This window comes from Podarcis vaucheri, assembly GCF_965113315.1.
Source record: "Podarcis vaucheri genome assembly, chromosome: 7".
Classification (NCBI taxonomy): Eukaryota; Metazoa; Chordata; class Lepidosauria; order Squamata; family Lacertidae; genus Podarcis; species Podarcis vaucheri.
The window spans coordinates 21,363,654-21,434,194 of record NC_138765.1 but is presented as its reverse complement, the minus strand read 5'-3'; the positions used below and the strand labels follow the sequence as shown (position 1 = coordinate 21,434,194).

The window sequence follows — 70,541 nt, the reverse complement described above, 5'->3', positions numbered from 1 at the left end:
GCTGTAATTCTGTGAGGGAAATAGAGGTCTCCTAACATCTCTCAGTACCCTGAATGACAGTTCTCATGTGTCTTTGGAGAGAAGTCATAATTGTCTAAAGTGCTTTGATGCAGCTTTAAATGTATAGTGCAGAATGGGCTTCTGGGGACATCCAATAATGTCATAATACACAGAGGCAGAGCACCACCCCTTGAGTTTCACAAATTCAAGCTATATATAGAGTTAAATAACTATTGGATTCTAACCAGCCATATCTGAATTGATGCATGATTTTTGACATGGTAGCTGCAGACCAATATGGTTCTTGAGTTGAGATGATAAACCCCATAAGAGATACACAGAACTTCCTCTGGAAAATGCATGAAGTTGGACAAGGTAACTTCAGACCAGGAATTCTAGGAGGGACCCTTAAATGGCAATCAGCAGGCACCATGAATTCTGCACTCCATCTTTCATCACAATTTCCCAACAAGCAAATAAGTTACCAGTGGTATTTTGGGGTTCCTGGCAGCTGCCACAGAGAGGGACCCTGAAATGATGTACTGTAAGAGAAGGAAAAGGAAGTCAGAAGCTAGGAACAAGATTCCAAGGGATTTTTCTCACATCTTGCCTTCCAGTCCATTAGGTCATAACCAGAAAACGATATTAATGGAGCATTACTTGATGTTTCTCATGCAAAAGTACTGAAGCAAAGATACCCTTTCTGCTGGACAGCTCCATAACTATCATGGGATTTGTCCATACAAATTCTCTGGTGGACTCTTTGAGGGAGGAGGTCCAGGGCACAAGGAGCCTCCAAGGCTGGATCTGGCACTGTTGCTGTGCCTTCCCTGCTCCCTAGAATGGTCACCCCATCATGACCACCTCCAAGGCCCCATGTCAGCACTGCATATAAATTCTGAAATAGGATATGAGGGTGTGCAAAGTTGCACAGACAGTTAGCTTCCACAAGCAATATGGAAGGGCAAAGGCCTATGCAGAACAATGAAGCCCCATCCCATAATTACAGGAACACCCCTTCAGCCATTCTCCAGCTTCTGACATTTTCACCAGCTATCCCACACACATGCCATCTTCATGTCTCTTGAGCATGAGAAACTGTCTATCCCCCCCCCCAAAAGCTGAACTTCTCAATAGTAGTGCCTGGTGGGAAGGGGCAGGACTGCACTCGATTTCCTGGCAAAGGAGTCTCTGCCTCTTACTGGGAGAGTGAGGTCAGGTGGTATGGAGATTGGCACTGTGCAGAGCCAATCCTGTGCTCCTGGCATTGCACCCACATGCCACTAACACCCCAGAACACACGCTCAATTAAGCAGCACTGACTCTCTGCCCACAGGTCAGGTGTGTGGTTTCTCCCTCCCCAGTGGCTTCTATTTTCCACTTAATTCATGAGGCATAATTCTGAGTCCCGTCCCCCCCTTTACACAGTAGCAGTTGTGGGATCTTTGAGTGATGCTCAGCCTTGGTCAGTGTTGCCTTCTGGTCTTCCAATGATGGTCTTCAGCTGTTGCAGAGCTGTGGGATCTTCAGCCCTAGAGATTTTGCTGAACTACAACTCCAATCACCCCTGAACTTTAGCCAGGCAGGCAGGAGCTGATTGGAGTTGCAGTCCAATCACCTGGGGACATTCCCAACCTCACCATCTCTCCCTTAGTCTAAGCTGAATCCCAAAGGAACTTTTCTTTTTCTTTTTTTACACAAAGATGTGTGTTGGATTACCAAGATTCCGCTCCAGATTGGTACTTCAATTACAATGTAACTGTAATAATAATAATAAGGCACAGTGTGAAAGGCAGCTCCAAGACCAACTTGCATAATTCCAATGAGTATCTGCGTGATCTGCAAAGACAGCATAAAACCAGGTCTTATTATCACCACACATTCTAGCTGCAGACCAACTGAAAGTTACTTCAAACATGGTGGGGGTGGGCACATGTTGAGGTGAGCAGGGCTGAAGGCCTAAGTGGGTGGAGCCAATGCAATGCTATCCAATAGTAAACCATTGCTATGCTCAGGACCAGATTTAGGTTTGATGAGGCCCAAAGCTACTGAAGGTAATGGGGCCCTTTATATGTCCAGCTGTCCTTTGTCAACAACACTTTGTCACTGGTTTGTTTTTGTGTGTGTTGAATATATGCTATATGGTAATTTATGGACCTAATAGGTATCTAAAGCCATTTGCACATAACAAAATATGTATTTTATCAAAGTAATTGTTGAACTGAAATACAATCAAGAAGAAGTATATTAATAATGAAATACAATTAAGAAGAAGTATATTAATAGTGAAATAATTATTAAGCTCTAGCTTAAAATGTTTTTTTATTCATAACAAACTTAATAATGCAAACACATTGGCATTTGGAAATAACAAAAGTTCCTTTAGAAACACAGTTTGCAAAGACTCATAATCTAGTCTCTAGAAACTTGCTATAACATGAAATACGGTAATACAGTGGTGCCTCGCAAGACGAAAAGAACCCATTCTGTGATTCTCTTCGTCTAGCGGTTTTTTTGTCTTGCGAAGCAAGCCCATTGATGGATTAGAGGATTAGCGCTATTAGCGGCTTTTAGCAGCTTATCAGCTTATCGGATCAGCTGATAAGCGGCTTAGCGGCTTAGAAAAAGGGGGGAAGGGGGGAAAAACCCGCAGGAACTCGCAAGACATTTTCGTCTTGCGAAGCAAGCCCATAGGAGATTCGTTTTGCGAAGCACCTCCAAAACGGAAAACTCTTTCGTCTTGCGAGGCATTCGTCTTGCGGGGCACCACTGTAGCAGGTGTAAATATATGGTGCAAACTGCTAATAATTATAATTATGTGGTGCAAACTGCTAATCATAATAGCTTTATTAATATGAAATTAGGTGTTCTAACCTGTACAATGCAATGGTAGTTAATACAATGCATTTTTAATATAGTAATATCAATATCCCCATAGTAGTCCACACTGTTCATTGGGACAGTAGACCTTTGTACCCTGTTACACTTAGTGAGTGTAAAAGACGGTATTTCTTTCTTTCAGTATAATTGGGGGGGCAAGAGAGTGGGGCCCTAAGCTATAGCTTGTTTACCTTATACGTAAATCGGCACTGGATATGCTCAAGGTCTTGCCTCCGGGAAAGAAGCAAAGGAAACCAATGTATGCAGAGATGTCGGGAAGGGTTATGGCTGTGCACAGCCATTCAACATACAAGCTGTGAGTATGTGGAGTGTTGTTTATTTCTTGGCTGCAGGGCTTTTTGTCAAGGGAAACTCATAGGAACTGAGGTGTTCATGGTGAGCTCTGGAAGTTCTTTTTCTAGAAAAACAGCACTGCTGGGCCGCATGTCCTCAGAACATGGCAGACATGCATCTTGCTGCAATTGTTGACACTTGCTTATTTTTCAGAATATCACCAGAGAGAGAATAAGAGGCAGAGAATATAGTCTGCGGTCTGAACCTCAGATGAAGAAGAAGAAGAGGAGGAGTTTGGATTTGATATCCTGCCTTACACTCCCTCTCAAAGCGGATAACCATCTCCTTTCCCTTCCTCCCCCACAACAAACACTCTGTGAGGTGAGTGGGGCTGAGAGACTTCAGAGAAGTGTGACTAGCCCAAGGTCACCCAGCAGCTGCATATGGAGGAGTGCAGAAGCGAACCCAGTTCACCAGATTACGAGCCCACCGCTCTTAACAACTATACCACGCAAGGTATCATCCCAACTTCTTTAAAAATCTCTTTGGATAGGCATAGGAAAGGCAGGAAGAGTGTGGCTAGCCGTCTCCTCATAGCAGTGGTTCTGCTTTCCCTGGGGACCCTGACAAACTAAAGTTATTTATGTTATTTAAAATACTTGTATGTGGGAGGGCAGGAGATAGGGACCTGTCTTGCGCAACTCTACGCACATCCACTCAAAAGCCATTCCCACTGAGTTCAGTGAGATTTACTCCCTTGTATACAAACTGAATTTTCTTCCTACAGTATAGAACTTTTTAAAAAATGAATAGAATAGATCATGATGCAGTCAACATTTAAGCACTTCAAAAATCCAAAGGTTTCATTCAGAAAGATGAGTATGTATTTCGCTGAAACCAATCAGAATGTAGGATGCTAAACTCCAGACATTGCTGAACTACAACTCCCACGTTAGCTGGGGCTACACAGGGTGCAGAAGAGAAGACAGAATTGACTTCAGAAGCAAGGCTGGGAAGCTGAGAAGAGGGCTTTGCAGTTGTCTAAGGGTAGGCAGGTCTAAAATGTTATGGGGAAGGAAGTGGGAGGGCTCTCAAATAGAGCAGGCAGGAGAACACAGACCCTCTAGGTTTCCCCTATATTCCATACTCACCCCCAGTGCCAATGGCTCACCCCGATAAAACTTCTTAACTGCTTTTGGCATGTAAGCATCCGACTCATCTCTCGAGAAGGATCGGGGGGTCAGTGGTGCGATCGGATTGGAATCCATGATGGCGTTTGGGGAGTGGTTTTGTAAAACAGCAACTGTATCAGGAAGAGGAGATCTAAATGGGGCAAGGGAAAATAGTGTGGGAATGTGTATAGAAATTAGGAAAGGATATATTACCCTTCCTTACACTCGTTTGTGAGTTTAGCAGAGCACACCCCTTTTGCGACAAAATTAGGAAGCTGCTGTTTCAGTTTGTTGCAGCCTTTTTGATGAAGCAATCCAGGATGCCTTGATGTGTAGGCTGGGTTTTCCTGGTGTTTCCCCCTTTTATCCCCCTTAAAACAACAGCAGCACAAAAAAACCAGTCTTCTTTGAATAAAATACAGTTTACTCACAGTTCACATGCAGTAGCAATCTGGAGGCAGTCTTAGGCTGCAGTTACAGGTGCATTTGTATATACAAAAGGACCAGGGAGTCTGAGGCTGAAACTAGACACATCAAAGAAGCATTTCAGTTAAAGGCCTGGTAAATTTAAACAGGGAAAACAGGTAGAGAAATAAACGGGAGTGCACAGCGCCATCTGGTGGCACAATGTTATATCACCTATAAAAAGGTAAAGGGACCCCCGGCCATTAGGTCCAGTCGTGACCGACTCTGGGGTTACGGCGCTCATCTCACTTTATTGGCCGAGGGAGCCGGCGTACAGCTTCCGGGTCATGTGGCCAGCATGACTAAGCCGCTACTGGTGAACCAGAGCAGCGCACAGAAACACTGTTTACCTTCTCGCTGGAGTGGTGCCTATTAATCTACTTGCACTTTGACGTGCTTTTGAACTGCTAGGTTGGCAGGAGCAGGGACTGAGCAATGGGTCGCAGGGATTCGAACCGCTGACCTCTGATCGGCAAGTCCTAGGCTCTGTGGTTTAGACCACAGAGCTACCCACACTGTATCGCCTATACAACACATATAATTCACTTTTTCTCTACCAATCTAGCTGAGTCCTGAGACTTTGGACTTAAGACTCAACAACCCGCTACATCTCTGTAGAGTAGAGATGCAGTGGTAGAAGATGCACGACGATGGCAAGTGAGCAAGCTGGAGTAAGTGAGAGAGGCAGATGTGATCAGTATTACAGTATAAGTTAAGTTATGCCCAGAAGTCCTCCCTGCTGGATCCACATTTCGCTGAGTGCCCATTCCAGCAAACAGAAAACGTTGAAGCTGACTCCTCTTTCTGGATTTCCCACAAAGAGGGGAGGGAGACGGAGGAGTGTGAATTATTGCCCCCTTTTGGAAGGAAAGGACATCCCAACTCTCTTGACCACTTGCAGACTGTCCTTATTTTCTGGGTGGGCTTCAAGGACATACTTGCAAATTTCAGTAATGGAATTAAACTGGGTTTGGCAAGCTTGCACAAGAAAACTGATTTCAGATCATAAGAATCTTACATTTCACAGTAAGGAAAGTGACAAAATGCACTGGAAAGTCCAGAGTAACAACTGCAAAATTATTTGTGGGGAGCTCATACAAGAGAGTGGGAATGATTGCTAAACAGCAGGCATCTGACTCCTTTGAAAACTTGGTGCAATCAAATCAGGATGAAATCTCGAGAAATAGGTCAGCTGGGAATAAACTAATTAGGGAGTTGTCCTAGAGGAAGGGACGCAGGTGGTGCTGTGGGTTAAACCACAGAGCCTAGGACTTGCCGATCGGACAGTTGGAGGTTCGAATCCCTGTGATGGGGTGAGCTCCCGCTGCTCGGTCCCAGCTCCTGTCAACCTAGCAGTTCGAAAGCACCTCAAAGTGCAAGTAGATAAATAGGGACCGCTCTCCGGCGGGAAGGTAAACAGCGTTTCAGTGTGCTGCTCTGGTTTGCCAGAAGCGGCTTAGTCACGCTGGCCACGTGACCTGGAAGCTGTCTGCAGACAAGCGCCGGCTCCCGGCCTATAGAGCGAGATGAGCACACAACCCTAGAGTCGGTCACGACTGGACCTGATGGTCAGGGGTACCTTTACCTTTACCTTACCTAGAGGAAGATGCACAGGGATGTAGGATCCAGAGGATCCCTGGTTGTCCTGCCAACTTCCCAGCACACCTGGGCTATGCTCCCAAAGTAAGAGAAATGGAGGTGCCTTGAAACTGAACGGGAGAATCCAAACGCCACAATATAGCAATAACTTTGTTACTTTGTACCAAGCAAAATGTCCCAAAGTTTGTGAGCAAACTTTTGAGTTCCACAGAATTCTTTCTCAGGCTGAATGAGGTTGGGGGTAGAAGGAACAACTGGGGCTAATGAACAGGCTTGCAGATTATTAAATAAAAATAAAAATAAAAACTTTTCAGAGGGTGTCCAAAACAGTACAGCGAGGGCACCAACGGATCGTGTTGCTTTTCACATCTCACGCAGGGTGGGTTGAAGTCGTGCTTCAGATCCAGCCAGTCGGGGCAGAGTGTCGTGTGCGCGCACAGCCATTGCCTAACCTTCGCGCGCGAGCTTTGTGCAAACGCATCAAGATTCGTGCTCCATAAAGCGACTCGTTCACAAGTGACCCTTAGCGGCTCGCGCTGAATTTACGACAGGCTGAACACTTTGTGCCATTAAATCAGGATGATTTCTCAGTCAACAGCTGGAAAGGACCTCAAGAGGGAGCAATCCTGCAGAAAGACACGCCGCCGCCCCTCGGGATGAGCAGGGTTAGGAAGCAGAGGGTTCCGGATTGCGCTGGCGATTTCCCTGAATTTACGACAGTTGAAAATAGTGGCAGGCTGGAAGTGTCCTAAATTGGCATCCCAATGGCGAGGGATGGAAACAGGAGACGTTCTCCCTCCCTTCCCTTACTGGAGAGCGGAGAGACTGAGAGCAGCAGGCGCACTTGGCACAACTAACATAAATCCTGGCTACGCCCATAACAGCTAACGCGGGACTCCAAACTGCCCGTCCTCCTCCTCAGCAACAGGTCCTTCCTTCTGCCTCGGAGAAAAAGGAGTGGGAAAGAGCTGGTTCCTCTGGCTGGGACCCTTGCAAAGGCAACCACCCGTCAAGGCTGCCACGCAGAATACAGACCGTGGTGCATGGATCCCTCGCCTCCTCTGGCCCCAAGAGCGCGAAAAGACGTCCCTGCGCCGCTGGGATCTGCGGGATGGTCGAGGAATCCCGGCCAAACGGGATGATGGTTAACTAGCGGGGCTGAATTTTGGGGAGAAGATTGGGGAAGGGAGGGAAGTGCGAACTTGTCACGGACCTGTTCAGAAAGAGATCTCGCTCGCAATTCTTGCTTCTCAGCTGCCGCTCCTTTCCTGGCGGTGCAATCCTAGGGGTGCCTACTCGAAAGAAGTGTCAGCTGATCACATTAGAGCTTGCAGAAATAGATGCGGACAGATATTGGGTAACAGTTTAGATTTTGCTGAATTCCAGTTTGATGAGAACGCGGGCTTTTAATTGGCTCTGTTTGTTCACGTCAACGTTTCCTCTCCGGATACTCCGACTCCGCCCCACTCTCTCCCAGTTGCATCACACACCAAGATTCAAAGCACTTTGCATTTGTCCATTTAAGGGTTATAAGGGTCTCCCCTATTATGCTCGATTTTGCCACCTACCCGCCCCATTTTGCATCGTTTAGTCCGGTTTTGTTAGCTGTGGAGAGGAAAGGGGTCTGCGGAACTCTGAGGTCCTGTTCCCCAACTACAGAAAAAGTTAGAGGGGCCACCCTTCTGGTTTCTGAAGATTCCTCCTGTATTGGCTGCACTCCACCCAGTCTTTCTCGCTCTCGCTCTCTCTCTCTCTGCCAAAAACAAGAAGCTTGCTTTTCATTTTCAAAAAGAAAGAAGGCAATATTCTTAGGAAGGTATATTTCATGTACAAGACCACATTCAATGCCCTTATGCTATTTGGGAGCACATAGCACCCTGCTTAAATCTAAAAATGTGGTCAGAACGCTGTTGTGTTGTAACCAATGGGGAAAAGTGGTATTAGATTTTATACGGGATGATGGGATTATAACTCCAAATATAATTCAGAACAAAGGAAGGAAGGTAGATATAGTATCTATTCTCAACATTAACATTTCTTAGTAATAGCAACTTATTCACCCTATTTAAGTGCATGTTGTTGTTGTTGTTGTTTAGCCATTTAGTCATGTCCGACTCTTTCGTGACCCGATGGACCAGAGCACACCAGGCACTCCTGTCTTTCACTGCCTCCCGCAGTTTGGTCAGACTCATGTTTGTAGCTTTGAGAACACTGTCCAACCATCTCGTCCTCTGTCGTCCCCTTCTCCTTGTGCCCTCCATCTTTCCCAACATCAGGGTCTTTTCCAGGGAGTCTTCTCTTCTCATGAGGTGGCCAAAGTACTGGAGCCTCAGCTTCAGGATCTGTCCTGAATGCATGGATAAGTTAAATAGATTTCCTAAGCCAAAGCTGCCACGTTATTTTAGAATCATGGAGAGAGAAGAAACGGCACGACTGTCATGTCAACATACCTACCGAGGACATGTTTAGAAAATATTTGCTAAGCTCCCGCACAGCCACCTCAGATTGATTCTTAGGACTTAGCCCACAATGTTATTCAGCCTGATGGCTGCATTTTCCAGGGGCCTCCTGCCCACTGTGGGCGGGGCCAGACACAAAAATGGGCAGACTTCCTTGTGGCCCTGCAAATGCTGGAGCTTTCCATGTGCACATACACCTCCCTTTCTCCGTCCTCCATCCAGTCAAGCTACCGAAATTATTACTCAGATATGCTGTGAGCCAGGCAAAGGCACTCAAGAAGGGTGGGCAACACAGCTCCTCACCACTGCTCTCTGGGATGAGGCGTGGATGCTGAAACCCCTCTGGGAACTGTAGCTCAGACCCAAGGATGCATTTGGGGACCAATTTCTGAATCTTGTTTACCACATTGTTATAGATTTAGGGCAAGCCCTAGAAATTAATAAATGCTAGGTGTTTTGCCAGTTAACACTGCAGGTTCTTCAAAAGGATCTTTGGCAGAAAATATATGAGGGGAAAGGTATTTTTATCTGAACAACAACAACAAAACCCAAACAGTAAACCACCTTAAACAGCAATAAAAAACCCTCTTATGCTGAGAAATAACCCCAAAGGAACAATTCCAAAGACACAATTCCCCCACTAGAACGTCACCCACATACAGCACCAGATCCAGCCATAGGGGGCCTCAGCAGCATTTGGGCCATCATCCTTATCCTCTCTGACTACTTTGTACCTGCCCCAATCAGATGGAGCTGGATGTCTCCCTAGCCACCACCTGTGCAGATTAGGGCTCCTAATCTGGGCAGTCGAGCCCCAGCTGGGCCTCCCTCAAGGGCAGGGGTGCTCCAGCGAGGACTCACAGGAAGGGTTGACTGTGCAAGGCCAAATCTTCCATTTTTCCTGTGTGTTTTCCACTACAATGTGATTTCAGTTATTTGTGATATGAAAGGAGGATGCAAGCTGCAAAGGAATTCCTGTGGCTGAGCTACGAATGATAGGGAGCAATTGAGGGACATTAACAATACAGTGGTACCTCGCAAGACGAATGCCTCGCAAGATGAAAAACTTGCAAGACGAAAGAGTTTTTGGTTTTTTGAGTTGCGTCGCAAGACGAATTTCCCAATGGGCGTGCTTCGCAAGATGAAAACGTCTTGCAAGTTTGTTTCCTTTTTCTTAAAACAGTTGCGACTTGACTTCGAGGAGCAACTCGTGCTTCGCAAGACGAAAAATTCGCTAGATGAAAAAACTCGCAGAACGAATTAATTTCGTCTTGCGAGGCACCACTGTACAAGGAAATTCCTTCCCCTCTTGCTCCAGGTGTGAACAGAGATTGGGGATTTGGGAGGCACCCTGGGTAACTGCTCTAGGGGAGGGGAGGGGGTTGGGGGAAGAAGAAGGGGTAGGGAGGGCAGAGGTCGATCACAGGAGAGGCAGACTGCAGTCAGCTTACACTGCTGCCTCTTGGAATGACTGTGCCATAAGATCTGGACTGCTCCATGCACACTGAAGGTGTAAATAGGTGAATGAAGCAAATTTCTTAAAGCCACAACAGTCTCTGCTGCATCGTCCATTCTCCAAAGGGACATAGACCCTGTGTGGGTGCCTGGGCCCCATGGGCTTTTGCCACCACCAGGCAGAGAGAGGGGCACCCAACTTCGGGAATAATATATTTGCATGGTGGTAGCAGGTCACAAAGTGCAACTATACTCCATTAAATACATAGTGTAGATGGGATCACACACCAAAAGAGGCACTAACAAAGCTCCAAGGCAGAGGTTGGCAACCTAAAGCCTATGGGCCGGAAGCAGCCCATGAGGGTCGCTTAAGTGGCCCGTGAGCCAACCCCGAACCGAGCCGCCCGCTAAACTGGTGCAGCTCGGTGTGAGGACTCTCTTCCATGGCTCTGAAAATCGCTTCTGCGCATGCCCAGACACCGGAAATCATGTCTGCACATGTCCATGGCACCAGAAATCGCTTCTGCCTATGCCCAGATGCCGAAAATTGCTTCTGTGCAGGCACAGTTTTCAGTGTCTGGGCATGTGCAGAAGCAATTTCCGGTGCCACGGACATAGGTAAAGGTAAAGGTACCCCTGCCCGAGCGGGCCAGTCTTGACAGACTCTGGGGTTTGTGCGCCCATCTCACATCTATAGGCCGGGGGCCAGCGCTGTCCGGAGACACTTCCGGGTCACGTGGCCAGCGTGACAAAGCTGCATCTGGCGAGCCAGCGCAGCACACGGAACGCCGTTTACCTTCCCGCTGGTAAGTGGTACCTATTTATCACGGACATTCACAGATGCAATTTCTGGTGTCGCACTGCACCAGTCCGGCCCACAGAGGATCTCCATGAGAGTGATCTGGCCCATGCCCGGTAAGCCTTGCCGACCCCTGCTGTCACATTCCAGCCAGACAAAAACACTCTGCAAGGCCGGGCTGAAGCTGGGGGTAATGTAGGAAGGGGGGAGGGGAGCAGTATGCTGGGGAAAGTCCTGAGGGCCAGATTCAAAGCCCTAGTGGGCCACTTCAGCCTACAGACCAGAGCTTCCACACCTCTGTTCTAGCATGTCAGAAACCCTGTGTTAGATGCTGGGAATACACAAAGCTATCTGAAAACAGAAGACCAGAAACAGTGAACAAAGCATAATACGGTCGTATAATATTTCCTTTTTCCATTCATATCTTGCTGCAAGATATCTAGTGCAATTTCAATGGTCAGTTCAAAGTTATAAAGCTGCCCTTCTATCAAAAAAGAAATGTCCACGCCGCATTATCAAAATAGTTCCATTGTATTTCTCTGGTTACGAAGACAATCTTGGTCCAGCCAATAAAGCTGCTTGGCGCATAAGTACACATTCATCCTTTTTTGCTCTTGACTTTGCAGAAGGAGATGGCCGTCAAGGAGGGTGGAAGAGGAAGCAAATCAGGGGGAATCGGGATCCTTGCAAGCAGCTGGAAGACCAAGAGCATCGCCTGGGGTCGCATTCTGGTAAACCACCACAACCTGCAGAAAAGAACACTCCAAGAGTAAAATCAGCCTTGCTGTGCATTTACTGTGATGCTCAGCTTCTGAATAACAACAACGAAGTTTGGTTCTTGATAAATAAGGGAAGGGCTGTGGGGGGTTGGACTTGGGACCTCCTAGATGCAAAGCAGATGCTGTATCACTGAGCCACAGCCCTTCCACCCACAATTGGGGTGGGTGGAAGACAGAGGTCCTATGGCTGGGTCGGGATGGTATGGGGATGAGGGACCAACTCCCTTCTCTTGAGGGGGCCCAGTTAGTGCCATTGCCTTCCGTTAAGAGTTTGGGTGTAATCCTTGACGCCTCCCTTTCCATGGAGGCGCAAGTTACAGCAACAGCCAAGGCGACATTTTTCCACCTTCGCCGCATCAAGCAGTTGGTCCCTTACCTTTCCCGCCCCGACCTGGCCACAGTGATCCATGCGACAGTCATCTCCAGGCTTGACTACTGTAATTCGCTCTATGCAGGGCTGCCCTTGAAGCTGTCCCAGAAACTCCAGCGGGTACAGAATGCTGCAGCGAGGCTCCTCACGGGGTCTCTGCCATGGGAGCATATTCATCCAGTGCTTTACAAGCTGCACTGGCTCCCGGTGGAGTACAGGGTCAGATTTAAGGTGCTGCTTTTGACCTTTAAAGCCCTTCACGGCCTAGGACCCTCGTACCTATGGGACCGCCTCGCCTGGTATGCCCCACGGAGAGCCTCAAGGTCCATAAATAACAACACCCTAGTGGTCCCAGGCCCTAAGGAAGTTAGATTGGCTTCAACCAGAGCCAGGGCCTTTTCAGCACTGGCCCCAACTTGGTGGAACACTCTGTCTCATGAGACCAGGGCCCTGCAGGATCTGATTTCTTTCTGCAGGGCCTGTAAGACAGAGTTGTTCCGCCTGGCCTTTGGCTTGGAGCCAATTTGATTCCCTCCCCCCCCCCCATTTTCTTTTTTCTTTTCCTTCTCCTGCAATGAGGCTACATTTTAATATTTTAATGTTCCATTATTTTAATGTTGTATTTTATTTTTGTTTTTAAGTTGTAATCATTCATCTTGTTTTTATTATTGCTTGTAAGCCGCTCTGAGCCCGGCCTTGGCTGGGGAGGGCGGGGTATAAATAAAAAATTATTATTATTATTATTATTATTATTATTATTATTATTATTATTAGCACCTAGGGAGGCTGTCAGGATGAGTCTGCTAGCTCAGCCATCAGCTCCATCACTGTTTCAGCTGCCTTCAAAGTAACCATCTGCTGCAGGAAGCCTTTTGCATCCATGGAGGTTCCCCGAGTATTTCAGGATCTTGATGGTGCTGCTAGGTGGTTTTCTAGTCCATAGTGCTGACAGCAAACCAATTCTTTCTAGCTAGATACATCTGTTTCACACTGCAATGGGAGCTTAGGAGCTGTTATGTACTAACCTTGTATCCTAGAACAATAGGCAAGTAGGATCCTAGAATGCAACAACTGATTGGCTTGCAGTAGAAGACCAATCAGGCTCCAGGAAGAAGTTAGTCAGCCTATTAGGCTGGTAGGATTGTAGAATGCAACAACTGATTGGCCTGCAGGAGAAGACCAATCAGGCTCCAGGAGGGAAGCAGAATCAGCCAATCAGACGGGACTCATTGTGTAAATAATGTATATAAAAGCCTGAGGTTTGGGGGGCAATTCAATCACTGTTTTACAAGCTGCAATAAAGAGCATGAAATCACTACAGGACTCTGAGTATATTTCAGGAACAATGAGCTAAGAGTTTTAGAGGCAGACTTCCAGCCTCAACATGGAATATCGTTATTCTACAATACCCCTTATTTTAGGACCCTGTCCCTGAATCCCTGCCTGTTCTGGTTACCAAACCCCACTCTCTTTTCAATGTTACCGTTTCGGTGTAGTTGTCCTGGCAAACAGTCTTGCACCCAAACGCAGCGGTGGAGATAGTGATGCAAAACTCAAGGATGTTGAATACCAGGAGGACAGCCAGGATTCCATACAACATGTTCTGTCGATGAAGCAGAGAGCCCAGCAAAGGGAATTACCCTCCAGCAAGGTGTATGCTTGTCTATAGATGTATTTCAAAGAGTCTCAGACTAGGACCTGGCAGTCCAGGGTTCAAATCCCCACTTGCCACATGCCTTTGGGCAAGTTATCTCTTTCAGCCCAGCCCTTCAACCCCACAAGGTTGTTTAGAGCATGTAGACCACCTCGAGCTCCTTGGAGACCTGAAGGAGCATCTCCACCTCCATCGTTCTGCCCAAACACTGAGGCCCAGCGCCAAGGGCCTTCTGGTGGTTCCCTCCCTCTGAGAAGCCAAGTTACAGGGAACCAGGCAGAAGGCCTTCTCGGTAGTGGCACCCGCCCTGCCCTCCCACCAGATATCAAAGAGAAAAATAACAGCCAAACTTTTAGAAGACATCTGTTTAGGGAAGTTTTTAATGTTTAATAGGTTGTTGTATTTTAGTGTTTTGTTGGAAGCCGCCCAGAGTGGCTGGGGAAACCCAGCCAGATGGGTGGGGTATAAATAAATTATTATTATTATTATTATTATTATTATTATTATTATTATTATTAGTGATCAGGTGGGATACAAGAGCAAAAATAATAATGCACACAGATACCCAGTGCCCCCGGACACCGGGGAGCAGCAGACTAACTTGGCTGCCTAACTTGGCTGCCTACCTCAAGAACCCACAAGGTTTGCAATTGCTTAAGTGTCGCTGGGACAATGCAAAATGCACCAAACGTACGTAATTCCAAGATCAAAGTAATCACTATTCCCCATCTGTTGTGCTGTAGCTATAGGGTGGTGAGCCAGGTTTTTTGAAGCCGCCAGAGGCTCCCAGCCTGGGTGTGTAAACAAATGCATGTGGGGTCCTGTGTGTGCCAAACTGGGTCTTTGACCCGGGCAGTGGCGTAGCGTGGGTTGTCAGCACCCAGGGCAAGGCAAGTAATTTGCGCCCCCTAACCCGTGGATTTGCACCCCCTAACCCGTGGATTTGCGCCCCCTAACCCTAACCCCCAGATGTTGCGCCCAGTGCGGCCGGCCCCCCCTGCACGCTACGCCACTGGACCCTGGTGAAAGAAAGCCTAGTTTCACCTCTGCTAATGATTACGAGAGATTATATTAGTGACACAAATTACTTCCTCTCTTCACGGACAGGACCCTCCAGGAGCTAAGGCACCCTGTTTCACCCAGTTCTGTGTCCCTCCTCCTCCCTTTGCAGGGAGATTGGACAACGTTGGCCATTTATTCAGCATTCACTCAAACTTTGCCTCAAGCAAGTGTTTCCCCACACTTCCCAGTACGTTTATCCATTGCTTTCCTTCTTGCAAAGTATCATCTTTGGAGGAAGTGGGTTTGTGGCCTGTGAACTCTAAATCCACTTTAATGGTACAACCTCAATTGGTTGGGGTGCTCCTGGAATATCGCCCCAAAATAACAACGGTTTGCTAGCGCCCTCAGTATTGGTGAGACCTGCACTTACCCAAGGGAGTATGTGAGTTTTAATGCACTCTGACAGTGTAGTATTGCCTGAATACTCATAATGGCAAAAGTATTCTGCTTCCCGTCCTGGTGTGTAAAATTCCAATTGGAAACAGAGCGACACAATTCCAATGCCGGCTGCCACAGAACTCACCACGTTCATTCCAAGCATGCCTTTCACCTAAAAATGGTGACATATAACATTATTTCATTAAGCCAAGAGTCCCTCAGACATTGTGGTGGGCCGGACTATATTTTTTTTGGGGGGGGGGAGAGAAAAAATTCCTATGCCCCACAATAACCCAGAGATGCATTTTAAATAAAAGCACACAATTCTACTCATGTAAAAACACCAAGCAGGCCCCACAAATAACCCAGAGATGCATTTTAAATAAAAGGACACATTCTACTCATGTAAAAACACGCTGATTCCCGGACCGTCGCGGGCCGGATTTAGAAGGTGATTGGGCTGGATCCAGCCCCCAGGCCTTAGTTTGCCTACCCATGATTTAGGCAGCCACTGGCTCCAGGCTTCAAATTACCCCCTGTACCGTGTCCGTGGGCCGGATTTAAAAGGTGATTGGGCCACATCGGGCCCCTGGGCCTTAGGTTGCATTAATCAATTCTAGCTCTGTTGACCTCTACAATGGTGACAATAGCCCTGAGAGGCTCCAATACTTTGGCCACCTCATGAGAAGAGAAGACTCCCTGGAAAAGACCCTGATGTTGGGAAAGATTGAGGGCACAAGGAGAAGGGGACGACAGAGGGAGAGATGGTTGGACAGTGTTCTCGAAGCTACCAGCATGAGTTTGACCAAACTGCGGGAGGCAGTGGAAGACAGGAGTGCCTGGCCTGCTCTGGTCCATGGGGTCACGAAGAGTCGGACACGACTAAATGACTAAACAACAATCTGCCTGGTATTATATCTCCTCTTATCCAGACTAAACACACCCAACTCCCTCAAAAGACTTGGTTTCCAGACCCTTGATCATCTTGGTTGCCCTCCTCTGCACATGTTCCAGCTTGTCATGTTAGAGGACATTCGGCACAGAAACATGTGTGTATACCTTTAAGAAGTTTCTGGGATTAATTGGCTGCAGCTGGCCATTGCTATAAAGGGAAAAAGCTGAGTTTTGTAGCCTGCCTACAGGAATAACACCCACCAGAGTTTGTGTTTATTGTTTAGTAATAAAGTCTTTGTTTTAGTTTGGGTTTTTACACCTATGTCTCCTGGAGTCACTCTGTCCTCTGCCACCGGCTGGAAATCCCCCTCCAACATGTCATTATCCTTCTTAAATTGTGGCGCCCAGAACAGGACACAGATGGGGCTTCTGGGGACATCCTATGGTGTTGCAATACACTGATACAGAACCCCACCCCTTGAGTTTCACATGAGGTGGGGAGGGCAGGTTCCATTGTGGGACAATAGCACCCATTTAAGCTTTGGACTTATATGGGTAAATATCCTTTGCTTTGGAAATATCCCACAATATTTTTTTAAAAAAAAATGTTAAAAACTATCAGATTCTAACCAGCTACAGCTGACCAGCTATGAGTTGTCTGAGATCGGGGCAGGATTTCTTTTTTTAAGTGTGTAGTTGAACCCAAAATATGGAGTAGAGGGAAATCATTGTTTGCGATCGAAAAGCTGACAATGTCCTAATATCTTCATCTTTATGCACATTCTCCTAATAAATGCATTTTCGTAAACACTGGGTGGTTGGAGAAGTGCATTGCAACATTCAACTAAGTGCAGATCTACAAGGATATCTGTAGCTTTCAAATGCATATCATTTCAGAAAGTGCCGATTTTATACATTCAGCTTTTGGTGCATACTGAATCAAATTTCCCCTCTGTTTCTAATGTTGTGTCAATCCAGTCTGACGCTTGGCCTGAGCCAAGATCCTAAACCTCATAAAGTAATCCACAGAACTTCCTCAGGAAAAATGCATGAGGTTGGGCATGATAGCTTCAGACCAGGAACTCCAGGAGGGAGCCTTAAATGGCAAGCAGAAGATGTCACCAACTGTGTGCTTCACCTCCCGTCATGTCACACAGATGTGTGTGCCCGAAAACAAATTAGTTACCATTGGCACTTTGGGGTTCCTGGCAGCTGCCACAGACAGAGATCCTGAAATGGTGTACTGTAAGAGATGGGAGAGGACGACAGAAACAATGAACAAGATTACAAGGCATTTTCTCATATGTAGGAAGAAAGTTGAATGCAAACCACAGTTTCCCAGTCTTAGTGTAACACACTAATCACTGTGGCAGGGAGGCTCTTGTAGTTTGCTGTTCCCCACTGTGGGCCTTTTCCAATCTCTCTCTGCCTCTAACTCAGCACACTTCCTTACATGGCAGGCATCAATAGTTGGTATCAAGGGTTGGCAAGTTCAGGCATCTTCCAAGAGCTCTTATCTTAGCAGGGGTCATGTCAGAACAAGGCCCCTGGACCTCCTCCTCCTCACCACTGCTGCATCCAGCTACCTGTCACATTGGACCAAACAACAGAGAGTGGGGGAGGGTGGAGCACCAGATGCCACTGCCTGCTTCTTCACTGGGTCCCTGCCTAGAAAGCAAGATGTAAGTAACCAAACAAACCCCTGTGTTGCAAAGAGAACATCAGCAATGTCTAGGCAACACAATGACCATGTACATAGGCATTAGTCAATCTTTTATAGAATTCCTTCAAACCATAGCAAGTCCAAAATGAAATCTTTAGTCTCAAACTCTCTGAAAACCTTTAAATGAAGTGAAGAACAGTGATTCCGGATACTGACTACTGTTTTGTAGAATTCTTCGTCAGCATGGTGGGAAGATATAGAATCGCTTCATAAACCCAACTTATTTCGAATGAATATGTAAATGAAAATATCAAATGCTGTGGAACAGTGTTCCTGTAATAATGTAGTCACTGATATTTTCATCTCTGCCTTACTCTCGGGTGAATCCTGAAGGAACTGTTTTGTTTTTTTAGGTTGCTGGGGAGGTTTAACACACAGAGATATTATATGTAGAATTACCAAGATTCCAGCCCAGAGTGGATGTTCTATAGGATTGTAAGATCCTCTGTGATCGCCCATTAGGTTAAACACAACTCCAAATACAATGTGCATGATTCCAAGGAGGATCTGTGTGATCTGCAAAGAAAACATAAAACCAGGTTTTAGCATCACCACACTTTCAACCCACAGAACAAATAAAGATCACTTCAGATCCATGTTTTTCTGGCATGAATGCCTTCTCCAAGGGGTGCAGAAGAGGCGTGAATCTTCTTCTTCTTTGTGAATGCTACCTGCTTGTCTGTCCATAGGAGTTAATCAGCACTATGGGGATGAATAATTAACCTACAGGGTGCCTATAAACATCAGTGGACTCCAGCAATATCCTTATAATCATCACATATCTACAACTGAGAGCTTCCAAGGGCCAAACCAGAGGCAGCCCACAGAGGAAGCTGCAACAATAACAAGCCATGGAAGATGAGAGGCAGCCGGGAGCTGAATTTTAGCATTGCACAGGGCGACACTGAAATTTTAAAGGCCAAAGTTTGCCACTGGATAAACTTAACATAACGTGTAAGGTAGTCCTGAGTCTTTGGAACAAAACAAAAATGCTCAAAGGAGCCACCTACAGCTCATGGCCAGAGAAAGCAGGACCGAAGTCTGCAATCCTCAATGCACTTACTTGGGAGGAAGTCCCTCTGAACTCAGTCTGAGGAGACATGCAGTAGATTTTTTGGACTTCCTAGTGGTTACAGTTCAAACATCAGACAGGGGAAGGCAAATAAACAGGCTCACGGGGACAGCTCTGGGGTGTGGTGGTTGGTAGGTGGTTGGTAGGGCAGAAGGTGGAAAGCCCACCGCAGGTGAAGGCAGGATCACAGAATCATAGAGTTGGAAGGGAGCCTGAAAGTACCGTAATCTATTCCAACCTTGCACAGAGCCAATGGCAGGCAGAGCCAACTCATTCTAGATTGGGTTTTTAGGGGGTATCCTAAACCCTTAAAATGTCACAAGTTGGTTACTAAGACACACAGTTTGCCAGTCCACTGTCCATCAGACCTTGTGGAGGGCCGGACTATATTTTTTTTTTTGGGGGGGGGGGATGAACGAATTCCTATGCCCCACAAATTACCCAGAGATGCATTTTAAATAAAAGCACACATTCTACTCATGTAAAACCACCAGACAGGCCCCACAAATAACCCAGAGATGCATTTTAAATCAAAGGACACATTCTACTCATGTAAAAACATGCTGATTCCCGGACCGTCATGGGCCGGATTTAGAAGGTGATTGGGCTGGATCCAGCCCCCGGGCCTTAGTTCGCCTACCCATGATTTAGGCAGCCACTGGCTCCAGGCTTCAAATTACCCCCTGTACTGATGTTGGCCTTGAAGATGGGGGGAGTGGTGGAGATGCAAATTTCCAATCATGCAGGGTCACCCTTGGCAGCAGCTGCCCCCAAGCCAAAAAGGGAGGGAAGCGTTTGGTGGCTGTGTGAAGCAAAAGACAGGGAGATGAGGAGGGAATTTCTGCTAAGAAACGGGAGCAGAGGGCTGAGCGCTCTCACAAGCCTTGCCAAGTTAGGCACAGGACTGCCCCAGACATTGTCTGAATTGCTGGGGCAGTTACTGAGGTCACAGGTCCACTATAAACCCACGAGTGTTTGACCTAAGTTTGACCCCTGCCTGTCCTTCAGTATTTTTAAGCTTCATTAAGTCCTTTGTGGACAGTCGTCAGTTGTAACTGTGGTCATAGCATGACCTTTTAACGAAATGTACCAGGGTCAGGGCAGAATTATTATTATTATTATTACTATTATTATTAAAAGCAACATATACAGCAACTGCAGTGGAGCACCTTTCCAGCCCATTTCTCAGACTCAGGTTCTCGATTGACTCGTCACATGGAAGGATTATTCGTTCCATGTGAAGCACCATACATTTGAAGCCAAGTTGAAGAATGCAGGGAATTATAGTTCTGTGACAGTGTTCAAAGCTCCCATTGTTCTAGGCACATTCCGTGACATGGAATTTCATTAGCATGAGCAGTTTCTGAGCTCTGGGCACAGTACCATGCCTAAGATATCGGATTAAAACTGCAGAGTGGAAGGAAAGAAGGAGCTTTTTCTGCCTCCCCACTTCCAGTTACTCTCTGAAAACTGGGGAAGAGACCCTCTTAAGAATATCAGGGGAGTGGGAAGAAGGGGAAGGACTAGACCATGTGAAAAAGGAGCACAACATTTTAGCTGCAGTTCATCTTCGGCTTTGAATTCTTGTTATAAAAAAGTGCACCTAGGCATTTCATTGTTGCGCCCATAACCTAGGTTTAAGGTGCCATTTAGCTCCTAGCTTTCATATCTCAGTTTCTAACGCTGTTCTGTGAGAGGTAAATTACATTTCTCAGGATTTTTTTTTTTGGGGGGGGGAGAGCAATGACACTAGTGGAAGCCAGTGCAGGGACTCCCACTAATACAATGGGGTTTTCTCCTGCCCACTCACCCTCCACATCCCCCATTGGCTCTAAGGGTTCTGGAAAAACCCCTAAAATAGTGTGCAAGGGAAGGCAAGGGGAGATTGTTCTGAAATGAGATGATGATGATGATGATGATGATGATGATGATGATGGTGATGATTTATTTATATCCCGCCCATCTGACTGGGCTTCCCCAGCCACTCTGGGCAGCTTCCAACAAAATATCAAAATGCAGTAATGCAGCAGATTGGGAAGAGTGCAGTGATGCATTGTCCCATAAATGCACGATGCGTATTTAACCACATAGACCAAATAGTGCCACATCTCTGCGTTTAAGCAGGGGTGGGGCTATTCATGTATGCCTCAACTGCAGCAAGGATTTTAATAGCAAGAGAATGGGAAAGCAACATCATCCCCTCAAAGATCAAATGGCAAGCCAAATGGATAGAGTACTTACAATTAGCAAGGAGAACGGGCTCAGTAAGAGGAAACACAATACAAGAAGTAAATAAGGGTTGGTTTATAATCAAGGAATATCTCAAAGGGTACTGCAATAGTAAAAGTTTTCTGGCAGATATTGAATGAGCCTTGTAATACAAAGTGCATGTTGGATAAAGTTAAATTAAGTTAACGAAAAACAACGTTGCATAACTGTGTAAAGAATAGTTTATTTGAAAACTAGTACAATGGGTATAGGCGGAAGTTTCCTTTCTTTGCTGACTGAAATATTACTATGTTTTTTTACTCTATTCATACTTTTATTCTTCTTTCTTTTCTTTTTCTTTTTCTTTTTCTTTCTCTCCCTCTCTTTTTCTTTTTTGCTTTATTTTTGTTCTTTTGTATGTATACTCTCAATAATTTCTACGTTTGTTTGCTGGTATTCCATGTATTTTACGACTCTGCTTGTTCAATATTTTTTATTTATTTATTTATTTTTAAAAATCAGGAGTGGGGAACCCTATAAACTTTTGTGTCGCCTCAGGATTAATGTGCCTAAGGAAGGCTTATGTCAAAAAACGATATCTTTTTTCTTTTTAATGTTCATGTAGGTTGTAGTCCTATCCCCATTTACCCGTGAGCATGTCATGTGGAACTCAGCAGACGTTAATTTTTGTTAATAATCTTTGTTAATAACTGCATAAAAAGTAGCATAAACACAGCTGTAGCTTAAGTTTTATAACTATGTAAGAAAAGACAAGTATATGTTGTTGTTTTTGTGTGTGTGTGTGTGTGTGTGTGTGTGTGTTTGAAATTTCAACTCTATGAGATATATTATACATCTGTACAGTCATACCTCGGGTTGCAGACGCTTCAGGTTGTGTTTTTTGGGGTTGCGGACCACCGAAACCCGGAAGTACTGAAATGGGTTACTTCCGGGTTTCAGTGGTCACACATGCGCAAAAGCGCTAAATCACGCTTTGCGCATACACAGAAGCACCGAATCGCAACCCAGGCGTGCGCAGACGCGGGTTGTGACTGCTGTGGGTTGCGAACGTCCACTGTAATGTATTGTAAGACTATTAATAAAGCTTGTTACATTGCACAAAAAAAAAATAGAACTCAACATACGTTTGTGTAGACAGCAACTCATACAACAACAGCAGGACTTCTGATATGGCATGCGGAAGGAAGTGCCAAAGGAGGCAGGCAGGCAGGCAGTCATGAGCTAGCCACTGGATATTCAAATATGATCTCCCCCCCCCCCCCCCGCTATATTCTGTACTCACCCCCAGTGCCAATGGCTCACCCCGATAAAACTTCTTCACTGATTTTGGCACAGAAGCATCAAACTCATCCCTCGAGGAGGGCCATGGTGGCGCAGTCAGAATTGAATCCATGATGGTGTTTGAGGAGTGGGCTTCTGTAGACTTTCAAAACAGCAACTGTGTCAGGAAGAGGAGATCAAAAGGGAGAAGGAGAAAATAAGAGAGGGAGAGCGGGGAGTGAATTGTTGCCCCCTTTTGGAATAATAATAATAATAATAATAATAATAATAATAATAATAATAATAACAACAACAACAACAACAACCTGCAGGGTGGCTTTCTTTCTCCCTATAATGGAGAGCAGTGATAACAAGAGCACCAACTGAACTCGGCACTCTCCTCCCAAGCAAACTTGGGAGTCCAAACTGCCCATCCTCCTTCTGCTCTTAATTCTCAAAAACAGGATATTCATTCTGCTTGGGGTGAGGGCAGGAGATGCTGAATGATAAAGGCTTTGTGATATTGCAGATTTGGAATTCTCCCATTCTGTTTCCAGGCACCTGCATTGCTCTGACTTGGATGCAATCCTGCACACCAGAAGCTGGAGTAAAGCAAGCTGATGTTTAAGTTCTCTGGGATCCAAAATGAAGATGCAAACAGGGCGGGCAGAGACTCCTCTTGGCAAAACCACCCACCTGCCTCCCCTGCAGCCAAGGCACTGTTTTGCCAACCCTGACAATGCTGACACACACACACACCCCTCAAGCTGATCCCATACCTCTTTCTGGATTGCACCCAGGGGCACCAGTTGTGTCATAGGACACCAGGAATGCTGTAATCAGTGGCCAAGTGGGCTGCTGGTTAGCTAGCAGGACTGAACCTGAAGAAGAAGAAGGGGGAAAAGGGAAGTGAAAGGGAGCCCAGAGTAACATTTCCCCTAGCACGAGACAAAAGAACTATACAGCAGCTCACATCCAGAAACTTGCAATTCTTGGAAATGAAAAGCTCCATCAAAGGCAGCAATTCTTAGAAATGAAAAGGTCCATTGAGGGCAACCAGTTTTGGCCCCTTATCTTCTGCCTGCCAGCCCCACAGCTTGACTGAAGCTGGTGGCACAGTCCTATGGGTGCCTACTCAAAAGTAAGTCCCAAGTGAGCCCCTTGGAGCTTACAGACCAGATCCGGACAGATGTTGAGCAATAGTGCAGATTTTGCTGAGTTCAGGTTTCACAGAATATAATCATAGAATCTCTAGTCCAACCCTTTGCAATGAAGGAATCTCAGCTAAAGCATCCAGGAGAGATGGCTTTCCAACTTCTGCTGGTTGGAAGGAGAGTCCACCATCTCTTGTGGGAGTCTGTTCCACTGTCGAACAGCTCTTAATGTCAAAAAGTGCAAGGGGGGTGGTAGCTGGGTTCACTTGCCCTGGGCTTTGGAGGGCCAGGCCACCTGTGAGTTTATAACTTTATTCTAGCAAGACTCCCCCACCCACCCACCTCAGGCCTCACACAAGCTCTACACAGGCCTAGCACTGGATTGAAAATGGCTCTTGTTTATTGAAGCAAACATATCCTCATGGGACATGGGCAGACACTGGCTTTTTCTCCTGTTTAACTATCCCAGCTGCATCACATTAAGATGCAACACTCTTTTCGCTGCTCCAGTTCATTGAAACAGTAACTTCTAAAAGGGTCTCCCTTATTTTGCAGGATTTGCCACCCACCCACAGCATTTTGCGTCATTCATTCTGGTTTTTGTCAGTTGTGGGAAGGAGAAACGGTCTTAGGGACTCCGAGGTCCTGTTCCACAGCTGCAGGAAATGTGAGAGAACCCACCCTTCTGGTTTCAGCTGTTATTGGCAGCACATCACCCAGTCTCCCTCTCTCTCTCTCTCTCTCTCTCTGTGTGTGTGTGTGTGTGTGTGTGTGTGTGTGTGAGAGAGAGAGAGAGAGAGAGAGAGAGAGAGAGAGAGAGAGAGCCAACAGAACTAGAAGCTTCTTCCTCTTTACCCGGAAAAGAACAATGTGTAAAATTACTGCGAAGGTTAATTTGTGCACAACACTATATTCGGGACTCTTGTGTAATTTGGGCTTACATAGCATCAATCCCAAAATGTGGCCAGCTGTGTGTCATGTTGCAACCAACTTTCCATTAGAAATGCAGAACTGAAACCAGGGACATGGGGTCGGGGGGAGAGAAGCAAGTTTGGGAGGCAAAGCAAAAATTGGTCCGATTGTGGCAGAGCCATCTGCTTTGCATAGAATCATAGATCTGTAGAGTTGGAAGGGACCCAGGATCATCTAGTCCAACCCCCTGCAATATGTGCAGAATGTCCTGGGTTCAATCCTTGGCCGCTCCATGTAAGGCTGAGAGACCCCTGTCGGAAACCCTTGAGAACCACTGGCAGTCTCTTCTGGTCTCTGCTCATCTGACTCAATATAAGGCAGTTATAAGAAGAGGCTGTTGTATTGGGCCAATGGCCTATCCGGTCCAGCATCCTGCTCTTGCAGTGGCCAACCAGGTGGGAGCAGGATTCAAGCACGAGAGCACTTCGCCCTCCTGTGGTTTCCAGCCACAAGTATTCAGAAACTTTGCCACCTCCAGCTATAGCCATTGTGGTCAGTAGCCATTGATAGAGCTCTCCCTCCACAAATTTCCCCCCTGCAAGAATGTTACTTGCCCACAAGTGGAAAGAAGCAGGTCTCCCAGTAAAGGAAGAATGGATACAAAAACTTATGGAATATGCAGAAATGGCAAAAACCTACTGGAAGAATAAGAAATCAAGATAACAAATTGTTTATAAAAGAATGGAAATGGCTTATTGAATATTTACAGATAAATTGTAAACAGATAAAAACATTAGCAGGGTTATTGTAATATCCTGTAGTTTTATAAGACTATCTATTTATAGTAGATAATTAAATGAGCGAGTTAAATGAATTTGGATATGCAGAAGACATTAAGAAATAAATTTAAGGAACCGCAGAAAGAGGGGGAGGGAAGTCAAATTTTGAAATGTTAAATTGATTGTAAAATTAATGAAATGTACAAATTTGAAAAGTATAAATAAAAACTTTTTTTACAAGAAAGAATTTTCCCTCTGTTCCTGGGAGTCATCCCACTGGTCCTTGTAGCTGAGGAAAGGGGCAACTGCTCCTGTCTGCCCCCCCCCAGGTGCTGCTGGACTAGAACCTCCATCCCACCTGACCAATGAGCATGTTGCCTGGGACTGGGGAGAGCTGGAGTCCAGCAACAGGTGAGCCTGAAAAATGGGGCTAGTGAGAACTGCCTTGGTGCTCACTGCAAGTTACTTGCCAGGTAGAGTCTGCAGGCAGCTGGAGGAGAAGGAGAGGACACTGGAGGAAGAAAGAGCTCTTCCCATCCTTCTTACTCCCTGAAAAACTGAACAAACCTGCCACACCTAGAAACTGGGTGTTGAGGGTGCAGCTGAATGGGGCACAGCTGTGGGCCAGCTGAGGAAGTACCATCCACCTTCGGACTGCCCATAAAAATGCAAGTCAAGGGTGAGAGCGAAAGGTGATGCCCGCTGTTTCCAGTAGCAACTCTCATTGTGAGACTTGTGGGTGAGCTGAGAGCTTGTTTGGAGCCTGAGTGAGAACCCAGAGGCCGAGAAAGAGGATGAATATATGTTAGCAACTTGCCGATCAGAAGGTCGGCCGTTCGAATCCCTGTGACGGGGTGAGCTCCCGTTGCTGGGTCCCTCTTCCTGCCAACCTAGCAGTTCAAAAGCACCTCAAAGTGCAGGTAGATAAATAGGTACCGTTCCGGCGGGAAGGTAAACGGCATTTCCGTGTGCTGCTCTGGTTCGCCAGAAGCGGCTTAGTCATGCTGGCCACATGACCCGGAAGCTGTACGCCGGCTCCCTAGGCCAATAAAGCGAGATGAGCGCCGCAACCCCAGAGTCGGCCACGACTGGACTTAATCGCCAGGGGTCCCTTTACCTTTACCTTCATACGTAACTGCATTTTTGTAATATCTTAAGTTGTCTGTTGCTGCTTCCGTTTTCTGTACATCGCTTATAGGTATATTTTTTACTAAATTAAGTGGCATAGAAATGGATTGTTTGATGGTCTTCAGCCTTGAGAGCTCAGTTAGTAGAGCATGGTGCTGATGACACCAAGGTTGGAGGTTCGAGCCCCATATGGGACAAACTGCATATTCCTGTATTTCAGGGGATTGGACTAATTGATCCTCTGGGCCCCTTCCAACTCTACAATTCTATGATTATTTGTTCAGTCAACTCCTGGAGGGCCACAAGTCAATCACCTCTGTTGGGAAGGGGGAAAAGTTGCCATCAAAGACAACTGCATCTGCAGGACTAGCAAGGAGTGGGTGATTCCCATCATCCCTGGCCATTCCTGTTCTTGGCATCTATCTGTCTCGGGAGACAATGGAAGGGTGTACCTTTGAGGATAAAGCTGGAGAGTTACAACGCCTGCTGTGGCTGTAGAGACCAAAACAGGAGAGACCTATTTCATTGCAGGCGAGGCAGATGAAGGTGTCCAATTCTGCTGCTACAAGCGCACCATGGCCTTCTGCACTCCTCCCAGCCGTTGTTCCTCTGCTGTGGATACATGACCTGAATGTCTCCACTCCCAGTCCTACCCCTGGTCTAATGATTTATCACAGCGATGGGGTAAAAATGAAGAGGGGGCGGGGAGAAGCCGACGAATCGCAAACCAACAAAACTAGGGTTAAGGTCAAAGTCACAGGGGCCAGAACAAAAAGTTGGCAACTGTGTTGGTCGTCCTGGTAACTGGGAGGCCAGAGATTTCCCCCTGGCAAGGCTAAGTGTAGAAACGGGCACGAGGAGAGATGCTGGCCTCGTTTTTCCCTCCGGCTGGTGGGAGGATTCAGACGGGAGAAGGGAAATCGGGGATGGGTTTACCCACCCTCAGCCCTGCCGCCAGCTGCAAAGCCGACTCACCGCTCCGCAAGCCCCCACCCGCTTTGCACGCACCTCCCAGCTCTCCTCTGAGCCGGACCCCACCGGAGAACGAGGGCGATTGACAGAAGAGAGGTCTGATCTGCTTCCCCGCCCGCGACGCCCATGATCAAGCACACGTCACGCGGGCGGAGGACTCGGAGAGCAACAGCGCAAGAGCTGCGGCTGCTACTCTTCTGCCAGCACATTCCTCCTGGCAAGTGGGCATTATTATTAACCGATTCGTTGCCGGAAGAAATCGTAGGCGGCATCGTAAATCGGGAGCTGGTCAGGAGGTGGAGGGTGGGAGGGAAATCCCGATGCAAGGATTAGGACGACCCCTGCGCAATTTGAGGCAGGTCGCAGCAAAAGTTGCCGGCTCCCACATGCCCAACGACAGCAGCAGCAACGGCCCCACCGCCCCACTGAAAACTAAGCAGCTCAAAAGAGGAGATGGGTGGTGGGACGAAACTGGCTTTCTGCGTGGGAGAACTCTGAACGGAGTTTTGCAAACGAACCGGTTCTAAGGGTACCGTTTACATTAGCAGCTTAAAAGGTCGTGGACCCCCTGCTTCTGTTTAAAAAACTGCATTTGCACGGTGTTATTCACATCACAGAGGGGGTGTGGGGATGGCTTCACCCAGTGGCGTAGCGTGGGGGGTGCCAGGGGTGCCAGCCGCACCGGGCGCAACATCTGGGGGGGCGCGAGTCCAGAGGGAAGGGACAAGTTTCTTCCTCCGCCGGGCTCCCCGCCGCCACCGCCAGCCTTGCGCCCTAGCGCGCGCGCCCCCCGCCGTCGCTGTGGCTGCGCTCCGCTCACTGCTCGCAGGAGGAGCAGCCGCTGCAGCAGCGCCGACGCCGCCACCGACGCCTGGCCGGGCACGGGCAGCCTCTGCACCCTGCCGCCGCCGCCATCCCCTCGGCCCAGCCACAGGCGGCAGCTGCTTCTGCCTCCATCCTCCTCCGGGCAAGCAGCGTTGTTTGCGCGGCAGCGCCAGCGGCAACTCGCAGGTTTGGGGTTGGGGGGCGCAAATTACTTGCCTTGCCCCGGGTTAGGGGGCGCAAATTACTTGCGTTGCCCCGGGTGCTGACAACTCACGCTACGCCGCTGGCTTCACCCGAAGAGTGACTAGTGGGGTGCCACAGGGTTCTGTCTTGGGCCCGGTCTTATTCAACATCTTTATCAACGACTTGGATGATGGACTCAAGGGCATCCTGATCAAATTTGCAGATGACACCAAACTGGGAGGGGTGGCTAACACCCCAGAGGACAGGATCACACTTAAAAACGACCTTGACAGATTAGAAAACTGGGCCAAAACAAACAAGATGAATTTTAACAGGGAGAAATGTAAAATATTGCACTTGGGCAAAAAAAATGAGAGGCACAAATACAAGATGGGGGACACCTGGCTTGAGAGCAGTACATGTGAAAAGGATCTAGGAGTCTTGGTTGACCACAAACTTGACATGAGCCAACAGTGTGACGTGGCAGCTAAAAAAGCCAATGCAATTCTGGGCTGCATCAATAGGAGTATAGCATCTAGATCAAGGGAAGTAATAGTGCCACTGTATTCTGCTCTGGTCAGACCTCACCTGGAGTACTGTGTCCAGTTCTGGGCACCACAATTCAAGAAGGACACTGACAAACTGGAACGTGTCCAGAGGAGGGCAACCAAAATGGTCAAAGGCCTGGAAACGATGCCTTATGAGGAACGGCTAAGGGAGCTGGGCATGTTTAGCCTGGAGAAGAGGAGGTTAAGGGGTGATATGATAGCCATGTTCAAATATATAAAAGGATGTCACATAGAGGAGGGAGAAAGGTTGTTTTCTGCTGCTTCAGAGAAGCGGACACGGAGCAATGGATCCAAACTACAAGAAAGAAGATTCCACCTAAACATTAGGAAGAACTTCCTGACAGTAAGAGCTGTTCGACAGTGGAATTTGCTGCCAAGGAGTGTGGTGGAGTCTCCTCCTTTGGAGGTCTTTAAGCAGAGGCTTGACAACCATATGTCAGGAGTGCTCTGATGGTGTTTCCTGCTTGGCAGGGGGTTGGACTCGATGGCCCTTGTGGTCTCTTCCAACTCTATGATTCTAGGACCCGTGTGACCTTTTTGGATTCTGGGGCCAGCAATGCCCACCTCACCCCCAAAAAACTCCTTTTCATGAAGCTGTCTGCCCCTGACTCAAATGTCATTCTTAGAAAGTGTTCACATCACAGTTTACTCCATATCCAGTTTCCTAGTCAGACTGATGTTTTGAGGTGGAGGGAGGGGGGGAGAGAGAGACAGGATCAGACAGAAGTCTTTGTGAAGAAACTACAGGATCACTATGATGACTGTAACTAGCATGATGGGAATGTGATTTCAAAAATCAACAGCAGGAGAACATTGGATGCAGAATAAGTGGTAATGTGAACACACTTTCATATACCACTTTTTTAAAAAAAAACAAAAAAACCCCGTCAAGCAGTATATATAGATTTTATGAAATGAATAAATGCACCCTGAGAATTAAGAGATATAGTACTTTTTCATTTGCTTTGACTCAATTCTCTCCCCACCCTGCATCATCACAATGTTTTTCAAAGCAACCTCATGCTGCCCTTGCCTTTAGAATCTTGAAAAACAGCCAATGAAAACAGAGTGGTGACACCTTCCAATTTTATTATATAGTAAGATATGATATGCAATTTATTTGCAATATTTCAGTGGATAAATAAATTCATATACAGAAATAAATCCTCTCCGTCAAATCTACAGGGGTTTTTTAGTATCAAACATAGAGAAAGAAGAAATGACAGCAATGACATATTAGCAAATTTACTGGGGTCATAGGTTTATTAACAGTTTGTGAGCAAGGCTTCTCAACAATGGTGACCCTCAAAAAACACCTCCCTGCAATGGAATTTGGAAGACGAAACATACCCAAGTGTCCCACTGAAATTGCGATTGATACTTTATAAATTATAGCAGTAGTGTCAAGGTAACACTATGTATATTCCTCTTAATTACCATTTTCAGATTAGTAATGTCAGTAATTAGCACTACTGAGAATCTATCAAAAGTCAATTGCTAAGGGTTCCAGACAGCTTGCAAAACAGAAAACCACTTTTGCCTAGATCCCTTTGGTAGATATGAATTGATTTTAAAGATTCCCATTCATCCCTAGTTGGGCTTTAGGCATGTCATATATCACACCAAGTTTAGATTTTGATCCAAAATTTTAAAGTTCTGATGGCTCAAGGCCATTCTTCATTGTCATCAGGGTTCTCCATGCCTATTTATCCTGTTTTTTATAGTTCATGGTATATGTTGTCTTGGGCAGATTATCCTTTTCATTGGAGATCTGTTAAGAAGCCTATTTGGAATATATGTACATACGGATGAAAAAGTCTGAATCTTTCTGCTCTTGATTTTGAGAAAGGACTCCAGGACCATTGCATGGAAGAAGCGACAGTTCAGGTGTTCTCTGCATCCTTGCCAGAAGCCGGGAGATTGGCAGCATTAGCACTGTCCAGAATCGTGTTCTGGTAAACCACCACAACCTGAAGAAAGGAAGAAAATCAGCCTGGGAGAGTGTTGGTCTGCTGCTCAGCTTAATAGGGGCAGGGGCAGGCTATGTAGCCCAAATAGTGTCAGGGACCGTGCTGAGGGGCCTGCACTGAGGAATGGTGGAAGCATCCCTCTGCTCCTGATCCGGATCCTGAATTTTCCCAAGAGCAGGAGGACAGTATAGATTTGGAACAGTGGTTTGCAGAGGGACATAGTTCAGAAGGCAGAAGCTGGGAAATACTGGATGGGGAAGAGCTAGGAGAAGAAACACTGAGGGAGAGATAGAGTTAACAGATTCACTGTCTCTGGAAAGCATTTCTCTGCTCAGCCCAAGGTCAAGAAGAGAGTGGCAGAGCAGAAAGCACACAAAGCACAGAGGGTGCAAGATCAGATTACAAGAAGTAGACGTAAAAGGGGGTGGAATTCTTAATTGGGAGCACCGCCATTTCTAGGAGATGGGATTTTTGTTCTCTTGCTGTGATTATTAAAGTTTCTAACTGGCAATAAGACTCCTTATCTACTGCCAAGGTGGAGAGGAAGCTGATTCCTTGAAGCATGACAAATAGCTATGTCCTCCAATACCTCACCGTCACCTGCCAGCTCTGAATATCATATTTGACATCATGTGGAAATCTCAGAACTGGTATCCAGACTATGGACTCTGCCATTTTGCCCCCTAAAAGGTCTAAATTCTGAATGACAATGTTGCACAATTTCTTAGGTTTTGCATAGTATTGTGCAGTTTTCCATAATTTTTGCTATTCATGGGGAGAGGCAAGGGACTAGGGAGGGCATCCCACCTCTGAACACCAGAAATGTTGTTTAACCTCATTTCTGGCCTCAATTTTTTTTAAAGCATTACTCACACACCATCAGTCTTATCTAAGCAGCTTTATGAGCTAAAAAAGGGGTGACAAACTGCATCCTTATCTCTCCCACCCCATTGGGCAAAGTTTGACTGGTGAGCGAGGTAACCCACCTGTCAATGGCATGATGTCAAAATGTCAGGTGACCCATTTTTGCCTGCTTGGACGATCAGCTGATCATGAAGATTTGAAAAGCTCTGCACGTGGACCTGTTCAAGCCCAACAATCAACTGATTGCCCAGAATGGCAACAGCCTAGAAAGCTGCCTGCAGAGGAGTCATTCTCTCAGAGGTTTGGCTCAAATATTATTTCCCCTATAATGAGGAACTGGGAAGTGCAATCCGAAATGCCTTCATTTTAACTGAGCGCTTGTTGTTTCCAAAATGTGTGCAAATAGACATACGTCCCAGAGTACAGGTGGGAGGATTTAAGTTCCACAGTTCTGAGAAGAAAGTAATTTTTGGTTAAATGCTAGCTTCTCCACAGTGGCAAGCTGGCAGTGTGAAGCTAAGGATAAATTCTATGAGCATCCCAGATGAAGAATTGCAACCCTGATGTGGAATACTATTTGGACAAGAACCCCTACCCCTTATGAGACAGGAGAGCAAGCAATCCCACCTCCAGAATCCCCACTCGTTTGCTTGGATTGCCAAACTCCACTCCCTTTCGAATGTTACCGTTTCTGTGTGGGTTTTCAAGCACACCGTCTTGCACCCAAAGGCAGCAGTGGAGATGGAGATGCAGAATTCGAGGATAGTGAATACCAGGTGAACAGCCATCATTCCAGACAGTATATTCTGTGAATGAAAGATATGTCCTGATCGTAAGGAATTGCTCTTCTTTACCACATATATCTATGTAAATAAGGAGGCAGGCAGGTGGAGGCTGGCTGAGGGCAAAGTCAGGCTGGTGGGCCAGTGCTTTGTTCCACTTAATGGACCAGCTTCCATTGATTCCCCCACTTGCTCCTCAGCCATGTTCCTGTGAGTTTTTGTACTAGAAACACCATATTGAATGCTTGCTGTTCCACCTCGGCCCCTTGCACCTTTCTTTCAGACTGCAAATGGCCTGCAAGTAGTTCTGAAGTTTTTAGTATTTGATGTTTTATCTCATTTTTAACATTCTGTTGGGAGCCGCCCAGAGTGGCTGGGGAAACCCAGACAGATTGGTGCGGTATCAATATTTTGTTTTGTTTTGTTTTATATTTTCATCATCATCATCTTGCCAGGACGTGTCCTTACCTCAGGGATGACTTTGGTTTCGTAACACCTACGAGCCAGTTTTGTATCAAGGTTCCTGCACCAATACCTGGCATGTGACCCCAGGCCTGAAATAGCCAAAGATGAAGAAAGGATGATAATCCCAAGGCCAGCAGCTATGGCACTCACCACATTCAATCCCAGCATGCTCTTCACCTACAGATGGAGAAGAAAAACCATTGTGTCTCTGGCCAAAGACCCTGATGAGAGTGAGCACCTTTAAGAACGGCCTTCAAGATGAGGTCCCCACCGTGCCCTCAAGATACCTGCCAGGGCCCCCTGTCCTTTCCAAATTGTATTTTTTTACAGTTAGGTTCTTTGGCCTATTGTTCACTGGGGGACGGAACAGGGCTGCCTGTTTCCCCCTGCACTCACTGTTTTATTTGTTTGCAGGGTAGACGTACATTGGCTGTTGTTTAGGGCCTTCTCAGTAGTGGCACCCACCCTGTGGAACGCCCTCCCTTCGGATGCCAAGGAGATAAATGATTACACAACTTTTAGAAGACATCTGAAGGCAACGCTGTATCAGGAGGTTTTTAATGCTTGATGTTAATACTGTGTTTTTAGACATGCTGTAAGCCACCCAGGGTAAACCCAGCCAGATGGGCAGGGTATAAATAATGAAATTGTTGTCATTGTTGTTTAGGGCCAGAATTCTGAGCATCACCAGCGTTTCTGTGAAATGGGTACTTTGTGGTGTTCATGACAATTTATTGGATTTTCAGATGTGTCCCCAGGCCCCAGAAAGGTTGGGAACCCAAGCCTTAAGGTATTTAACCCAGGCCCATTCTCTGTGTGTGCCAAGAGGATTTCACAGAATATCCCTCTGGTTCCTGGCTTATAAAAACTTGGGGGAGATCTTTTGGCATCTGAACCCATTAAACTGGTTTTCTTATATAGCCAGCCTATTTACATATGCATGAACACAAGTCTTTATCTGGAACAATCTCTGGATGTTATGTATGTCACAGTGGGGGAGGATAATATGTTGCCACTCAACGCAACACATCACTCCTGATGAGTGGCTGTTGGGCTGATGGCAGTTGAAGTCCAGCAACATCGGGGGTGGAGGCACAGATTCCCCATCCTTGACCTGTATCACTCCAACATGTCTCTTTGGCCCACCCCAGTTGCCAGGCCCCATTAAGATAGCAACCTCTAAGCAATGTACTGCATTGTACAAGGCAGCCTCAGAACCCCAAGTCTAGGAAGTGGCCTTAAATGGCAAGCAACACAAGTCACAAATTCTCTCTTTCTTTTTCATCAGACTCTTCACATCACACAATCCCATAAGAGGTTAGTCACCAGCGGCTTCTTGGGGTTGCTAGCAGCTGCCACAGACAGGGATCCTGAAATGAGGTACTGCAAGAAACAGACGGAGAGACAGAGAGAGATAAGGGGCAATGAACGAATCTCAAATGGACTGACTGTCTGGTTCTGTCCACTAGATCGTAATCAAAGGCACTGGCGGAGGAAGGGGGTGCGGTGGGTGCAGTTCGCCCTGGGTGTCATCCTTGGGGGGGGGGTTACATCGCTGTGCCACCCCTCTGGGATGCTCGCCCTGCTCCCGGGTACCAGAGCTGCTAGCTCCGCCTCTGTTCAGAGAACTGTTAGATTGGGCATACAATTTGGACAAGAAAATTGGCTTTCAGGTGGAAAAATCAAAATTGGAAACAGAACTGTTAGAACCCAAAACTAAGAATTTGTCAAGAATGTATAACTTGCTGTTGAAATGGAATACTCAGGATGAAACGGTGAAATCTGCTATGATTAAATGGGCACAGGATGTTGGACATAACATAATGATGGCTGACTGGGAACAGTTATGGACCACAGGTATGAAGTTTACGGCATGCAATGCCTTAAGAGAGAATATTATGAAAATGGTATACAGGTGGTACATGACCCCAGTCAAGCTTGCAAAAATCTATCACTTGCCCGATAATAAATGTTGGAAATGTAAAGAAACTGAAGGTACATTCTTTCACCTTTGGTGGACGTGCCCAAGGATTAAGGCTTTCTGGGAGATGATATATAATGAAATGAAAAAGGTATTTAAATATACCTTCTTGAAGAAACCAGAGGCCTTTCTCCTGGGCATAGTCGGCCAATTGGTGCCAAAGAGGGACAGAACTTTTTTTATGTATGCCACAAGAGCAGCAAGAATACTTATTGCAAAGTACTGGAAGACACAAGAGCTACCCACTCTGGAAGAATGGCAGATGAAGGTGATGGACTATATGGAACTGGCGGAAATGACTGGCAGAATGCGAGACCAGGGAGAAGAGTCGGTGGAAGAAGATTGGAAGAAATTTAAAGACTATCTACAGAAATATTGTAAAATTGATGAATGTTAGAATGATGTTGGATAGAAATTAAGTGGTTTTCAGCTGTAATATTATAAGGGAATATGAAAAATGGATTATTTAGGTAAAAACTTAATGTCATAATATTTTAAAATTAAAGACTAGGATAAACAAAGAGGGTAGGGATTTGCTGAACCAACAAACCGAATTGGAATACAAAAAAGGGAGGCGTGAGGAGGTCCAGGAAATAAGCTAATGAAAAATAAGTGATGGAAAGATGGAGTTGATTTTAACCATTTTTTTATTTTGTATTTTTTTTCTTTTTTTTCTTTTTTCTTTTGTAATACTTTGAAAATCTTAATAAATATCTTATAAAAAAAAGAGAACTGTTAGATTGGGCATCATCTGACTTTATTCAAATGAAAACCACTAATACTCGACCTGACATCCCTCGTACAAAGGCCATTCAATCCAGGAGACCTGTTTGGGTGAACAGATCCACTTACCGTATTTTTTGCTCTATAAGACTCAATTTTTCCCTTCTAAAAAGTAAGGACAAATCTGTGTGTGTGTCTTATGGAGCAAATGCAGGCTGCGCAGCTATCACAGAAGCCAGGACAGCAAGAGGGATCGCTGCTGTCTCTGCACAACGATCCCTCGTGTTGTTCTGGCTTCTGAGATTCAGAATATTTTTTTCTTGTTTTCCTCCTCCAAAAACTAGGTGCGTCTTATGGTCTGGTGCATATTATAGAGTGAAAAATACGGTAAATCGGGAGATTTTCCCATTCAGATCAGGGGTCTGTGTTCAACAAAACAACTGCTTCCATGCTCTCTGGAAACTACTGCAATGCAATGTACACTGGGCTGCTTATGAAAGCCTGGCAGAAACTTCAGCTGTTCTGAGAGAATGTTCTGATGCTGGATTATTGGTAGATATTGGGGTGGATCTACACACGGGGGGAGGGGATGCTATAAATAAGTCAGAAATTAGATCATTACAGTGGTACCTCGGGTTAAGTACTTAATTCGTTCTGGAGGTCCGTTCTTAACCTGAAACTGCTCTTAACCTGAAGACCACTTTAGCTAATGGGGCTTCCTGCTGCTGCCGCACCACCGGAGCACGATTTTTGTTCTCATCCTGAAGAAAAGTTCTTAACCCGAGGTACTATTTCTGGGTTAGCGGAGTCTGTAACCTGAAGTGTATGTAACCCAAGGTACCACTGTATAACTAAGGGGGGTAGAACCATGGAAAATCGCATTTAAATATCTCCTGCTCTCTGGCAACATCTGCTGTTGCATGTTTACAGCACATTCAAATCATTGTTTCTTTACTAATGTAGCTGAGTTCAATGACCAAGCACAGTTCAAAGCATTGGTTCTTAGGACCCTAATGGTTTGGGACTCAAGTATCCAATAGCTATTGCCTCCATGACCTCCTTGCAGCTTCCCAGGGGCATCTCATTAGCCAGTGTGGCAAACAGGACACTGGACTGGATAGGCTTTTGGTCTGATCCAGCACACTCTTCCTATGTCCTTAGTTAGACCTGCCTGCTTTCGGCAGGCATTCAGCAAATGTGGAGCAGGGGGCAGGTTTCAAAACACAGCACTAGCACAGGAATTATTTGACAGAGCAAAGGTGAATCATGCCAAACTTCTTTTAGGCTCAAATATGAAGAATTACCGGGATTCCTGTCCAATACGGGGTCATTATGACTGCATAAAGCAAGAAGTCATTAGATGCCACATTCATCACAAGCCCAAAAGCCATTCCCGTGATGCCTATGAGTATCTGAGTGATCTGCAAAGAGAGAATTAAACATGATGTTACCCTGATCTTGTTCATCCTTGACGATATAAGTATAATTTGCCCATGACAAGTTCCCTAAATGATAATAAACTTCAGAAGGTGGGTGACATTTTCCCTTTTGAAATATGGAAACATTTTTGACTAGTGGAACCTTAAAGGCTCAACACTTTTATTATGGCATAGGGTTTAATCCACGGAAGTCTTGTGCTGTAATAAATGTGTCTTACAAATGCCGCAAGACTTGTTTTTGCTGCAATAGTTTTAATGCAACTGCCCTCTGAAAATGATCTGATTTGCTGCAAGAAAACAGATTCAGATCCTGCACAGGTTTAGCAGGATGTTAGCAGCAGGTCACCTTAACTGAGGTCTGTTTCATGCGTTTTGTTACCTATCACAGTGGATATGTGGGTATTCCTCTCAGCCTTTGCTCACACAACAATTGCTCACCAATTGTCCCAGTGGCATATTAGCTGCTTGGCTATGGTCAAGGTAGTGATACCAGGAGACCTAAAGGATTGCCCTGCCCATTATATACCAAACCAATCACTGCATTCTGCATTCTGCTCCTGCTAGTACCATCACACCTGGAGATCTTCCAAATCACGTACAGATCAAAGCTTTATTGTGTCAGCACTTCCCTTTTGAACTTCCTCCCATTAAATATCAGGCGGGCACCATCCCTAGTGCCTTTTCAGGAGCTTTTGAGGAGCTTTATTTCCCTTTTTTAATTTTTAATTTCATTTCCCAACAAGCCTTTTAGGTTGAGATTCTTACCACACCCTTTATCTGTATTGGATTTGGAATTGCTTTAAAACATGTTGTTGTTGTTGCTGCTGCTGCTGTTTTCCTGATGATTTTATTATCCATCACTTTGGGATGTTTCATGATGATGACTTATGACAGGCATAGGCAAACTCAGCCCTTCAGACGTTTTGAGACTACAATTCCCATCATCCCTGACCACTGGTCCTGTTAGCGAGGGATGATGGGAGTTGTAGTCCCAAAACAGCTGGAGGGCCGAGTTTGCCTATGCCTGATTTATTACTTGTACCTTGCCTGCCCATCAGACTGGGTTGCCCCAGCCACTCTGGGCACAGCCACCACGGACAAAACCAAATAAATAAAATGCACACATTGAAAACCAAATCAAGGATTGTGCATTTGACAGTCTGGATATTGCCCCACAGACAGATAACTCTGCAAGCCCTGTTCCCACAACTCTCACCCCACCCCTTTACAGAACCCTAAAACTTATAAGGAGTGGAAATAATTGGCTCCATTCCCTAAGCCAGAGGTCTATTCCCCCTGCTGATGCCAAAATGTTCCTTTTCATGAATGGGCAGGCCCACCTCTTAGAAGCCCTCATTGCATGTTGGGATGCACATGCTTCCCTTCCATTAAGTCAAGGCTTTGAAACCTGCAGCCCTCCTGACATTGCTGGACTCCAACACCCATCAGCCCATCAGCATGGCCAATGGCCAGAATAATGGAAGTTCCGGTCCAGCAAAATCTGGATGGTCCACAGTCCAGTTTTACACATTCTCAGCAGTGCTGCAAGCTAATTCACCATTCTGATCTCACTCCAGAGGAACCCAAAGGTGCCCTGGATACTGTCTGAGAAGCACCACTCTCAAGCTGATTGGGGAAGAAAGCTCCTAAAAGAGACAGTTATTGGTGCAGGGCAGACATGGTGGACTCAAACACTGCAGCTCCTGATTGTTTGTTTGTTTGTTTGCACTCACCCCCAGTGCCAGCGGCTCCCCGGCATAAAATTTCTTCAGTGTCCCCTGCAGAGAAGGACTGGCCCCAACGCTGGAGAAAATCTGAGGTTGTTGGGTCACAATCTGAGTCGGAGGCCCTGCTCCAGAGCCCTCTGGACCTATGGGTGTCTCAGAAAGCTTGTGGGGCACGATCTGAGTTGAAATAATAGTTCTCGAGCCCCCTGGATCCATGGAGGCCAATTTCTAGTCTTAACTGCCTCTCTGGGAAACAGAAATGATAAAGAGACACGAGGATAGAGTGGGAAAGGAGAGCAAGGCACACAGAAATAAATGGTGAAGAGTCACATTTTGGAAGTGGCAGAGGATTTAGAGCCTGGATCTAGAAAAGCAGTGGTTCAGCTTTTCTCCAGATGAAGATGCAAAGTGCATCATTACAGCTTCTGGAAATGTTTCCAGAACAATTTGTACCTAGGTCCCAGCTTTCCTCCTTGGCCCACATGAATTACTACTGCTGCTACTACTACTACTACTATAGCCCAGCCACCTGCCTTGTTTTCCACGGATTTGCATTTTCAAAGAATCATAGATTTGTTGAGTTGGAAGGGACCCCGAGGGTCATCTAGTCCAACCCCAGCAATTAATTTGTTCCGATTTAGAGCTAAAGAGCCGGTTTTCCCTGGGAAAGGAGCAGGGCAAGGGGAAAACCATTCTTCCTAGTCACAGGACAAGCGGAAGTCCATCATTTCCATCATTTTAAAAAGTGCGCCTCAAATAATCTACAAAGGGTGAGTCGGCTGCTTGGGAACCCAGGATGTTTGAGCGTTTCGTAGAAACAGGGAGGGCGTGGCTTTCGTCTCCCCCGCCTCAAAGCCGGCACAGATCCCAGCCTCCGGCACCTTCCACTTTCCCCCTAATAAGCCCCAAGGCTTCTGTAGCGCCTCCCTTAACTGTGCGTTACTCCTTTTGCCAGAAGATGGGGCTAAGAAGCAAGCTGGATTATGGAAGAGAATCCGGGAGACAGTTCCTTCATCTTGCAAAAGCCAGGGACGAAACCCCTACAAACTGCACCCCGGCGCGCCCTGAGCGTTGGGCACCCGGTTCCCTTCCCTTACCACCTCAGGGTCGTGTCAGCAGACGCGGATCTTGGAGAGGTTGCACGAAGCGAGCGAGCTGAAGAGCTGCCTCGCCCAAATAGGCTGCTGCTGGCTGAGCGTTGCAACAGCAGAGACAGAAAGACAGGATCAACATCTTACCCACCTCCCTTGAAAGCATGCAGTTGGGGAATTAAAGCGTCTGCCTTTAATGGCTTTGTAGATGATACAGGGATGGCCCCAGGGGCGCGCTTAGCCTGTGTGAGAATCGAGGCTTTTAGTGTTGCTGCTCCAGCTGTCTGGAATGAATTGCCAGCCAAAATCAGGCACGGGCAGAGCATAATGGTGCTTCGGCACCTACTGAAGACATATTTGGTTTAGGAAAGCTTTCCAGGAAATGCAAGCTAGTCATTTGTGCAAAATCAGTTTTATATCTGATGTTTTCTTGTTTCTGGCATTTGTAGGGATTTTTTTTAAAAAAGTTTGTTAACTTGATTTTATTGTATTTAGAGCCTGCGTTTCTATATTTTGTTCCATTTTTACCGAATACACCACAGCGTAGCAATTTATAAATGTGCTTATTATCATTAGAAGCATAGAATTGTAGAGTTGGAAAGGGCACAAGGGACATCTAGTCCAACCCCTGCAACGTTGGAATCTCAGCTAAAGCATCCATGACATATGGCCATCCAAACTCTGCTTAAAAACCTTCAATGAAGGAGAGTCCACCACTTCCCGAGGGAGTTTGTTCCACTGTCAAACAGCTCTTGCTGTCAGAAGTTTCTCCTGATGTTTAGTCAGAATCTCCCTTCTGGTAAATTGAAGCCATTGGTTCAGATCCTGCCCTCTGGAACAGGAGAAAACAAGCTTTTCCCCTCTTCCATGTGACAGTCTTTGAGATATTTGAAGATGGCTGTCATATCTCCTCTCACTTTCCTTCTTTCCAGGCTAAACATACCCAACTCCCTCAACTGTTCCTCATAAGGCTTGGTTTCCAGACCCTTGATCGTCTTCGTCACCCTTCTCTGCACACGTTCCAGTTTGTCAACATCCTTCTTAAATTGTGGTGCCCAGAATTGGACACAGTATTCCAGGTGTGGTCTGACCAAAGCAGTTTAAAGGTAAAGGGACCCCTGACCATTAGGTCCAGTCATGACTGACTCTGGGGTTGTGGCGCTCATGTCGCTTTACTGGCCGAAGGAGCCAGTGCACAGCTTCCGGGTCATATGGCCAGCATGACTAAGCCACTTCTGGCAAACCAGAGCAGCACGTGGAAACGCCATTTACCTTCCCGCCAGAAAGGTACCTATTTATCTACGTGCACTTTGACGTGCTTTCGAACTGCTAGGTTGGCAGGAGCTAGGACCGAGCAACAGATCTGGTCACTATATTTTTGTTGATGCAGCCTAGAATAGCATTAGCTTTTTTTGCTGCTGTGTTGATTCATGTTAAGCTTGTGGTCTATTGAGACCCCTCGGTACTTTTCATTACTGGCATTCCAGGTATCCCCATGTTATATTTGTGCAGCTAGTTTTTCCTGCCTAAGTGTAGAAACTAAACATTGGTTCCAATTGAAATTCATTTAGTTAGTTTGGTCCAGTTTTTCAATCTGTTAAGGTCATCTTGAATCCCAATTCTGTCTTCTGTGGCATTAGCTACCCCTCCCAGTTTGGGAGTCAACAATAGATTTACTTGGTCAGATTATTCTTAAAATAAAATAAAACAAACCATACCCTTTTCACAGGCAGTAAGGCGAGCAAATTTTCTGCACAAAGTCCCACCTTTGCTACTAACTTTGAAGGGTATGCTAAAATCCTACCTTTTTCCTTTCCTTTCCTTTTTTCTTTTCTTTTCTTTTCTTTTCCAATTTCATTTTGCTTTATTATATTTACTTACAACTGTACAACATAAACATGAGTTCATTGTCACCAATAAACTGATACAAAAAACCCTAACATTTTAACAATAAATTTTCTTCCGTAGTGTCAGACATTCCTGTCCTTTCCATATTTTGTTCTATTGAAACCTTTTGCATAAATCTGTCCATTTGTTTAATAATAAAGTACAAATAATTATATCATTCTCTTTTTGTACGAATTGTTTACAGAGATTATTCAAAGGACATTCCAGAAGTTAAATCACAACAAATGTTCTCAAGATATTTCTTGAGAACTCCCCAATCCTTTCTCTTTTTCTTGCTCCCACCAGGGGGAGACAAAAAGGTGTCAAGTAACCAAAATATCCCATCTTCTCGCAAGGAATTACAGTACTGTATCACTATTTTTCAAGTTGTGCTTTCTCAAGCAGCCTAAAGAGGGAGTGCTCCAGTCATGATGGATGCATTTTGCTGCATCAACCCCCCCCCCCAGTCAGTTGCCTTCTTTCTACAGCTCCTTTGTTCACAGCCTTGAATGTTTAGAGCGCTGGATGAAGAAGGAGGGGACCCACTCAGGGATTTACATAGTTGTTATGATTTAGATGCCACCTTGAGCTCTGGGGAGGATAGAAATGCAGTAATAATGGAAGTGAATAAATAATAAAAGTGATTAAGAAAACAAACATAAGCATCAGCAGCAGCATATTTTATCATATGTGGTGGAACTGTAAAGTGATAAAGGAATTCTGGGAAATTATATATAATGAACTGAAAAACAAATGTTTAAAATAACTTTTGTTAAAAAGCCAGAAGCCTTTTTGTTAGGAATTATAGGTGCAGAGATACCGAAGGAACTAAAAAGACTGTTTTTGTACGCTACAACAACCACATGATTCTTGCCCATAGTTGGAAAGACGACAAGTTACCTACTAGGGCGGACTGGCAGATGAAATTATTGGACTATGCAGAGATGGCAAGATTAACCGGGAAAATCAGAAATCAGGAGAATCAAAATTTCAGCAAGGAATGGAACAAATTTATATTGCATTTAAAAGACCACTGTAAACACTTGAACTCTTTGGCAGGCTTTAAATAACTCTTGACAATGATACAGAGATTTTGGATATAATTGAGGATGGTAAATTAGATGGACTTATAATATACAGGGGTGTGTTTGTTTGTTTGTTTTTTAAAAAAGTTATTTAAAGAACCCACGGAGCAAAGGAGGGAAGTCTTGAGATTCAGAAGAATCATATGCAAATTTTAATACTTGTAATGATATTATTGTGTGAATCATTTTGTAAAATCAAATAAAATCTATTTAAAATAAACAATCTCTCTCTCTCTCTCTCTCTCTCTCTCTCCAAAGAACAAAAAAACAAAGAAAAGCAGCAGCAATGTAATGTTGGTCTTTACAAAGCCAGGAAATTGGGTCCTCACAAGTAAATGGAGCCAGTTGCAACACCATGAATATTTTGCTGACAGTTCATGGCACTGGGAGCAGCAATATCCCTCTTGCACGATGACTTCTCTTAGAACATGTCTGCATATAAGACACCAGCAAAAGCATGAAATCAAATATAGCCAGCAAATGTAGAAAAAACAAGCCACGCCAAAAATTTATTGCGAGTACAGAATTTGAGCCTTCTTGGCGCAGATGGAGGACCATAGGGTTTTTCTTGGCCTGGAGTGTCGACAGCCAAGCCCTCAGATCCAGGCAGCATCTCCCTCCCCAGCCTCAGGATGCACAAAGGAAAGAACAAAGAATTCACAAATGTTCTTGTTCTACAGCGAGGCTGGTTTAATGTAATGAAAACACAACTTTTGTTGCAGTTGTAACACGAGAAAAGGCAACACTTCTTGTAGGCCAAGAAAAATGGACGGAGGTTGTGGGAGCAAATGGAGGACAAACCAGGATGTGTCAGGCAGAGGATGGATGGGTTTGGGGTGGGGGAGCTAAGGGAGTGCTCCCCTGTTGGGGGATAACAGGTTACATTACGATCTGTCAAAGCAGATCTGTCAATCAAAGCAGCCCCACCCACCCCGCCCTGCTCCTGCCAATCAGTGCAGTCCTCCAGAGGACAGGAGATGGCTTCAGGCTGGAGTCACGTCATAGTTCCTGTAAAGGAAGGAAACAGGGATCAGGGCAAGGAATATGAGAATACATGTTAGGCTCCTTGGGATGATCTATTTACTGAGTATTCGTCCTGATTCTCTTGCACAAAGCATACGCAGAGGTTCAGGCACTTTCAAGCAGCCATTTCATTGATTTGTTTACAGGGAGATGAGATGGCATTGGCTATTTAACGAGCTTTTGTTCTGATCTGTGTGCAGCAATGTTAGATAATGTTGCGCCCAGTGGTTATGGGTGTCCATTGGGAGTGGGGGAGCAGAAAGCAGGGAGCCCAACTTTCGGTTGCCCCACAGCTAATGACAGGCCAAGACAACTCATTCTGGAATTAATGGAGACCAAGGGCTTGCCTTTTCTGCAAAATCCACGCACAATCTAGATCGATTGCGGATTTCTTTGCGCTTCTTGAGAAACTGCTTTCATTCTGAAAATAAAAGCTTGTTGTAGACTGATTTTTCACTTCCTGATCATTTAAAAAACAGATGCAGATGGTTCCAGCAACGGGGAGATGGGTGTCTCTCCCCCCCCCCGACCAATGAAAGTGTTGGTGGACCAGAGTGAACATGATGACAATCACCAGTTTCTTCTTTTTTCACCTGGGGTATGGGCAGGGAGAAAAGGCTTGGGTAACCTAATGAAGGGGAGAGTTTTCAAATGCATATCAAATAGCCACAACCACCCTTGTAGATCTAGTATCAATCTAGATAAATATAAGATGAGTGTGTAGGCAGCCCCAAAGTTCCAGTATGCATTTTGATCCCTCCCACAAATAGTGACACCTTAATTACATATACGTAGGCTGCATTCATATTCCAGCATTTGGACTTTCACAAGATGGAATTAATTAGAGATGAGGAAACAGGAATGGGTGGGTGGGAAGGCGTTGCTCACTTTGTCCGCTTCTTCCCTCTGCATCGAGATTTTCCATGTTTCCCACCTGGAAGTGGAAAGAGAACAAATTGTTTTCTGAACTCTTCCTCCTAGAGTAAAGGCCCATTTTCTGAACCCAGCCCTTCAGCCTCCCCTCTCTAGCCCCCTCCTAAGATCTACCAGATCCTGTTGCCAGATACAAAAGGCATACTATTAGAATGGAGGCGGGCAGGGCTGGAGGAAGCACAGTGCCTCTAAGCAGCTGTTGAGTGCAGAATTTGCTTTGAGTTTTGCAGATCCCAATTATCAGTCGTGCACTTACTACTTAGGGCTTGTCCACACTTCGACTTCCCCTGCCACTTTCTCCTCGGGAAACCTGCTCTTTACTGCTGAATCGAAGCAAACGTCAGCCAGGTTTTCCGTGGATTGATATTTGCTCCGATTCAGTGGTAAAGAGCAGGTTTTCCCTGGGAAGGCAGCAGGGCGAACAGAAAACCACTTGGACCTGTGTCTAGAAAGAATGGGACATGCGGAAAACTGCATGGTCTTGTGCTTTCTAGGCTTGGGACAAGCAAAGTGTGGATGAGCCCTTAATAAAGTCTCAGATGAGGAGAGGAGAGGGGCGATTATGTGAATATCCAGGCACAATTATTCTTCTACTTCTCCACTCTTTTGCCACCCATATTTAGGGAGAGAACTCAAAGCAGCTCCACTCATCCCAGTTGCTCATACTTACAGGTGAGAATGAGAATGCCAAGGATGAAGAGGATGGCAGCAGCTATCAAGCCCCCTTTGCGCAGGGAATAGTAATCTGCAAGGGTATGGAGAAAAGCAGTCATTTAATGCAAGCCTGAAGTACACACTAGAGCTGTGTACAAATTAGCAGCTCAAAATACAGCAAGGTTGTTCTTTTTCTCAATTAGGATCAAAGCTGGTGGGGGCAGGGAGGAACCAAAATATAGTACAACAGCAGTGCTTTTTTTTGCCCTAGAAAAAGAAGTGCTGGAACTCACCATGAAATCCTCCCTAGTTCTCCTGAGTTCCTGTGAGTTCCCCCTGAAAAAGCCACGTGCAACAGTGTACACACTCCCGTTTAATCTGCAGCCAGCACATTTCCAATTCTTTTGGGAAATGGTGTGCAAACAATGTAAGCCAAAGTAGCAATGGGAGTGCACTGGGTGTAAACAGGAATGGGTACATCGCCATTCCTTCACTCTGTTTCCAGAGTTGAGAGATGAGTGTTGTTCCTTTAAGTAGCCAAAACTGCACTAGCCACAAACAAGAGGATCAAGGAGGTTTGGGAGAACCCCCAAGGTTTCCATAGATACAAAAAGAATGTAAAAGGTAAAGGGACCCCTGACTGTTAGGTCCAGTCGTTGCAGCGCTCATCTCGTTTTATTGGCCAAGGGAGCTTCCGTACAGCTTCCGGGTCATGTGGCCAGCATGACTAAGCCACTTCTGGCTAACCAAAGCAGCACACGGAAACGCCATTTACCTTCCCGCCAGAGCAGTACCTATTTATCTACTTGCACTTTGACGTGCTTTCGAACTGCTAGGTTGGCAGGAGCTGGGACCGAACAATGGGAGTTCACCCCGTTGTGGGGATTTGAACCGCCGACCTTCTGATCGGCAAATCCTAGGTTCTGTGGTTTAACCCACAGCGCCACCCGCATCCCTTTACAAAAAGAATGTAGGGGTGAGTAAACCCTAAACAGGCCAATGAAAACTGAGCATGCTCAGCGACCATGGAATGTTGGCTACAGCTGTGTGCAAACTATTCTTCTAAGGAAATTTCAAAGCACATTCTTTCCCTCAAAGAATTCTGGGCACCATAATTTACCTCTCACAGAGTTGCAGCTCCCAGCAACCCTTGACAAACTGGTACCCAGAATTATCTGAGACGCGGAAATGTACTTGAATGTGTTGCAAAGGTGTACTGTGTACACAACCAGATAATGGCTTTTAAGAGAGCTCAAAGGAGAGAGGACTTCTTCCTATGGTGCACACCCCTATTTCTTTTGTCCCACTGTCTCCTCTGTTCAGATGAGTTGTGCAAGTTTTCCAAAGGTGCGAAAGTCTGCATTACCTCTTAATGGATGGCAATGGTGGGATGAGAAAACATCTCAGGAGAAACCAACTTTCATTGAAAGCCCCTTTTTAAGTATCTGAAAAAGTATCTATTGTTATGAGTTTGAGGGGGAGGAAGTAGGCTGTCTGCAAGATCCTTCTAACCCCTGGATTCAGCAAGTGTTAATATATAAGCCAGGCTGCCTTCCTGTGTTGGGGTGATCACCTGGGTGATGGGCCATTAAGAGAACAAAAGAAGGGGGCTCTTTGCGAGAAGACAAATGGGTGATATCGGAGATAGTTAGTTAGAAAGTTAGATAGTTAGATAGTTAGAAAGACAAAGCCTGAGTCTGGAGTTGAGTTTGCAGTGATGTAACCTCCCTCCAGTTTGTAAAGCAACAAACTGGAGGGAGGATCAGAGGGAAATGTTTCATTTCTGTTTAAATCGAAGGCTGTGGCCATAGGAGAAACAAGACCCTTCCGGGCTGTTAATGCTGTGAACCCTTCCAGTGTAGGCTCAGGTTGTATACATGTGTAAGCAAACCATATATGATAAAGACACCACAGTTTCTGCTGTGCATCATTCCCAAAAGGAAACACAAGTCCTGGATTAGCACCTGGAACCCCTAGAATCCCCACCACTCGGAGATGGGGTGGCATGCAACACAATGGTCTGTTTCCAGCTTGTTGAGACTCACCATAATGGAAAACATTCTCTTGGTAATCTACCTTCCAAACATCTGTTAAAAAAGAAGGAATGTGAGATAGTTGAGAAATATGCCCAGCTTGCTACTATGAGGAAGAAGAGGTCATGTCTGATCCTCCTGCTACAGCAGAGGTGGGGAAACTCAGACCTACAGGCTAAATGTGCCCCTCCAAGTGTTTGCAGTGCATGAGGAAATCTCTAGCTTTTGTGTGGCTGGGCTATAGCCTTCTGTACGGAAGTGAGAGTCACACCTGTGACTGCCCACTTTTGCTTCTGGCCCCACCCACTTTTAACTCCAGCCCTGCCCACCGCTGGCCTGCAGTTCCTTGAAGGCATTGGTTTCGTCTTGGCGAAATCCCTGATATTTGCAGAAGTTTGTGTACTTAAAAGTTATATTCCTGCAATATGGGGATTGACGGCAGGAGAGCAGAATGAGGGGACTGCTCAAGCAGCAAATACTGGCAAAGGGCACCTTCCTGAACCACTGGCCATAGCCTTTGGTTGGCGGACAGAACTGTGTGTGCCACATAGCCCGTCCTGCACCCTCATGATTATCCTGCTGCCCTCACTTAAAGGACACTATTCTGCTGTTGGTGTTGAATTAAGGTTCATCTTCCAGTCCCTCAACTTCTGTACACAGAACATGGATTTGTCTTTTGCCTTCTACATACTTGTTCTCCTCCTCTGGTCTACAGATGGCTGTTGAGCTTGGGTAACTTCTGGAAAAGAAAATGCAGAAGGAGACAGGTGAGCTGGTTCCATTCTTTTGGATGTGGCAAAGCAAACTCTTTCTGATTGTTCCCTCTCTCTGCCCACCTCCCCTCATGGGTGGTCCATGGTTCTTATGCTCACCTGCAGCACTGGTGAAGCTCACACTGCTAGGGGTGATGCCGTTAGTTGTCTCCACTTCAGCTACAGATGTCTCTTCTACTGCATATTAAGAAAAGAGTGTTACACTGGAGCTAGGATGAAATCCCCTTGTAGGTAATTTCAGTCTCCTGGCCCTACAACTTTCCTTGCCAGTTCTGATGTTGCTAGCTTCCTCATGAGACCAGTCTGGCAATGGCTCGCTGGGGGTGGGTCATGAAGAAGCAAAAGGCTGATAATGGCCTGGTTTGTTTGATAATGGTGAGCCATTGGCAAAACATAAGACCCTTTGCTTTTGGGGGTAAATGGTCACCCTACCCCAAAAGCTATTGGGCAGAATGTCTTATGCATTTTTCAATGAGCTTGAGAAACAGAGGTTGCCAGGGGCAGGGAGGGAATGTTGTTTGAACTGTTGGGAGAATTCTGCCCCATCCGTGAAGAATTTCCCGAAGGGCCATCTAGCTCAATCCCTTGCAATGCAGGAATCTTTTTACCCAACGTGCTCGAACCCATGTCCATGAGATTAAGAGTCACGTGCTCTACCGACTGAAATGTCCCCCCTCTGCTCACGACAAGGGTGGAGAATTTGGGTAGGCCATTTTCACTATCACGTCATGATTTACAACTCACACACAGGCTGTGGGAATGGTGAGCCTGAACCCACCCTGACCAGTTGTTGGACTACAACTACCATGATCCCCAAACACCGGCCATGCTGGCTGGGGCTGGTGAGAGTTGAAGTCTTGCAACATCTGCAGGAGGGCCACAAGTCCTCCACCCCGGTTGCAACACACAAGCATAAATGTTATCTAAGGATTTTCCCTTCCTGGAATGCTTCCAGACAAGTGGTTTATTGAGCATTCATCCTGATTTTGCTACCGGGAGATTAGATGGTGTTGGCTATTTAGTGAACATTTATTCTGATTTGTTTGCAGGGAGGTTTTGTGAGCACCACAGCACAACTAATAAATTGGAATGGTGTGTGGATGGTCCAGTATAAATCTACCACTATTGCACTATTTTTTTGCCACAGTGATATGCTGCAGAACACAACCACAAAAAGGAAAAACCCGCTCCAGTCTGAAGGAGCCGTGTGTGTGTGTGTGTGTGTGTGTGTGTGTGTGTGTGTGTGTATGCAGTCATCCTTCATGCCAATAGGGGGGAATTAAACATCCTTTTACATTTGACAATATTTGCAGGTAGAAGTTCTGGTCTTGTCTTATATATCTTGCACAAATATCCATGGAATTATGGAAGGATTCCATCCCAAGGATGTTCTCAGCCACATACCCCTTAGTGATGCATTCTCCCGTTGCTGGAAATTCAGAGGGCTTGCCGTCATACTTTCAGCCTCTGGCTCCTCTGCTATAGAAGACCAGGATATAGAGAAGAAATGTTGGGTTAGAAAGATCTGCAAGTCCTCTTCCTCGAGTGCTACACTGCTACTACCGATTGCAGCTGGCCAGATGTCAACATGGAGGGCAGAACTCCTGTGTCTTTATAAAAACTGATTGAAGCTGGTGGTTTGTACACACATCCTATTTATGCCTCTAGCCAAAAAAGTTCTGCAGACTTTCATAGTGTTTCAAGAATGTTCCAAGAACCACTGGGCCCATGGGGTGGGCAAATATGGCATTTTTTAGGTTCTCCTGGTGTCTTATTTTCCAAATCTTAAGTTCAGTTCTCCCACATTTCCACAATACCTTGCAATTTGTTTTCTGCATGAATCCCAGGCTTCGGCTACGGGAGAAGCAATATCTTCTTGGGGTGTTAATGCCATGAGCCCCTCCATCATAGGGTCAGGTTGTCGATATGTGTAAATAAACCATGTCTTCTAAAGACTGTCCCTCATTTTAAGGAAACCAGTTGGGGTTGCGTGCAACAATATATATGTTGTTATAAATTAGGTATGTTTTGCAAGTCGCAAGTCCACAGTTAGAATCAACAAGCAGCCGTAACAAAGTTGACAAGCAACTGAAACAAAAATGTACCAAGGTATTTTCCCCTTGAAGTGCAAATCAGTTGTGCAACCAAGACATGTAACATTCCAAATTTCACTTTCTTTACATGTAAACAAAACCCACAAAGCTTTAGGAGGATGGGGAAACATTGTAAATTGCATTTGGTATATATGCAAGGTAATGAAATGATAGAAGCAAGTATAAGTAATAAAATTAACTCTAGCCATAGATAATCAGAAAAATCCAAATATTCAATCATTTCAATACTTTGTAAAGCCATGGTATGTATTTGGGAACAGAAAGTTTTTCTTACTGTGCTCAGAAAAGGAGGTCAAGTTTCTTATTACCGTACTTGCCATCTCCCCACCCCTCCTGCCTTCGGCTCTAATATAAATGTTATGTACTGAGTTGAATAGGATCCAAATTGCAGCAGTCTGATTGGTCCTAGAACAATAGGATCCAGAATGCAGCAGTCTGATTGGTCTGCAGGAGCCACCCAATCCAACTCTAGGTGGAAGTGAATCCGCAACCTGATTGGCCTACAGGAGATTCCCAGAATTAGCCAATCAAGTGGGGCCCATTGTGTAAATAATGTATATAAAGCAGACAGTTCAGGGAAACATCCCCATTCCTCACTACTATGAGCTGAATAAAGAGCATGAAATCCACGCTCAACTCTGAGTATATTTCAGTAAAGTATTAGCTTAACCCTTGAAACGAACACCTACACTTCTACCTTATCTATTTATCTATTCATTTATATGATGGGACTGTAATGGCTGGTAATAAATGTAATAGAAGAAGAAGAAGATCATGGTCCTCCTCAGAAGACTATTTAGTTAGGAGTCTAAAATTACAACACTGCACCATTGTTGGTTGCATTTATTTTTATTTTTAATAAAATGAAAAGCAGCTTTGGGAGAGGGGAATTTAGAATAGAGAAGGAACATCGGGAGGGAGCCTTTAACCCTTGCCCTGCCTGCTATTTTTCTCTGTTCAAAGTCACACATACTACATTAGCTTTATTTCCCTCCCAGGGGCATGGGGTTCAAAACTGATACTGCTGACCTTTAACTAAGAAAGAATGTGAGTGCTTTTGAAGGGGCAGGCAGATGTTGGCAACAAAGTGATTTGGGGTTTGTTTGTTTGTTTGTTTGTTTGTTTGTTTGTTTGGCTGCATTATGAATGCATCACCATGCCTTTTGGGAAGGTCCAGGTATGGCTAGTCATTTGCAGAACTGTAAAACTTACTTGTCCTATCCTATCAAACCAATCCATTCTTAAGGAAATCAGCCTTGAGTGCTCACTGGAAGGACAGATCCTGAAGGTGAGGCTCCAGTACTTTGGCCACCTCATGAGAAGAGAAGACTCCCTGGAAAAGACCCTGATGTTGGGAAAGATTGAGGGCACAAGGAGAAGGGGACGACAGAGGACGAGATGGTTGGACAGAGGACGAGATGGTTGAACATGAGTTTGACCAAACTACGGGAGGCAGTGGAAGACAGGAGTCCCCAGCGTGCTCTGGTCCATGGGGTCACGAAGAGTCAGACATGCTAAAGCACAGAATGAACTCAGGCTTGCTAGAGAGGTTAAAAGCAACAAAAAAGGCTTTTATGGGTATGTTCGTAGCAAAAGGAAGGACAAAGAAACAATGGGATCACTCAGAGGAGAAGATGGTGAAATGCAAACAGGGGACACAGAAAGGGCTGAACTACTCAATGCCTTCTTTGCCTCAGTCTTCTCCGATAAAGAAAACAATGCCCGACCTGAAGAATTTGGAGCAAATGATTCAGCAAAGGAAACACAGCCCAGAATAACTAAGGAGATAGTACAAGAATATTTGGCTAGTTTAGATGTATTCAAGTCTCCAGGGCCAGATGAACTGCATCCAAGAGTATTAAAAGAACTGGCAGATGTGATCTCAGAACCACTGGCAGTCATCTTTGAGAATTCCTGGAGAACAGGCGAAGTCCCGGCAGACTGGAGGAGGGCAAATGTTGTCCCTATTTTCAAAAAGGGGAAAAGAGAGGACCCAAATAATTACCGCCCAGTCAGTCTGACATCAATAGCAGGGAAGATTCTGGAGCAGATCATTAAGCAAACAGTCTGTGAGCACCTAGAAAGGAATGCTGTGATCACCAATAGTCAGCATGGATTTCTGAAAAATAAGTCATGTCAGACTAACCTGATCTCGTTTTTTGACAGAATTACAAGCCTGGTAGATGAAGGGAATGCAGTGGATGTAGCCTACCTTGATTTCAGCAAGGCATTTGACAAGGTGCCCCATGATATTCTTGTAAAGAAGCTGGTAAAATGCGGTCTTGACTATGCTACCACTCAGTGGATTTGTAACTGGCTGACTGACCGAACCCAAAGGGTGCTCATCAATGGTTCCTCTTCATCCTGGAGAAGAGTGACTAGTGGGGTGCCACAGGGTTCTGTCTTGGGCCCGGTCTTATTCAACATCTTTATCAACGACTTGGATGATGGACTCAAGGGCATCCTGATCAAATTTGCAGATGACACCAAACTGGGAGGGGTGGCTAACACCCCAGAGGACAGGATCACACTTCAAAACGACCTTGACAGATTAGAGAACTGGGCAAAAATAAACAAGATGAATTTTAACAGGGAGAAATGTAAAGTATTGGGCAAAAAAAATGAGAGGCACAAATACAAGATGGGTGACACCTGGCTTGAGAGCAGTACATGTGAAAAGGATCTAGGAGTCTTGGTTGACCACAAACTTGACATGAACCAACAGTGTGACGCGGCAGCTAAAAAAGCCAATGCAATTCTGGGCTGCATCAATAGGAGTATAGCATCTAGATCAAGGGAAGTAATAGTGCCACTGTATTATGCTCTGGTCAGACCACACCTGGAGTACTGTGTCCAGTTCTGGGCACCACAATTCAAGAAGGACACTGACAAACTGGAACGTGTCCAGAGGAGGGCAACCAAAATGGTCAAAGGCCTGGAAACGATGCCTTATGAGGAACGGCTAAGGGAGCTGGGCATGTTTAGCCTGGAGAAGAGGAGGTTAAGGGGTGATATGATAGCCATGTTCAAATATATAAAAGGATGTCACATAGAGGAGGGAGAAAGGTTGTTTTCTGCTGCTCCGGAGAAGCGGACACGGAGCAATGGATCCAAACTACAAGAAAGAAGATTCCACCTAAACATTAGGAAGAACTTCCTGACAGTAAGAGCTGTTCGACAGTGGAATTTGCTGCCAAGGAGTGTGGTGGAGTCTCCTACTTTGGAGGTCTTTAAGCAGAGGCTTGACAACCATATGTCAGGAGTGCTCTGGTGGTGTTTCCTGCTTGGCAGGGGGTTGGACTCGATGGCCCTTGTGGTCTCTTCCAACTCTATGATTCTATGATTCTATGATTCTATGACTAAATGACTAAACAAACAAAACTTACCTGTGGACGGCAAAAAGGACTCAGTTGTGGCTCTATCGCCATCTGCCTCCTGCCCCACAAGTGGGGATGAGGTACCTGAAACCAAAGCCACAAGCTCACATAAATATCCTTCTGAGCATGCAGAGATAGCCTGATGATGTGTCAGCATAGCTAGGGAATCTGGGGCCCCTCCAGATGTTGTTCAATTCCAACTCCCATCATCCACAGTCAGCATGGCCAAAGGTCAGGGATGATGGGAGTTGGAGTCCAACCAACTGGCTGACATCAGTTTAAGCAAAATCTAAAGTCTTAAGGGCCAAGGGCTGCGTTCAACAAAACAAAGACTGGTTTTCAGACTTAAAGTTGTTGATGACTGACCAAAAGGGAAATGCACCAATTTTTGTTTGAAAGTGCATGCTTCTCAGCAAAATCCAAACCCAAGATCCATTTCATTTGCTGGAATGAAAGCAAGAATGCAGTGGGTTGAAGTCCTTTCTGTGCATGAACAGCAAAATCTTTCTTTTGTACATGTTTATTCCAGGCTTTCTGCAAGAAGCTTGCAGAAGTGCCCCCCCCCGCACTCCATTTTATCCTTGCAACAGCCCTGTGAGGTAGACTAAGTGATTGGCCCAATATCTTTTTTTAATAAATAATTTTTATTAACCGGCCAATCAAATCAAATTAAATCACATCACATAAGTTCCGAATTACAAAGCCGAATTTTAAATTTTGTGGGGGGGGGGGCGCCATATTTCAAGATCCAAAGGGGGATTCTGATCATCTTCTTGCTACTGCATTAATGTCCAAATCAGACCAAATCAGTCCAAACAGAGTTCATAATTCTATCCAGTCTTATCTTGCTGTTTCCACATCACATCTTGTTCATATATTTTCTCTTTTTTTCTTTATGATCTCTTCTGATAGTCTCCTTAAGCCGATAAACACCAATATTAATCCTGTGTGAATTTTTCCGTTCTTCCAATCCTCAAATCGAGATGGTTTTCATATATCATCACCTTCATAGATAACATCGCTCTTTCCATCATTATCTCGCAAAACTGTTGCTCTTGAGTCCCTCTGAGGAGTTTCACCCACAGTATAAAAGCAGCTCTATTTCTCTATTTCTCCTCCCAGACTCAAAACCTCTGACAGAACTTCCCAATATGGCGATGGCAATTTTAACTGTGTCATTCCAGAGCTCTTGTACATTCCACGCTCTTCTTAAAACATGCTTTGGTTCAAATGTTTATCTCCACACAGTCTTAAATCCACAGCTTAAGTCCTTAAAACGACATTTATGACTCGTGAGGGGAGGGGATTCTTGTTTAATCACATAAGGAAAGAAAGGAGAGTTTTTCCCCCTCCCCCATCAGTCATTTGCCATACCGTATCTTAGCGTATCTTCTCATGATTTATTCTTGTCTTGTTTTGTTAGAGATCTCTTCTGTTAGCAGTCTTTTACTCCCCCTTCTTCATTGAAATATGTGCAATTAGCTTCATCCAAATTGTTTCTTTTGAAGTTCTTGCAGCTAGTGGCGCGGATCAGGGACGGCGTCCAGGAGTGCCGGAATCCCACAGGAGGGCTTTGTGCCTAGTGCCCCCACCCCCACAAATTCGGGGGTGGGTAGGGCACAGCAGGCAAGGGCAGTCCCCCCCACCATCCGGGGGGGGGGGTAAGGAGGCTAATTACCCCCATCATAGCCTCCAAATTACCTCGTGTGGGTCGGAGAGATGTTATTGTCAGCCATCTTCCGATACGCCCCTAGTGGCCCCATGTGACTGGCCCAATATCATCCAACAGGCTTCTATGCTGAGATTTTTGTACATGATACTTGGCTGGAGAACTGCATTGCAAAATCAAGAGAAATGTGAATTTTGAAAGATGGCTGTGTTTTGGTTCCCATATTGTTTCAGAAAATATGAATCAGTTAAGTTTGCCTTTAATTGCAAACTGAATCCAGCTTCTCCCTGCTCCTTGGGCAGAAGCCAGGCACGGTCTGCATCCTCCAGGTGTTTTTCAGCAATGTTTTCAAGTCAGCCCATGCAATTGAACATGGCAAGGCATTACTACATCTCTCTGCTTTCCTCACCACAAACACTTTGCAACGATAATAAATAAAGGCACTTGACTGGTTTCAAAATAGCATAAAGTAACATAAAGTAACAGCTACAATATAAAACTTAAGAACTAAAACAGGGGTATCCAGCATTTTTGGACTACAATCCCCATCGGCCAACATGGCCAGTGGTGGGCACTGATGGGAGATGTAATCCCAAACTTCAGCCGGGCACCATATTGGTGTGGGAATGTTGCGGAAAGCTAGGAGAGGATATATTGTTTAAATATTATCTCTCCTCGCTCACGCTTATGAGTAAGTAGCAGAGCACATTCCCTTGCACATTTCTGGAGGCTAGCTGATGGATTTGTGAGAATCATTTGAGTTAAGCAATCCAGTCTGGCTTGTCCAGTCTGGATTGTTCCTGGTCAGTTTCCCCTTATGTTTCCCTCTGAAAATAATAATACAACAGTCTTCATTAAAAGTAACAGTAAAGTTTGCTTACATTCAGTTCACAGTATTGTCCTGAAGGCAGGTTTTATCTTGTAGTTACATTTACAGTTGTAGAGAAAAGAAGTCTGAGCTAGGCCTCAGACTTTCCACCTTGTGGCTTACATCCTCTGAAAGGATGAGCCACTTGCTTCTGGCTAAGAGCCAGCGGATGATGGTAAAAAAGCAGCAAAAGAGCAAAATGTCCAAAAGAGGAAGATGGCTGCATGACTAGCCCTTTTATAGGGTCTGCTAGGGTCACACCCGTGGGACGCGGGCGGCGCTGTGGGTTAAACCACAGAGCCTAGGACTTTCCGATCAGAAGGTCGGTGGTTCGAATCCCCGTGACGGGGTGAGCTCCCGTTGCTCGGTCCCAGCTCCTGCCAACCTAGCAGTTCGAAAGCACGTCAAAGTGCAAGTAGATAAGTAGCTACCGCTCTGGCGGTAAGGTAAATGGCATTTCCGTGTGCTGCTCTGGTTTGCCAGAAGCGGCTTAGTCATGCTGGCCACATGACCCGGAAGCTGTACGCCGGCTCCCTCGGCCAATAAAGCGAGATGAGCGCCGCAACCCCAGAGTTGGCCACGACTGCACCTAATGGTCAGGGGTCCCTTTACCTTTACCTTTATAGGGTCACACCCATCTACCTGGTCACAAAGGTGTGACAGGAAGTCCTCCTGTCTGGAGCAACATTCTCCTGCGTGTCCACTCTGGGCAAACAGGAACTGTTGTATTTGACTGCTTCAGTGATGTTACACCCCACAATTGGCATTCCCTGAACTTTAATTATTTGTTCTCCCATGTCATTTATTTAATAATAATAATAATAATAAATAATTTTTATATATATACCCTGCCCTTCTCAGTTCAGAAAACCGGGCTCAGGGCGACTAACAACAAATTTAAAACACTTAATTGATGCAACAAAAAACAGCATAAAATATAGTATAAAACACGAATAACAATAAATTCAGAATTCAAAAATCAATTTAGGGGAAAAATCCATCCAATAAACATTAGATGATCACCAGGGCTAGCTGGCTAAATGAGTCCTATTTGGGCCAGTGAGGAGACCAGGGGAGAATTAGCTGTGGGATCCAGAGTGGGTAATCTTCATAAAAAGGGGGGGGGAGATTAGCTTTTGTTCTCCTTCACCCTGGATTACAGAACTCGAAAACCGCCAGGAGCACCGTCTGAGGAGGTCCTTCCAGAAGGATCAGTGCCTACTTCAAGGCCAAAACCTAGCTTGGATCACCTTTATTGACACATTCAGATAATGGAAGCTAAGCTTAGAGGAAGTCACCGCTCTTGGCAGTTCCCTTAAGCAGCTTGTTGCAATTTGCAGCGACTGGAAGCGCCCAAGCAGCTGGAGGGTCTGTTGCTCTGCCTCCGCAGCACATGCAGGAAGGGATGACTGGGCTGAGAAACAGTCGCCATGGCATTTCTGGATTCTCGGAAATGCCAGCATATGTTTTGCCTTATTTGAGGATAATTATTTTTAATTGGCAGGGGAAAATATTTCACAACAGTATTTCTTCGCTACGTTTGCCCAAATGTCCCAGTCATTTGTCTCCAAAAGATAGGGGTGGCAATAATGTTGAAATCTGCTGGCTGATGGGCAAAGTGGGAAAGGATGGCTTCCATATTCTAGGAGGCCACTTGTGTCTCCAGACCAGGGTTAGGCAACGGGGTGCTCTGTAGGTGCTGTTGGACTTCAGCTCCCATAAGCCCCAACCAATGTAGGCAATGGGCAGAAATGATGGATTTGCTAAACCATAACTCCAGATGACTTGTGCACTTCTGCTAGGGCAGCCTTCCCCAATCTGATGCCCTCCATATAATGTTGGACTACAGCTCCCTTCTTCTCTGGCCATACTAGTTGGGGATGGTGGGAACTGTAGTTCAAAACGCCTAGAGGACACTAGCTGCTAAGGTGGAAAGGCTGCAGCTCATAGAGAACTTTGGGGGTGTGAACTCACAACTGGTTAATGTCATGGAGGCAGGAGTTTGAATGCACACCTGGACTAACACACTGAAGAGGGAGAATCTTACCTTGAGCATCTACAGGACCACTGAGGCTCACACAGACAAGCAGCAGAAAGACAAAGAGCTGGAAAAGACATAAATTCAGCCATCATGACCCTAGTTCAGATTGTGCCCCATAGCGCCAACACTGAATGCTCTGAGTAGCAACAACTTCTCCACTGTGTGAACCAAAACAGGACAAAGTCACAGCTGGAACTGATGCACAGATCTCTCAGCCAACAAAACGCTGAATCAATTACCCTTACAGAAGCCAAGGAAACCATACCAGTGTTTGAGAGGCATGTGTCTGGGCACGTGCGTTCATTGCTCTTGTGGTGAGGCTTGATTGATGGACTGTAGAAGATTCAATGCTACTACTACTACTACTACTACTACTACTATGCATTTAGCATTCCAATGAACCAGGATCTAATTCTAGAAAAAGCACACAGCCTTCTCTAGATCTATTGCCATTTATTTTCATTATTTTCACTGTTGGCCATAGCTTCTTTAAGCCATAGAATCAGACTCAGGGTTCTGTCGTTTCCCCAGCTTCTGATCAACTCCCATGTTATTTTTCATACAACAGAGATAAATATAGCCACCAACCGGGGGGGGGGGGGGAATGATACAACCCTGAGCGTTGCAGTGGCTTAACAGGCAACTTATGCTGTGTACTCTCTATTCCTATAAAATGCCTTCGGAAGACGTACTTTTCTTTCAGAGTTCTGGGCACTGTAGTTTACCGTAGTCACAGAGTTGCAACTCCCAGCACCCCTTAGCAAACTACAGTGGCCAGAAATCTTTGAGGGAAAGAAGGTGCTTCAAACAGGCTTTAAAGGGAGAGTGTGTACACATTCATAATTTCACTTTGGATTGTCCCCACTAACTTTCACGCAGCAAGTTAGAACTGTTTCATTTCAGGAGGTTTTTGCACTATGAGTGCTGTTCTGATGCTTTCTCCTCCGTTTCTAAACTACGTTTCGAAGTTTGTAGATCTTACATTTTTATTCTGTATAACCTGCTTTCAGCCCCAGATGAAGTGAAAAGCAGAATATATGTTTCTTTAAACAAATACTGTAAATGCCATCTTGTGCGTGTTTATAACTGATTTTTTGTTATTTCTTTCCTCTGCTAATTTATACAGCACTTCATATTTCAAAGGTAATTGCTAAGTGGTTCACAACTGCCCACAAATATAAAAGTCCATTTATTTTTTTAAAAAAATAAAACATATTTTAGACCAGCACTGATAACAATTAGATACATCAATATAAACTTTAGCAACTTTAGCAATATAAACTTTAACATATGAGACCATGATAACAACAATTTAGATCTCCCGGTAAAACAGCCACAGAGTATAGGGGAAATGTATTCTCCTGTAACAGCATAAAGAAATTCAATTATCTCTCCCTCCTGCCCAGTTTTTAAGATTTCACTGCAGCAGCACCAAATACAAATGAAATGTCCTGCCCCACGGGCACATGTCCATTATTTTGAAAATAATTGATAAAAAGGCCTCAGGAAATAAAACAACAATATAAACACCATACCCAGAGAGAGAAAGAACCCCCACATGTTGTCCGCCACTGTTTTAGATTCAGAAGCTCTGCTGAGGTTTTGAGGCCTCTCAACATCCCGTCTGTGGAGCTGGAAATATACAGGCATTTCCCCTCAGTGGAAGGCACAGTTTTTTTCACTCCAACTGCCGAAGACCTTGTGGCTTGTGCTCACACTGCTTCAAAGGATGTGAGAGCCATGATGCAGCCGTCTGAGGAGGCAGCTCTGAGCTGTCAGCCCGCCAACATCCTACAAAGGAGCCTATTGGGAGTTTACCAAAAACCTAGTTGGGGGGGGGCTCTCACTCCATCTGCCTCCCAAGCCTCGCTTGGGGTGTTTATTTTTGAAGCCTCTCCTCCTGGATCCTTTCCAATCCACTGTAGTCCCAACATCACCAAAAGGGACAACCTTCCCCACGCTTTCGGCTTTGTCTCGGGGAAGCCTAATTATTTTTGTTTTTTTGTGTTTCTCTCCCACAGTCACACACGCACACATACCAAAACTCCCAAAGTCTGATGCTTTCCGGTCGGTCTCAGACTTCTGCTTCTGAGAACCACGGCTTTGAAAGCCGGACATCCCTGGCCACACAGGCAGGCAGCTTGCTAACTATATAAGGCAAAGTCCGTACAGCAAAGAAGTTTTCTGTAAAAAAATAAACCCTTCCAAACAAGGATGGAGTGAAAAAGGCAAGCTGGTGAAAACTAGGGAAAAGTGTCTGCTTGCCTGTCCGGATTCTGGACTATAAATCCCAAGACTTTCGCTGACCGCTGAGACCATCTCCCTTCCTCCCGACTCTGGGTTGTTGTTTTTTTGCCATGTGGCTTTCATTTCCCCTGAGCCAGAGGGTCTGGTTCTTCTGGCAATTCCAACACCCCAAAGGGTTAATCCCTGGTAGGAATTTATTTCTGGCCGGCAAATTGTTCCAGAGACATGATGCAGGGGGAGAAAAGGTTCTTATGACAAAAAAAGGGGAGAGCTGGGTGGTCTATGCTGGAGAGTTGGAGGGGGGGAATCACTCACCTTCATGGCGGATGCTACAGTCCACCAGGCGTTCCGTTTGCCGGGCATCTGCAAGCGAGCGAAAGGCCCCAATAGTCATTTCCTCCTCTTGCCACTTCCTGGCCCTGGGGAGCGGTGTGAGTCATGGGCACGTGTTCCTACATTTCTGAGTGTGTGGGTATATATACGTCGAGTCCATTGCCGTGTGTGTGTGTGTTTCAAACTTTGATGGTGCACTCCCTTAGAAGTAACAGGCTCCTCTGTAAAATGACGACATGGTAACCGAACCCAGAGCAGCAAATGAGGAACGAAAGAAACCACAACCCAGACTTTTATTTTTATTTTTTTTGTTCTGCACGGCTAGGAAAGCGGTGAGACAAAGGCCATGGCTCCTTCACGGACATTAATTCACATAATTTGCCCAGAATATCGTGCCAACTTGGAGGGGCAGAACGTTTCAAAAAGGAACTTGAGAACACTGAGAACAGTTAGCCTGGCAGAGAAATTCTTAGGTTCTCTTTTTTGAAATGGGCGTTGGACGCTCGTGGCAGGAAAAGTATAGAAAAGGTAACAAAAGTCCCAGGTTAGGTCCCTGGCAACCTCTGGCAGAGCTGGGACAGGAGAGGCCCATGGCTGAAATGCTCTGTCAGTTAATCAAAGCAATACCGAGCAAGTTATGTATTGCTATGAGTTTGTAGGTGCAAGACTCCCTGAATTCCTGATCAAGCTAGGGTTAGAATTTAACTAAGGTCTGTTTGTTAAAACTGTGTGTCGGACTCATGTTAGAATCTAATCAAGATGCGCAGACCCTCCAAGTGTCCCTGTTTTCCAGGGACAGTCCTGGACTTACAGAAGCCGTCCCGGTTTCTGATTTTATCCTGGAATGCCCCACTTAGGAGGCCCTTATTTTCATTGGAGAAATGTTGGAGGGTAAGCAGTTATGCAACCCCTGAACCAAGGAGATAATAACTATACAGTACAACATTTAGAAGACATCTGAAGGCAGTCCTGTATAGGGAAGATTTTAAATGTTTAATGTTTTATTATGTTTTTATATTTTTCTGTGTATAAGACGCCCCCATGTATAAGATGACCCCTATTTTTTGAGCCCAAAATTAAGAAATAATTAATTGCTACATTCTGTGTATAATACGACCCCCAATTTTAAACTTAAGAAATGTGGGGGAAATATAGTCTTATACACAGAAAAATACAGTATGTTGGAAGCCACCCAGATTGGCTGGGGCAACCCAGTCAGATGGATGAGCTATTTTTTAAAAAAATTATTATTATTATTATTATTATTATTATTATTATTATATAAAAGGTAAAAGTAACCCTTGACCGTCGTCCAGTCGCAGACGATTCTGGGGTTGCGGCGCTCATCTTGCTTTACTGGCCGAGGGAGCTGGCGTTTATCTGTAGGCAGCTTCTGGGTCATGTGCCCAGCATAACTAAGCCACATCCGTATTATTATTAAATAGGACATTCCTATTTTCATTGGAGAAATGTTGGAGGGTATGGACCCATGTATATTAAGCTGCGCATCAGACACCTCTTTAATCCTAGGGAATCATCACGTTTTAATAGCTAATTATAAAGGTAAAGGTAAAGGGACCCCTGACCATTAGGTCCAGTCGTGGCCGACTCTGGGGTTCCAGGTCATGTGGCCAGCATGACTAAGCTGCTTCTGGCAAATCAGAGCAGTGCACAGAAATGCCGTTTACCTTCCCGCCGAAGCGATACCTATTTATCTACTTGCACTTTGACGTGCTTTCGAACTGCTAGGTTGGCAGGAGCAGGGACTGAGCAACAGGAGCTCACCCCGTCGCAGGAATTCAAACCGCCGACCTTCTGATTGGCAAGTCCTAGGCTCTGTGGTTTAACCCACAGCACCACCCGCGTCCCTTTTGATGTGATTGCCTGGGGATGAGCCATTAGGACAACACAAAGGATCAAGGGCAAATCTTACCTGCAAAGGAGTGGGCTCCCTCAACTGAGAGTTGGCTTAAAAGACATTGCAAGTGTTTTAGTTTAGAGTTTTAGGATTGCAGTTAGGAGTTTGCAACAGAGTTAATAAGCAGTGTGTTGCAGAGAGCAATGGTTGAGAGCAACGGCCGAGGTCTGCTTAAGACCATGGCTGCTGTGGCAATGGGAGAAGCCAGAACCTCTTGAGGTGTTCATGCTGTGAACCCTGCCATCATAGGCTCAAGTTGTTGTTGTTTAGTCGTTTAGTCGTGTCCGACTCTTCGTGACCCCATGGACCAGAGCACGCCAGGCACTCCTGTCTTCCACTGCCTCCCGCAATTTGGTCAGACTCATGCTGGTAGCTTTGAGAACACTGTCCAACCATCTCGTCCTCTGTCGTCCCCTTCTCCTTGTGCCCTCCATCTTTCCCAACATCAGGGTCTTTTCCAGGGAGTCTTCTCGTCTCATGAGGTGGCCAAAGTATTGGAGCCTCAGCTTCAGGATCTGTCCTTCCAGTGAGCACTCAGGGCTGATTTCCTTCAGAATGGAGAGGTTTGATCTTCTTGCAGTCCATGGGATTCTCAAGCACCATAATTCAAAAGCATCAATTCTTCAGCGATCAGCCTTCTTTATGGCCCAGCTCTCACTTCCATACATCACTACTGGGAAAACCATAGCTTTAACTCTACAGGTTAATTCTACAGGTTGTAGAAATGTGTAAATAAACCATATATCATAAAGACACTGCAGTCTCTGCTGTGGCTCACTTCCCAAAATCTCGCTGCAGGTGTATTTGACCGAGGCAGCCCTCAGTTTGGCAGCTAGCTGACACAGCACAGGCCCAGGCAACCTTCTGGTAGGCTGCCCTGATCCGACACCGCGCAGTGACCTCCCCCAGGCTGCTCCAGTCCATGCGATCCGTGCGGCGTCTCCCAAGGAGCAGGAGACGGAAGACAACCAAGGTAGGAAGGGGGAGGGGCGTGCGAGCAGGTTGCAGTGGGGAGCAAGCAGGTGGGAGAGGAAGGGGTCGACAGCAAGGGGTGTGCGAGTGACAGGGTCAGCAATTGATCGCAGGGTCCAGGCCGCCATCAAGAGCAGATGGGGTTAGAAGTTCCCTTTAAAATGAAGCAGTGGAGGCTGCTGTCCTGTTGCCACTGTGATTGTCAGCTGGGTTGGCTTTTGAGCACAGAATGGGAAAGGGCGCCATCTCGTGGGCAAAACAGCCCCCGGAATTATTTGAATCTATGTGTCATCTATATACAGTATGTTGCAAACTGCCTTGGCAGAGTGTGTGTGCGTGTGATGGGCGCAGGCAGGATTTTGTGGGAGGGGGCAGAACTTCAGTTAGCTATGTATTCTTATTGATTATTGGGGGTACCTCTCTGCCCCCTCCGGCTACGCCCGTGTATGCGTGTTGCTGTTATATAGCCTAAATGTGTGGGATACGAGTCTGCTAAATAACTAAATATAAACGAGGTACAGCATTTAGCGGCAGCTTTAAAAACAGGAAAGCAGGGCTGGGGGAACCTCGTTGTTGCTGAGCCCCTAACTTCCTCCCAGCAACCCCACCCAGCAAAGCCAATAACCAGGGGTGATGGGAATTGTAGTCTAGCAACGCTTTTTCGGGCCACAATCCCGCCCTCCCTGCAATAAAGACTCCGGCCCCCCATGAATCTGGTGTTGGCTGAAAAAAAGTAACCCAATAAACAAAGCTGTAAAGGGGGGAGAGAGGCATAGATGCTCCTGCCCGAGGCTAGGAAAGAAGTCTGGGGGCGGAAGAGAGCAAAACAGGACATCTCAAATTTCCAGGCAGCGCCACGTGCTCCTCCGGGGCGACTGAAAGGCGAGGAGAAAGATCTCAACCTCCGGCGCCCGTGCAGGTCGCCAAAGGGGTAGCACTGGAAAGGGAGCGAAATTCCTGTCCTTGCAGTGGGTTCAGAGCGCGGCTGGGAAGCCAGATCCCCTGTTGCAGGTTATGATCTCTCTCTCGCTTCCCCTCCTCGTTGTTCCAGGACTTTAAACAAGGGAATGTGGAAGCTGCATCACCGCAGCGCTCCCCCGTATCTGCGCGGGGAGCTCCAATGGCGCGGAAGAACTTTGCGCGTATTGCTCCTCCTAGTCCCGGGACTTCCAGAGTAGGAGATCCACCCATCACCCGCTCTCCCAGTTCTGGGCTTCCTGGTTGTCCCGGAGAACGATCTGGTCTCTAGCGGGAGGAAGCGTGCGACCTTCCGCGGTGGGATTTCGGGCGAGGAGACGGCGGTCGGAAAAGGTCGGCGGGGGTGCCTTTTACTCCAAGAAATCGGCACTCGCCCAGGTTGGTGCGTCTTGGCTGGGGAAGCTTTTGGGATAGCATCCAAACCAGGGTTTCCAGCTGTTTTTGGACTACAAGTCCCATCATCCCTAGCTTAGCAGGACCAGTGGGTGATGGGAATTGTAGTCCAAAAAGAGGTGGAGACCCAAGTTTAGGAAGCCCTGATCCACTCGACAACTTCCCCCAAAGGATCATTGGAATTGTAGTTTGTGAGGGGTGCTGAGAGTTGTGAGGAAGAGAGTACTATTCTCTGCACACTCTGGGAATGGTAGCTGGGCAGGGGAGTGGGGTCTCCTCCCAACTCTCAGGACCTGCCACAGAAAGAAATGACTTCATCTTCCAGCCTGCCTTGAAACGGAGAAATGGACCCTCTTGGCAACTGGATTGATTTGAAAGTCTCTTGATGATGCAAATGGAAGGGAAACCTGGGCCCTCCAGATATTTCTGGATTCCAATCCCCATCAACCCCAGACAGTGCAGACAATGGTCAGGAATTATGGGAGCACTTGCAGTGTTTCTCAACCTGTGGGTCCCCAGATGTTGTTGGACTACAACTCCCATCATTCCTAGCCAGCATGAATGACCAGTGGTCAGGGATGATGGGAGTTGTAGTCCAACAACATCTGGGGACCCACAGGTTGATCACAGAAAAGGCCACTGAAATTGGAGACACCAAGATCCGCCACTGATCACAGGCTCCCCTTTCCTCCCTAAATTGTTTCAGGTTTCATCGGGAGGTTCTGCTACTGTGCCCTGTTTCAAAATTTGCTTGCACTTTACCTCCACAAGCCCATTATTTAGCAACCAATGAGCAAGGGATGAAGCTAGATACAGTGGTACCTCTGGTTATGTACTTAATTCGTTCCAGAGGTCCGTTCTTAACCTGAAACTGTTCTTAACCTGAAGCACCACTTTAGCTATTGGGGCCTCCTGCTGTCACCGCACCGCCGGAGCACGATTTCTGTTCTCATCCTGAAGCAAAGTTCTTAACCGGAGGTAATATTTATGGGTTAGCAGAGTCTGTAACCTGAAGTGTCTGTAACCCGAGGTACCACTGTACCTGCCACATAGAGGATGAAGCAAGCTTGTTTTCTCCTGCTCTGGAGGGTAGGAAGATCTTTCTGACGGTAAGAGCTTTTGACATTGGAATGGTCTTTCTCAGAAGACAGTGGCCTCTCCTTCCTTGGAGGTTTTTAAGCAGAGGTTGGATGGCCATCTGTCATGGATGCTTTAGAGAGCCAGTGTGGTGTAGTGGTTAAGAGTGATAGATTCGTAATCTGGGGAACTGGGTTCGCGTCTCCGCTCCTCCACATGCAGCTGCTGCGTGAACTTGGGCTAGTCACACTTCTCTGAAGTCTCTCAGCCTCACTCAGTTCACAGAGTGTTTGTTGTGGGGGAGGAAGGGAAAGCAGAATGTTAGCCGCTTTGAGACTCCTTTGGGTAGTGATAAAGCGGGATATCAAATCCAAACTCTTCTTCTTCTTCTTCTTCTTCTTCTTCTTCTTCTTAGCTGAGATTCCTGCATTGCAGGGGGTTGGACTAGGATGAGTCTCAGGATCCCTTCCAATTCTACAATTACCGTATTTTTTGCTCTATAAGACTCACTTTTTCCCTCCTAAAAAGTAAGGGGAAATGTGTGTGCATCTTATGGAGCGAATGCAGGCTGCGCAGCTATCCCAGAAGCCAGAACAGCAAGAGGGATTGCTGCTTTCACTGCGCAGCGATCCCTCTTGCTGTTCTGGCTTCTGAGATTCAGAATATTTTTTTTCTTGTTTTCCTCCTCCAAAAACTAGGTGCGTATTGTGGTCTGGTGCGTCTTATAGAGTGAAAAATACGGTATATTATTTACGATTCTATATATAAACACTGTGCAGGCAGATTAGAATGAAGGCTCCCTGATGTGTAACCTCTCCACAAACAAATCAGAATAAATGCCCAATACAAACCAGGAATTGTATAATTTCTGCTTGCAAGGAAATCAGGATGAATGCACAAGAAACAAAGCCCCATAGCACATGAATTTGAGTGGACTAGCCATTTTCCCCATGCTGTTTCCGCACTAAAAATCTCTCCCCCTTTTGAAGGTATGGGTTATTTTGCGGCAGACAGTGTTTGGGAGAGGGGGGAGCCCACAGTGGTGTGTGTTGATTAGTCACAGGAAAACAGTGGGGGTGTGTGTTGTGTGATCCAGATTGGGTGCTTTTGCTATCGGAAGACACATGTCAACTTCATAAGCACTTTAGTTAAAAGCACATTTAATAATATGATGGTGTTTAAGGTACCTCATTGTGTTCTTATAAGGTTCTGAGTAACTCCCAACTTTTTTGGAGTTGTTCTGCCCTCTGGTGGCTAAAAGTCCGAACAAATCTTTATTACAGCAAGGAAGACACTCCCCTCCTCCCCAAATCTGATCCCTGTTTCTGGACTGCTCTGGGGAGGGGTGGCCCATCCCATTTCTCCACCTGAGGTGAAACACTTGCACTTCCACCACCTGAGGCGGGTGCTTCACCCTACCTAATCGGTGGGCCGGCTCTGGGGAGTATAAATGCATTACGAGGGCACCTTTGATTGCTCTCTTTCCCTGATGTGGCAGAAGTTTCTGCAGCCCTTTCTGCATCAGCACCAGAGATCAGCAAGCCAGTGGGGCAGGAAGCATTTGGGGACACAGCAGGGTGAGGACCTCAGGCCCAGGAGATAGATATGGCCCTCCAGGCCCCACTACCTGGCCCTCAGGATGCTCCCCAAGCCATACCCCTCACTGGCTCTGCTTTGGCTCCTCCTTGAGTGTTTTAACCTGGCTGGAATGTGCCCTTGAGCTCTCCCCATGCTTCTTGCTTGCCTGGATAGAAGGCAGAGAGTTGTGTGTTTGCGTACGGAAAGTTGCCTACTGTACAAAGGTGACATTTTAATCTGTTGCTCCGCCCACTCTTGCCTCTGCCACCCCCCCCCTTTGCTGATTGGTCCCAGGACTGGTTTCGAAAAAATGAGATGAAAATATGATGCAAGGAAAACAAAAAGAACAGGCATAGCCAGTGTGAGAATAACCAAACAGCAGCACAGAACTGCAGTGTGCAGCAATGCACAGCAATGGGTAAATGCACTAAAAATGCATTGAGCGCAGGATTAACAGAAAGATGTATAAAAACCCAGCGAGCAAATCAGAATGAATTTGTCTGGATGAATGAATGCTCGCTGAACAGGTCATCTGGCAACGCCATATGTGTGGCATCATTTTTTAAAAAAATCCAAAAGTCGCCCACAAGAATCTGCCTGTATTTTCTTGCTTCTCCTTAAGTCCGGAACTTCTTCCCAGAAAGGACACAGAGAGTCCTGCCTGTTTTCCTTCTTCCAAAACTCAGCTGAGCCGAAAAGGGGACATTGTGTACTTAGGGTAGCCAATTATGAGAATTTGAATCACCAGCCGCAAGGACAAAAGAGAGTGCCTATTTGCATAATATCTGCAAATTTACATGCAAATATTTAAATTTAAGAAACAATGGCTGTGCTTTCAGGAGAAGCAGAGTGCATCTCGCCATAGCGGGGGGGGGGGCGCACCAGGGGAAGTTTGTACCTGCCTCTTTGGTCTGTTGACCAGGATGGGAAACTTCAAAGACCCTTCTGCTCCCCTTTGGGTGGTTCCTTATTTTTAAACTAGTCTTGGGGCTCAGCAGGCCTCAAATGGAGGAGATCTTCAAGCAAAGGACTGCCTCTTACAGCCCTCCAATACGTTGTGAGAATGTCTAGTAGGATTAGTATTGGTTTCAGCTGAACATAAAATTGGGGAAAGTTTGGGTCATAGTGATTTGACTGAGGGCTTTGCTACCAAGAAGGCTCAAAAAAGTTCATTTCATTAAATAGGGAACTAGAGAATTTACAGTGGTACCTCGGGTTAAGTACTTAATTCGTTCCGGAGGTCCGTTCTTAGCCTGGAACTGTTCTTAACCTGAAGCACCACTTTAGCTAATGGGGCCTCCCGCTGCCGCCATGCCACCGGAGCAGAGATTTCTGTTCTCATCCTGAAGCAAAGTTCTTAACACGAGGTACTATTTCTCGGTTAGCGGAGTCTGTAACCTGAAGCATCTGTAACCTGAAGCGCATGTAACCTGAAGCGTATGCAACCTGAGGTACCACTGTACTCGTATAGGATTAATCACTATGGCAATTTTCTCAGTGAACTGGTTATCACCAACTCACCACATGCTCCTCCTACTAATACGATTTTTAAAGAGGTTTGGTTTGGGGGGGGGCTGTTTCTGTTTACGTACGAGTACCACATGTGAAGGTCACAGCTTGCTTCTTCTCGTGACCTGCATTCATGTATTTAGAGTGCGTTAAGTGATATTCTCCACCCCGGTTGTAATAAAAAATTGACCCTGATGGAACGTATTGTGATACAACCAGCCTTACTTTCATTTTAACTTCTTGTATAGAAAGAAGTGAAATGTTGTGCTTGACTTATTTTCGTACTTTTAAAGGGGATCCAAATGACATTGCCCATGCTCCCAAACCAGAGGGGGGCCCCACTGCCCCATAGCTCCCCACTTGAGAACAAGAGAAAAGATGCTGGATGAGGCTGGTGGGAGTTGTGGTCCAGAACAGCTGGAGGGCACCAGCGTGGGGAAAGGGAGCCTAGCCAACCAGATTACTCAGGTCTAATAAAGCTAATTCAAAAAGGAGGCAAATTCTGTTTGGCCTCAGGGTCATCCTGCAGCCAAATCTGATTGGCTAGGGAATGACCTGCTGGTTCACTATAGGCTGATGGGGAGGATGGGGTTGCTAGGGTGAGAGGCAGTGGCATTTGGAGGGGTCTGGGAAAGCCCCCTTTGCGCAATGAGAGCGAGCTTGCAAACTTGGACACCTGTGATGGCATTAGGGTAGAATTATGTGGGGCTTTTTTGCATGTGATGATCCTCACCATCGTTTCTTTTCTTGCTACCCATGGCAACTCCTGTGTGTGGGCACCCATGGCGCTTTTATCAAGATATGTGTACCAGCATCTCATATTTCTACTCCCCCAAAGCACCGGAATTACGCGTTATCTTGGCAGCCATGGCTGCATTCACAATGTGGGTTTCTCCGCCTGGCTCAGCAGGTGAGATCATTCAGAATATGGAGCATTAGCTTTATTGGATTTGTGAATGACTTCCCATTAT

At 45.9% G+C, this 70,541-nt stretch overlaps 3 protein-coding genes across 10 annotated transcripts in view; all 3 read right to left on the bottom strand.

Annotated features, from left to right (window-relative positions):
• LOC309537317 (membrane-spanning 4-domains subfamily A member 4A-like) overlaps positions 1–8,008 on the bottom strand; it is a 9,910-nt gene extending 1,902 nt beyond the window's left edge. Inside the window, exons 1-5 of one of the 5 annotated variants that reach the window (XM_082232166.1) lie at positions 7,624–8,008; positions 4,778–4,870; positions 4,326–4,477; positions 1,720–1,839; positions 486–542 (exon numbers count right to left, since the gene is read on the bottom strand). In XM_082232166.1, the coding sequence (XP_082088292.1) occupies positions 486–542; positions 1,720–1,839; positions 4,326–4,442 (294 nt within the window). In that variant the 5' untranslated portion in view covers positions 4,443–4,477; positions 4,778–4,870; positions 7,624–8,008. The other 4 variants (XM_082232163.1, XM_082232164.1, XM_082232167.1 and 1 more) reach the window with 4 other exon arrangements.
• Positions 8,009–11,502: 3,494 nt separating this feature from the next.
• On the bottom strand, positions 11,503–40,273 carry LOC309537654 (uncharacterized protein). Its single transcript, XM_082232545.1, has 12 exons — positions 40,115–40,273; positions 39,024–39,263; positions 37,156–37,272; positions 34,474–34,530; positions 33,151–33,324; positions 32,587–32,706; positions 22,567–22,707; positions 18,383–18,499; positions 17,447–17,503; positions 15,359–15,538; positions 13,756–13,875; positions 11,503–11,869 (listed from the first exon to the last, which is right to left on the bottom strand). Exons 2-12 carry the CDS (start codon positions 39,231–39,233, stop codon positions 11,789–11,791), a joined length of 1,374 nt encoding a protein of 457 aa, XP_082088671.1. The 5' UTR covers positions 39,234–39,263; positions 40,115–40,273; the 3' UTR covers positions 11,503–11,788.
• A 3,473-nt stretch (positions 40,274–43,746) lies between these two features.
• On the bottom strand, positions 43,747–61,362 carry LOC309537323 (uncharacterized protein). 4 transcript variants are annotated; one of them, XM_082232178.1, is made up of 10 exons: positions 61,128–61,362; positions 58,572–58,629; positions 53,997–54,071; positions 49,901–49,972; positions 48,596–48,670; positions 48,415–48,462; positions 47,736–47,777; positions 45,707–45,781; positions 44,992–45,037; positions 43,747–44,088 (listed from the first exon to the last, which is right to left on the bottom strand). In XM_082232178.1, exons 1-10 carry the CDS (start codon positions 61,173–61,175, stop codon positions 44,064–44,066), a joined length of 564 nt encoding a protein of 187 aa, XP_082088304.1. In that variant the 5' UTR covers positions 61,176–61,362; the 3' UTR covers positions 43,747–44,063. The 4 variants fall into 4 exon arrangements, with proteins under 4 accessions (XP_082088304.1, XP_082088303.1, XP_082088302.1 ...); XM_082232177.1 differs by having other exon boundaries at positions 48,596–48,673; positions 61,128–61,361; XM_082232176.1 differs by having other exon boundaries at positions 49,901–49,975; positions 61,128–61,357.
• Positions 61,363–70,541: the final 9,179 nt, after the last annotated feature.

Coding starts and splice junctions, on each gene's coding strand:
- LOC309537654 (XM_082232545.1), bottom strand. CDS start 39,233: ATGGATCCAGGGGGCTCGAGAACTATTATTTCAACTCAGATCGTGCCC. Junction 33,325..34,473: donor GCAACCCCAAGAAGCCGCTG/GTGACTAACCTC, acceptor CTCCATCTGTAG/GTGAAGAGCATGCTGGGATT. Junction 13,876..15,358: donor AAACTCACATACTCCCTTGG/GTAAGTGCAGGT, acceptor CTTCATCGACAG/AACATGTTGTATGGAATCCT.
- LOC309537323 (XM_082232175.1), bottom strand. CDS start 61,175: ATGCCCGGCAAACGGAACGCCTGGTGGACTGTAGCATCCGCCATGAAG. Junction 58,630..61,127: donor CTGTAGCATCCGCCATGAAG/GTGAGTGATTCC, acceptor TGTCTTTTCCAG/CTCTTTGTCTTTCTGCTGCT. Junction 48,674..49,900: donor GGAGAATGCATCACTAAGGG/GTATGTGGCTGA, acceptor CTTAATATGCAG/TAGAAGAGACATCTGTAGCT.